This window comes from Tinamus guttatus, unplaced genomic scaffold (assembly GCF_059628265.1).
Source record: "Tinamus guttatus ecotype Peru unplaced genomic scaffold, ASM5962826v1 Tinamus_guttatus_pri_ptg000403l, whole genome shotgun sequence".
Taxonomy (NCBI): domain Eukaryota; kingdom Metazoa; phylum Chordata; class Aves; order Tinamiformes; family Tinamidae; genus Tinamus; species Tinamus guttatus.
The window spans coordinates 1162374-1233936 of NW_028288937.1; the positions used below are offsets into that span (position 1 = coordinate 1162374).

General features: G+C 42.3%; 1 protein-coding gene and 1 long non-coding RNA gene across 2 annotated transcripts; one reads left to right on the plus strand and one right to left on the minus strand.

Annotated features, from left to right (window-relative positions):
- Positions 1 to 2748: 2748 nt before the first annotated feature.
- On the minus strand, positions 2749 to 19617 carry FERMT1 (FERM domain containing kindlin 1). The gene is made up of 14 exons (XM_010220294.2): positions 19467 to 19617; positions 17287 to 17520; positions 15887 to 16033; positions 15096 to 15309; positions 14037 to 14139; positions 12382 to 12489; positions 11634 to 11765; positions 11441 to 11490; positions 10011 to 10135; positions 8567 to 8673; positions 7585 to 7806; positions 5994 to 6118; positions 4338 to 4479; positions 2749 to 3051 (listed from the first exon to the last, which is right to left on the minus strand). Exons 1-14 carry the CDS (start codon positions 19615 to 19617, stop codon positions 2878 to 2880), a joined length of 2034 nt encoding a protein of 677 aa, XP_010218596.1. The 3' UTR covers positions 2749 to 2877.
- Positions 4491 to 19662, plus strand: LOC148593378 (uncharacterized). Its single transcript, XR_015913736.1, has 2 exons — positions 4491 to 4693; positions 19489 to 19662. It is a non-coding gene; the product is annotated as an uncharacterized LOC148593378 (long non-coding RNA).
- Positions 19663 to 71563: the final 51901 nt, after the last annotated feature.

Sequence of the window (71563 nt, forward strand, 5' to 3'; positions counted from 1 at the left end):
GACGGAAGGAAAGTTTAGCCCAAGCCACGCTGGTGGAAACCCTGCCTTTCTGTGGCCTTTGCTGTGTTCTTGGCTTCAAATCCTTTCCAGGGAGGAGGGCTCATTCTGCTTTGGGCTATGAAGTCTCTGTGTTGTGTTTGCTGCTCTTTGCTCGGTATTTACATGCAGTGATTTTTTCTTATGTTTTTTTATGGTCTTTAATCTCTTAAAAATCTGCTGCATGAGACCTGGTTAGCCACGTTCTGCCTTGGTCTTCACATGTGCCCCGTGTTCCCTGTGGAGGTTCTCACAAGCCATGTGAGGACCAGGAAAGCAGCCGTCAGTCAGCAGTTGGCCCATCCATTTCAGCGAAGGTGGAAATGACTTTTCCCAGAAAAGCATGATTCTGAAGGAAATAGAGAACATCTTTTAAGAAGTAGAACATTCTTGGAAAATGAGATTCTGTTGTATTTATTTCCCACTTTTTTCCCCACTGCATTTTGGGGCAGGCTTGTATTTTCCTAGGCTGTGGTATGGCTCTTTGCCTAGCTGCAAGCTCTGATCAGTTAAAATACTACCAGGTACCAGACTGGTACCCCTTCAATACCAGATTCACCGGGATGTTGGTGAAGGCTTCCCAGAGCAGTGCCAGCTCCCTCCTACCGAGCTGTTTGAAGTCTCATCAGGCAGGAGAACAGCTCTCTTGCGTGTCGCCTGTCTCAGTCTTGTGGCTCTCTATTTGTTCACATTATCCCTCCGCTTTTTCTACTTCTCTAAGGGTTTCAATGTCAACCTGTGGGAAGATTTAGTGAAGGCAGGTGGTTTTGTCAGCCTTTTTCTGCACGGGTGATGTATGTAGCGCAAGAGCTAAACCAGACGCCCCCTTCCCGGAGCTGGTTCAATGCTGCACAAAACCCCTCCTGCAGCAGAAGCAGGAATGCTAGGGATGAGCCCTGCATTCCTTCATGACACTGAGATAACAGAAACACGGAGAGAGCAGAGGGCGAGGATGGTACCAGGCTATAAAGTTTGAGAGATGAGTGTTTCTTGTTGGCCGTGATCCATGTCTTGTGATGGCTAATAGAGAAAACATCCTGAAAAATCTGGAGAATAGCTTTAAAGCAAATGAAAGGAAAAAAAGGTTTACAGGTCAGTCACGCCCCAGAGCAAGTACAAACAAGACATTTTCCTGCAGCAAACAGGGAGGCAAGGAGAGAATGCAAGAACAGGATTATTTAGCCCGAGGTTTTAGACAACCACAGGGTGTGTGCGTGTCTGTTGCGGCGATGCTCTGGGAGTGAGCAGCGAAACCCTGCAGAATTTGTTGGGAGTAGGAGCAGGCAGCAGCTCTCCAACACTCCAGACATTTTACCTGTTTTCTTTTCTTTTCTTTTCTTTTCTTTTCTTTTCTTTTCTTTTCTTTTCTTTTCTTTTCTTTTCTTTTCTTTTCTTTTCTTTTCTTTTCTTTTCTTTTTTGCTTTAATTAAGCACAACATAAAAAATAGGGTGCCAAGGTACTAGTATCCTAAAAATTTTTGTTTTCATCTAAACTGCATTGCTGTCTAGGATTGTGTCTCAGCACTTGAAAATGCCTCTCTCCCCTTTGAAGCCGCTGTTTCATTTCAGGGCAGATGCCCTGCGTCCTCTCGCTCTTTAAAGTGTCTATCCCCCATCTGGCACTGTGCAAATAATAATGTCACTAAAGACCACTAAGCCTATCACCTTTCCCCTTATTCACAAATCAGGTGGTATGAGCAAGCAAAGCCACCTTTAAGGGGGTGGTCACAGGAATAAAGCAGGGTGTGGTGTCCTGGGAAGGGGAAGGCCTGGGAAGGGGAAGGCCTGGAGCTTGGCCAGGATGTGCTCAGTGCTATGGAGGGGATGAAATACGACTGAGTGCTGGAGTGGGGCGGGCCTGGGTGCCAGGCCCAGCAGGCCTGGACAGGCCTCTCCCTGCTGCGGGAGCTGCCAGCCGCATCCAGCAGATGCTGCAGCAGCCCGGAGTTGTGGGGAGCAGCAGCACCCTGGCTTTCGCCTTCCTCTTCCAACTTCTGCAGGGGTTGTACAAGAAACAGAACTAAGGCCACTGGCCCCAAGGCCAGTAAAGCTGTGGAAAATATCAAGCAGCCCAGCATGTACCCAGTGCCCTTGAATTGCTGGGACTTGCTGTGCAGGATGACATTGTCCTGGCCCTAGCTCAGAAGGTCTGACGTCTTCAAAGTAGCACCTCTCAGCTCCTTTCACTGCTGAATCATTTTCCTTGGGATGAAAGTGTGACCTCATGCAGCATCAGAGGTGGGTGGATAAAGATATATGCGTGGTAGCCTCTTGATTTTTAATGGATCCTAGTCACACAACTGAAGGTAGGTTCCACTGAAGTGTGTTACATTTGTGAATGATCATGTAATCACTACTTGGGATTTGAAAGCTCTGATGAAATGTTTTCTGTTCCCAGCACAAATGTTAGACAAGTAACATAGCTTTAAAAAAAGTATTTATTCAGCTTTAATTCTGTTTAAACCTGAGACATGCTAGCCAGTGCGATTTGCAGGGTTGTAACAGAGAACAAAATCTGTACATCCTTGTTCCTTGTTCTAGATACAAAAACAGATTGTTACTATTAAAAATGCTGGCCTTGGAAATGCCCAGAGGCTACCTACCTTTCTTTTGAAAAGTTCTAGCCGTACAAAAGGAGTCAATTTGCCCCAGTTTTGAGGATGGAGCTGCCATACTCCATCCAGTGACCTTGGCTTCAATATTTTATGAAGAAGATGGAACTAGTTCAGTCATATTGCAGGACTGTAGCATACAGTATATTTATTAGCCAGCAGTTAACCATGAGTCCTGTTTAATCTCTGGTCCTTTTAGCTGGGGGAAAGAGGAAGGGCTTCCTTCACCTTATTCCTGACCTCCAGTCAATTTATGGAACAGATCTTCATCCAGTGCTTCATTTTGGCCTTTGGAGCGGGTTGACAAGAAGATGTAGCCCCCAATATACTCATGGATGATTTTGCAGTCTGCACTCAGACATGTGAAAGCAATATACATATTCTGATCAAACTCAATTGTAACCTAAAGAAAAGATACATGGCAAAATCAGTAACAGAGATAAACTAAAAATCTTTTTACCTGACAGGAATCTGAGAAAAAGAGTGAGTGTAAGAGCAGCTAGACCAAAAATACTGTGAGAAGCCAGGACTAGCTCTGCTAACAGAAGAGCTGTAAAGATTTTGGGGTCTGTAGTATGTTGGGGGTCTTTGGCTGGTTGGTTCTCCACTTCCCGCTGTGGCAGGGCCCACACATGGTTAACATTTTGCTGCGTGTTTTGGAAGCCAACAAGACAAAGCTTTTTACCAGATTTTTTCTCGTGGTATGTATGGAGTCCTTGTAAACACACAAGTAGGAACACCGAAAATGACAAGAATGGCACTCCTGCTTCTTTGTACACTTACCCAATAGTGTTTAATACCATTCCTTGTTGTGCACTAACATTAAATCTGATTTTGGGGGGTCAGTTTTGAATTTCACTACTGTCAGTTCTAAAATCCAGCAAACTAGGGCTAGCTGCTACTTGTGGATTCTGCCTTTTTTGACAGTGATTTAACATAAAAACAAGAGCTTTACCAACACATTGTAGGCACAGAGCAACATGGGTACTAGAGCAATATGGGTTTTATCTGCTCTCTCCTGCCTCCTGAAGATGCATGTACAAATTTTATAAGGAACAATCTCCAGGCTGCTTGAATTTATGTCAGGTCACACTAGATGACTAGATTTGCAAAAGCAGCTTCAAATTTTCAAACCCAAACTGAGTAATAGTTGGCTGCACTGACCAAACTTTATCCGAGACCAGAAGCACCAGGATATAAATTACACCTTGGAGCTCTTCTCTTAGGATCACAGACTGAAATAGAGGAACTTGCACCATAGACTTGCAGTCTCAGCTTGAGATTTACACGGCAAGCTGGGCTCCTGTAGTCTCACCACCTAGCACCACTACAGTTTAGAGGATGATGCACAAGTTAGACTGTGCAAAGAACAAAATGAAATTTTTACTAATGGAGCAGGAAATGTACACTGGAGTGGAATTTACCTTTAACTCTCCGTATTTCATCCCATCAAAATCAGAGGAAAGTTATTAAAAATAAACCTGATAGATACATTTTAAATTGGAGATCTTTTAGTTTTTGAACTTTAACTACAAATTCCATTAAAACAAAATTAAACAGCAGATTATTTAATAATCTATCATAACACATTCCAAATCCTTTCACTCTGAGGCTTAAAAACATTTTATGAAAGCATCCTGCAGTGTCTCAGATGTAGTGACTGAATGCAGAGAGCCATTGCAGTGTTACCTGGCGTATTTCCCAGTTTACATTCCATTGCTTCATGTTGGAGAACCTCCATGTTGTGATAGGGTCTCCCGTGGCTGCATCTATCCGTATGAGCCTGTTATAGGACACTCCAAGCAGGTCATCCTTCTTGCTTCCTTTAAACCTGGAAAAAAAATAATCCCAAAACCTCTTAGAAGATTAAGTTTGCAATATTTTTTTTCTACAGAAACATTTCATCTGCCCTTCTATGCAAGGGCAAAAATGCGGGAGACTGAGGTAGTCACAACTAACACGAAGATGCTTCCCTGTCACCCAGTAACAACAGCCTGGGGTTGAGGAGAGCTTGGATCCTTCTTCAGAAAAATATTCATTAAAAGGTAAGAATATAGCCTGGGAAACCATGGCAAAAGATACAAAAAAAGTAGCAGCTAGGTCTATCTGAAATCTTTGCAAGTCATTGTTTTCTGCTGAAAAACCCATTTCTGTCAAAGTGCTGATAATATTTATTATTTTGATCCTGTTTTTGAACCCTCTGTCCTTAAGTGAAGCTGGCCCAAGGGAAAGAATGTGATCTGGCCTGCAATCTGTGAACTCCCCTGAGATTCTGCCCATCGGTTTGTAAAATTCACAACATGTTTTGCACATGCTACAGCAATCACGCTACTGCAGTTTAGATTTTTTTGCAGAACTGCTGCTGACAGATGGGACAAAATATCTGTATCTGTTAGTAAATTAAATCATGCCAGGGAACATTCCTGGGCACTGAGTATAATTGCCTGTTCTGTTAAATTGGTAAAACAGTCCTGGGTGCAGTTCTGGCCCCAGGTGAGCTGTGCTCTCCCAGATGGCTCCTGGTACAGCTCAGGAGTTAGGACCCAGTGACCAAGGCAAGTTGCTGGCTTGTCCGGGGCTGTCGGCTTTGGGGCAAGTGGAGAGTTTAGGGTACGAACGTGAGCTGTTCTGTGCCAGATGACCTCTGAGCCAGAGACACCACAGAGGCAGCCACTGACTTCTGAGTTGCCCTGAAAGAGAAACTGAACACAAAGTAAGGAAGGTGCCCCCAAGTGTGGCTGTATCAGAACCTGCCAAGTTTTCTGACGTTTTGCCAAGTGAAGAAACTGTGGCCTGGACACTGTGTAGAATTGTGCTGTATTCCAGGCAGTGTCTGGGGGAGCTGTTATGAACAAAGCAGGATCTTGTGCAGACAAGTGTCCAGATTAACCTAACTGAGAGACTGTGCTTGCTACTTAGTTCTTTTATTTCTTAATGAAATTCCAAAACAAATATGCTCAGCATAAAAGTGTTGACTCTAATTCCAATAAGCAAGAAGCTGAGTGAACAACTGCACTGTAACCTGAGAACACCCACAGGATTTGCATATTCTTACATTTTAGTGAATTTATATCAATAAGGATTTAATTCTACTGATATGTTACTTCAGGCAAAACCCAAGAGGCTTGTATGAATGTAGGCATAACAGATGGTCTTGCTTCAGGAATGGAGCTACTGAGTGCTACTTCCATGGAAAAAACAGCAGCATGCAAGTTACTAGAAATAAAAAGGTCTTTGGGAAATAGTAGGAGAATGTTCCCAGAACTGAGATTCAAGGAATTTCCTGAAAATCACTAACCGTGAACACGTCATGGCAGCTTAACGTCGCTGCAACACTGTGATTACCTTACAATGTAGTAGGATAAGCCAAACTCGGGGAGGGACTGCCATGTTTGAATGAAACGCAGCTTGGCCTCCACTAGGGACATCTGGGCTACGTTTTGGTGGGCTTCCATAATACGAGCAGCCAACTGGGAAATACAGGAAGAGAGAAAGATTTCAGTGGACTGGAGAATAAAAGAATCCTTGCTTTCACTAAGTCAAACAGTATTAGCTCTGATGCCATGTTTAAATACTTAATGCTCACTGTTCAAAGTGAACATTCTGGAGATCACGTGGGGATGGATCCTGAACTAATAGGGAGACTGCAGCAGGAAGGTCCCGGTACCTGGTTTTGCACTGGATCCTGCTCCAAGATGCTGTTAAATGATCTTGCCCTGTTTGCTGCCCAGAGGCCCTGTGTGTGCTGGGAAATCAGGATTCTCTAGCAATTCCCTAGCCATTTCCCCGCTCTGGCTGCATCAGTGCCACTGGGCCACAAGGAGGAGGTGGTATCCCCAGGGCAAGGCCTTCTCTTGGCATCGGGTTTACTGGAGGCTGCCATGCCCACCTGCTGCAGATCTGCTAGGGTTACCAGTCAGATCTGGCCCTTGGTTCACTGTTAGCCAAAGCAGCAGCAGACTTCCTAATTGCAAATTCACTCCTATGGATATTCTGATCTCGGCTACCCTGCAGCAAGTTTGTTCTCATGCAGAATCTATGTTGTCCCAGGCTAGATCTCTTTTTTAATCTTGTTTTTGGTTTTAATCTTGTATTTGCCTCCTGATGCAGCGGCCTCTTCTGTGCTTGTTCCAGGTTGTGTGTGTCTGTTGCAGCTGACTGGCTGTGTTCCTGGTGAACAAACCTGCTGGAATGTTAAATACGCCGTAAGGAGCAGTCGGAGCACCAGGGAGATGGACTTTCGGCAGCCTCTGGTGGGAGGGCACCTTTGCATGTGAGTGGGGGAGGAAGCTTAGGGTCGCCCTCAGTATTCTCTGTTAATGGTCCCTTCGTTACTCATTCACACATCTTGCAAGCTCTAGGCACCATGCACTAGCTAGACACAAACCTGCTCATGGTAACAAAGGTTCCCTTTGCTAAATAACAACTTACTGCTGCATCATGTATCTAGCCCAGAAAGCGGGCTGCAAGTCCACTGCAGTGATTGCAGCTGCCCCCTTCATTAGGGCACTGACAAGGAGATGATGCCCTTACGGCAAAAGCAGTGGGCAAAGACTAAAGTGGAGAGGAGGAGGGGTGCCCAGGCCAAGAGGGCAGGAAGACCTCTGTATTTAAGATGCAGACAGTATCTTCCCTTCCTTAAGAGCCGTCCTTCTTTGTTTTGAAGAGACTTTCAGGTACAGCACTGTCATGAAGGCAATTAGTTACTTAAGAGGCAGTGTGGATGTAGGAGTACTTGGACAAAGCACAGAGAGAGCGGTCACTGTCCAGTTTAAAGAAAAGGCCCCCTGCTAAATATCAAAGGGGCAAGTGCATTGCAAGATGATTGCGGAATCCTTGTGTGGTTTCCAAATGCTGCCTTGTCCCTACTGCATTGTCTGTCTGGTCTCTGGAATCACCCATCCCCAACTGTAACAGCCATGCTGACTGGGGTTACCTGCTTGGGCTTATATTTTTTTGTATAACGTAGTGACACAAAGCATTCTGGTTTCATGTCCATGCCTTCTGGGTCGGAGACAACCTGAGCAGACACTGTCCAGTTCTTCAAGTTCAAAAACGAAAGGATCTTGTGGACCTCAGGACGGTAAGAGCTATCAGCCATTGTTTTGCCCTTTGAAGCTAAGTTGCAAGCAGCCATCCAGTGGGCATATTGATTCTCCTGCAACAAATACATTTCTTGATATATATGGTTGGTATTTTTGGAGGAATCTTTTATGAAGATGGTTACTGCTCAAACACCTCGCACAGTGAGATAAAACAATTTTGGAGATGTTCTTCTTCATTTGGGTGGATGTATAGGTAATATGGTACCCTTACCCTTCCCTAATAGGGCTATTTCCATGTACAGGATTATCTTTGCGGAATACTTAGGTTTTAGAGTTTTGAAGATGCTTACCTTCAGAATGCTCCCGCGTTCATAAAAAGCAGATGTTTAGTTATAAAATGTCAAAGAAATCTTATGGTGGAACTCTATTCTAATTAATTGCAGAACTGAGATTGATGTAAAAATCTTGAAACAAATTTAAGATCTGTATTATATTACCTTTGTTCCAAGGGAAAGTTCCAATTAAGAGAAACAAAGAGAACAATAACCAAATCTCAATCCTCTGAAAACACTGAAAAAGTATTTAAAATATTTTGTTGATTCCCATTCCATCCCCTAATACTTTTTTTTCTTTCAACAGCTGTACTTGGAAACTGATGATGAACTTTGAATTATTGCCCCTTTACCCCCTTATCCATTAAGTATTTGTTAGTCTACCACATCTTGCTTATATTCTACTAGACATGTAGATTATGAAGTCTTTGGGGCACCCTTATTTATATGTACAATTTTTAGAACAGTAGGATAATGGATTTCCTAGGCAATCTATTAATACATCTGGAACACAGACTTTCCATTCTGTCTTATTACTCACGTTATCACATCTTAAATATACTTCATTCATGCCATCAGCAACAGGAATTAGTAATTTGATTCCAAACTTCTTCCCTGCAACATTTACGTCTGGTACAACTTCACATCCTAGATTATGGAGAATCACAAGGAAATGGATTTATTTAATTATAATGTCACTAATTTTAACTAGTAGTATAAGGACAAACATCAGTAACTATTGGTTGTTTTGCTTTGAAATCGAAGGCCAAGACTTTCAAAGATTGGGCCTAAACAAAGTGCTTTGTTCTACTAGAACACTGCCTGAGTTGGTCTGCCAGGGTGATGAATGCTTTGAGAGGAATGCTCCGAGCTGGAAGAGCATGTGGTTCAGAGTGGAATACAAAAGGGCGAAGGATGCAAACTCTCTCAAAACCGCTGCTTAATCTTGGGAAATGCTCAGCACCTACAATGGACAGGAGTTGATGAGATAGGTCTTTCTGGAAATTTTTTTTTACTTGAAAGCTTGGACTCTATTTTCAGAAGAAAGCTGGTACTGAAAATGGGCTGTTGGTGACATCTATGCAGGACTGGCCAGTTCAGGGATGCCAGAGAACTCTGGAGACCTGGTATTTCAATGTGGCTGGAGCTGCTAGAGGCTTTCTGCCTTCATCTAGAGTCACAAATGCCAGTGATGCCCCTTCGTGAGAAGTGACACCAAAGCTGTGGGTTTCTTGTTCAGGTTCCAGTCACGTTGACTAGTTTTACCATGCATTCATCTGGCCTACTGAGGATGTGCAGGTTGATATGCAGAGCCATTTGTTCACAAGGGTCAATCTTCTTTCTATGTCAGAGATTTCTTCTAGGATGAATCCTGAGCATCACAGGTTGCCTGATGCTGAACATATGATGTTCCTGCAGGAGTAGATGTAGATGGAGGCTATATGTAAGTGCTGGCATCTGCCTTGTGTACACCCAGGGTTTCTTGTGCAGTACCCTGAAGCTGGGGTGCAGCTAAAGAAATTCCTCATGTGTGAAAACAAAGAAGGTCCGGAGAGAGCAGATTCGGAGCTGTCCCTTCACAGCAGTGTATAGGTGCAACCTACGATACTCCTGTCTGTGACATTATTCATAATCCTCTGCCACCATTGGGGATTTTGCCAGATAGAGGTGCATAAAACACAGATTAGAAACACTTGAAAATGCAAGTGTCACATGTAGATCATATTCTCTATCTGATTCATCTTTAAGGGAATTCAGTGGTATACAGCATTTTACAAGTCAGGTCCAGATAAGCTTGGTTTGAATAAGGTATTCAATCCTTTTGGTTTGGCCTCTCCTGCAGACAAGGTCTGCCTGCTTAACAGTAGCAGAAAAGGTTTCAGAACCAAACGCTACTGCTTTTTCTTCCTGAGTATCACAGGGACTTCTTGATTCACTCAAATCATGAATGCAACAAAACAAGTAGAGAAAAAGAAAGTTCCTACCTTTTAGGTTTAGTTTCTCAATAGGTTCTCCCTGCCCAGATTCCTCATTTTTAAAATAAGATATTGAAGTGTCTTTAAAAACAAACCAGTATTGCTTGAGGGATTTCAGTGACAGCCTCTTGGGCCTAAAAGAACAAATGAATTGCATGTATTTATATTGAAACATACTTATCACTAAGTCGTTCACAGATATTGCTAGAGATTTTGAGTTTCTTTGAGGTCATGTACACGTGGCATCAATTCATGGACACGTGGCATGCAATTCTCCCTAATATTGTTGCCTATCTGAAAGGAATCTTTCCTAGCATGCTACTGTGGTACATCGGGCAAATAAATGTTCATTCTACAAATACAACTAGCAGTACAACATGCAGAACTTTACCTTTAGGGTTATAATTAAATATTTTCAGTAACAATACGCTGTTGTTCCTTTCAAGGAAATGTTTTACTGTTAATCTTTTTCTCCAGTGTGTTTGATTTAGTAGGGGATTTACCCTATATACAAGAAACTTCTAATGATGAAAAATAACTACTGAATACTTTTAAAAACAAATTCCTGTGCTGCTAGGGAAAAGGTGATCTATTATTAGAAGCAAGTAACTGATAGAACTTTAAAGGCTTACATTTCCTTTCATCTTAATCCACCTTAGTAATATAAAACCAAATATGATTTCTTTATCAGAAATGAGTTAACAATTTTCAAATGAAACTTCCAGTTCCTGACTACAAATAAGTTTCTTATCAGAATGAAACTGATAACCATGCAATAAAAATCTGTGTCTTTCTAAAACCTGAAGACTGTTTTGTGATTAAAGACACTGTAATGTTGAAATCAGTGCAGTCATATTAAATAACCCTTAAATCAGGATTTTATAATGGGATCATAGAAGTGTGGTTTTCTTTGGTGAGGTATTATTCATCTCATTTACTATAGTGATACTGCATAATGACACTTTAAAAAAAAGAAAAAATCCAACTCATGTTTGGTTGGAAAGGGGGTAATTTGCTTGCTTGTTTTATGTGGGGAAAAAATCCAATAGGGTTGTTTTCAGAAATAATTTTCTGGGAGAGCTGTTTTTTTAAATTGTCTTTGACAAAAAACAGTAAAATTTGAAATTAAAATTGTAGAATCTTTTCTTTAGAGATGCTGAGTGAGCCCTAGGAAATAATAAAGAGCCTGTTTTTTTATCTAGTGTAAGTACGTTAGGCCCTAGGGCCTCAGGAACTGGAAAAGGTTGCTGAGATCTGGCCCAAGAGCAGTTACAGAAAGGTGTGAGGAGGATGGTACTGGGTTAATTAGAACTAAGTAGTATCTTTGCTCACTTAAAACCTCAGGATCTACCATTTTATGAGAATGCAAAACTAGAGGGGTTTGTTGTAGAGGTAATATTTTTGTTTTGTATGTTTTATTTTTACTTTTAATAACTCACCTAACTAGCCTGAGATTATCAGCAAGTTTCGGGATGTCTGTGATGTCCTCCTATGGATAATCAGGAATAAGTTTAGTACAATGCATTCCGTAAATGTCTGATAACTCTGGTAAGAAATCGGAAATCAAGTAGGTTCATCAGAGTCAATGAATGTGACACATTGAAAGCAATTCTGGGTTCTAAAATGACATACCAAAATATTACTTGCTTTTCCACCTTGTAGTGTCACTTCCAGATTAGAAAGTGCAGCTTCTACTTCATCTACTTCTGATTCACAGGTGAAATTTTGTGCCTCCGATGACAATGATAATTTGCTTACATGGTACTGAAATAGAACAATAAAAATCAGATTTTTGAGGGCAAATTCACTTCAAATATTATTAAAATATCAATCAGCAATATTGACAATACAGTCATTGATCTTTGAAGTCTTGGTCAACTGTGTAAAGTCCTACAGTAAAACCTTATTTATGTCTTGTTATCCACAGTCAGGTTATAGGTCATGCTGAGTTATTTTGCTCTACTGCAGGAGTAATGCAATAGTTCTCATGTTAAACTTACATGTATTCTGCAGCATCCTAGCTTTTCACTGTGCTAAACTTTTCTTTCTTTCTTTTTCCCCACTGTTACCAAAATATATACTTATATCATTGGATTTTCAGGAAGAACACGAACACAGGAGATGGTGGTACTCGGTATGGTGAGCATCATGTCAGAGTAGTCTCTTCAAAACAGACTTGTATCAAAATTATACTCATGTATAATTTTATACATACATCTTGCTTTAGACAGTGTTAGTGAATAGTTCTACAAAATGTATGTTTCATACACTCATAAAAGTAAGTCCCCAACCTAAGCAGAACTCTTCCTATCATTGTCCTGTCCCAGCTTGTGCCTGCCTCTTGAGAAAACAGGTTTTGCAACTTGGATCAAGTACATGCCTGTAGTGCAGCGAAGATCAGCATCTCTTCCTCTGTGCAGTCAATTTCTTCCAAAAGGATGGCCCAGCGGGCTTGTTCATATATCTGGTTTATTCGCACTGCATCATACTGTAGCAGAAAAGCACAATGTAGTCATTTAAGACCAAAAAACGTGTCCTGGTGGCCGGCTGCAGCTGATCTAACATTGGGCTGAAGCCATAAGAGTCATTTCCTTCCTCCCTCCCACCTTTGCCCTGCTGTAATGTTCTCATCTTTCTCATGTGATTGTGCACAGATTCAGAGTGACTTGCTGATACAAAAGAAAATTGTTGAGGGGCTCTTGTTTGAAGTGGGAGGAAGTCAGGACATCCCTTTTTGTGGTAGCCGTTCTTAGACTGGCTTAGTGTAAAAATAACGTAACATGGCTGAAGGGATTTCCCAGCTTGCTGCCACCAATGCACAGAAATCTTTTTTCCTCCTTTCCCCTCTCTTGCTCTTGTCTTTTTGGCTTTGGCCCTATCCTTGCACTAGTTTGGCATTAGACAGATCCTGCTGTGAACTGATTTCACTCGCTACTCATTCCTCCCTGCCTTGGGGACAAATATATGCTTGGCTAATAAGCTGAAGTGACTCACAGAGATATTCAAGCCCCAGAGCTGGCGCAAGGTAGGTGACAGAGGATGAACCTGGCTGTGTGACCTCTCCTTCTATAGTGATGACTATGAAGTAGCCTTTGGTAATTTCATCCTATGGCTTCTTTACTGTCTGGGATAATGAATTAAATAGTTTGGGTTGCCGAAGTTGAGGAACCTGTTAGATTTTCAGTAGAGATGGCATTTCATCCAAAACTTTCACTTGCCTAAGAAAGTGCCATTCTTGTTATCTGAGATACCCAAAATGAAACAATTAACACAGACAGTAATAATGCTAAATCCTCAGCTGATAAAAATGGTCAACATAAAATTCACATCAGAACTCTTACTGATTTATGCTGGTCAATGACCAGGCTTTAATTTCACTAAAAATTCCACTCAGGCATTAAAAACGCTGGTTTAACAAAACCACAGTAACTGACTTAGTGGAAATAAGGATAAGAGAGAGGCAACTTTAGAGAAGAGTTTAATTATTTTTTGAAACCTAAGTCTGGTTTTCAAAAGGGTCCTAAGCATTTGAGCTGAGCTTTCCAAAGATCCTCAATCAGTTAGATCATTCAGTTATATTGCTATTTTGGAAGAGATTTGATTTAGGTGTCTTAAGTATCTCCCAAGGCTTGAGCCCGGAAAAGCCAAATCTCACAGAAGGGCAGTGGCATGTAAGTGCCATTTTAAAGTTTATTTTCAAAAATAGGATGTATATCTTTATATTTTTTCAGATACTACTAGTTAAGGTTTCCCCTTATTTTTTCTTGTTGAAATAGAGACTAAACCAGGCCCCCAGGAAATCTGGCCACTGTTTCTGATCCTCATTAGATCTTCGTCTTTATACTTAGGAACTTATTTCAGGTGGAGATGGTGATTCACTATCCAGAGGAGAAGAGCACAGACTTAGCTGAAGGGAACAAGTTGAATTTGATCTCTGAATAGCCCATAACAAATCCTAGCCAAGATTCAGGATCCTTGCCTTGCGTAAGATGAAAGGAGGTAAACAGTGAGTAACAATAAAAACAAAGCTCTTACTTTTGGATTCAAATCAAAGAAAGTGTAATATTTAAAGCGTAAAAGAAGTTGATCATCCTCCAAAATGCCTTGTTCCATTAGTGATCGAGATGAATCTAGCCAACTGCAGAAGAAAACAACCCAAAAAATCATTTGTACAGGAAAACTATCACACTTGCAGAGCTCCAATGTAATGTGAAACAAAAGTAAGAATGAACAGCTCTAATTCCTGCAAGCCTGAGTAAAATTATACAATTCAAAAAAGCAGAACATTTGGTGCACGAACACCATACCTTAAATCTCTCTAATATTTCTCCAACACTAGCCAAAATCTTCTCTTTCAGGAGTAGATGCCAGAAACAGAGCGGAGGGTAGTTGTGGGACAATCTGCCAAAAGATTCTTTCTTCTTGACCTCCAGAAATGGGAAATTAACTTAAGCCAAGGTAAAAATGCTCCTGTATCTTTAGAATTACTGTTTTTTTTTATTTCAGAGTTTGCTGTTTTATAATAGTAGCTACTTTTGTTAACCAGTGGAACCCAATTAGAATGTTGAATTACTGTTAAATGCTCCAAAGATCTAAAAAATAGCAATCTGTGTTTTAATGCTAAAGAGAAAATACTCTCAAAGAATTGCACCGTTAACCCCTAGTGCTCTATATTCTTCTGGGAGGTACAATAGACAATGTTTGCTTGTGCATAATTAAAGAAATCACCTATTTGTATTGCATTAGTGCTTACTGCTGTTATCCACATGTGTAGTTCCATTGCCTATTAAAACCTTTCCGAATTTGCTGCCCAAACTGACCTTGAGCTGCTACTCACTTCAGTGGATTTGCCTTCATCTAGCAAAGGAACTTAATCCAGAGTCTACACAATTATATTGGCAAACTTGTCTCACCAAGAATGTTGCTTACAGGAAAAGAATCAGAGAGTAACAGATTTCTGAGATGTTTTAAAGTAGCAATATAGCATAATATCAGGCTCATGTCTTAAATTCTGCTCAGCACTTCTCAGAAAGCTGGATTAATGGCACCCCATATAAGCCATCTCATAGAGATATCAGAGAGAAGCCTCCTTACCCTGCATTAAGTTTTGCTTTGTCAGCTAAAGTCCGAGGCTGATACATCTCTGCTAGTGTTTCGGGAGAACAGTTGAGATGACTGAAGGCGAGGACACTGCAGTTCTGCTCAGTCAGGGGACTGTCGCTGAACCAAGTCATTGTGGAAGAAGCTGGTGTCCCACTGACAGGATCGTAAGTAGGTGTCATGGTTCTACTGTATAAACCTGGACTTGCTGCAAGTTAAAACAGTAACACATTATTCCAAAGCACATGACCTTCAGACTTAGGTAGTCTGTCCCTTCCCAGCATAAAAGACCCTTTCCTTGCAATACACTTTCTTGCCTTTACTGTTTGCAGTAGGCCTTGCCCTTTAGTAGAGGAAGTACCCTCAGAGATGAAAGAGCTTTTCCTTGTTCTGTGAGATATCCCAGATTGGGTGACGAAAGGAGACTTATTTCCAATTCTGTATTTTTGCTTCTCCTTTCAGGTTGGCAGAATTGTTGAATAGTTTAAAAGTAGCCTCATACTTTCAAAGAGCAGAAGCAAATACCGTGCGTGACCACTGTTAATAATCTGTTTACTGGTGTGCCCTTTCATATACCAATGGAAAGGAAAACATTACCCCTCCAGGAAAATACTAATACTAGAGATTTCAGTAATTTTGGGGAGCTGTTAATTTCAGGTCCACTGTGTCTCTCTGACCTCCATTCTACACGAGACTCTTCTCTCCTGTTTTAAATTGGATCAAAGAATTTCTTCCTCCTTTTGACCATCAATCAGAAGAATTGAATGACACGAGTTTTTCATTACCTGGCAATCCAGAAGTCACTGGAGAGTTGCACAAGTTTAAAATATCTTCTGTAACTGGTTCTTTGCCATTCTTGTCTTTTTTCTTTTTCTTTTTAAGGACTTCTTCTGATTGCCTCAACAAAGAGAGTTCTTCTGACCGTCTGATATCTAAAATTTCGGTTCAGGAATTGAAGTAAGAGAAAACCTTTAAAACTCAGAAGTTCATAGTCAAAAAGACCAGTTGATAAAAGCACTTGGGGAAGCTCCAAATTGCCATCTGAATCTTATTTTTAGCAGGTTGAGAGGACTACCCATTTTAAAACAACAGGTAGTGAGAACAAGTGAGAACAGACACAGAACTACCGTATTTTAAGAACATGCCTTTTCTTTTTCAGTTAAGAATTTTACTTTTTGCCTATAAGACACTGTCTTGGTAATGTACTATTCCCTAATACACTGCTGTTTTAGACCTCTACTGTCTATTGCATGCCTGCTACTTTGTTTCTGAATGATACTGGTAATCCTGCAGTGAGCAAAGACATTTTTTGACATGGGAAGTACGCAGTTCCTGTACTTAGAATAAGTAAAGTTTCTTCAAACTGGAAGAAAAATGCAGGCAGAAATATTTAATTCAACCAAATTTCAGTTGAAAGTACATTACCAGTACATTACTAGAAGATGAAAGGTGCATTGTGGTAAACACGGCTTGAGGTGCTAAATTCAGCTCCTTCTGAAGCTGAATGTCTTAACAGGCTAAGATTTGAAGATCTAAATTAAAAGTTGGATTAAGTGTACTCTAAAATTAAAGGATTCTGAAGATTGTTTGCAGGCTCAACTTAATCCATTGGTTATAGGCACACAGGTCTAGCTGATTTCAAAACCTAATCTCTGCTTGGAGGCACTCCATGCCAGGACTGGCAGAGACATGTGGGCTCATCACTACAAAACACACATGGGATTCACCTGCATATGTCGCAAACTGAAGAGGTTTGGAAGTATCCTGGACATGCAGGCACACTCCTGCAGTAAAGCAGTAGACCAAGCTGAGTATCATATTATTGATATAATGCTAGTGAAACTTCAACTGATGACACCCAAGAAATTGCCTGTGCTAGAAGCTGGTGAAGGAGGCAAGTCAGCTCTTTGCCTGCAAAGCCATCACCAGGACTTGGACAATCCAGCACTCCTAGGGCCATGGGACACATTTCTAAGCATGGTTTGCATCAAGGTCATTGCACTGATTGAGAGCCACTGATAGGTGCTGCATATTGAAAACAAAGGCTGTCTTTTGATCCCAGATCAACTCAGTCAAATTTCTCCTTGAGCTAAACAGTTTTGAGGGAGTAAGAATTTCACCTCAGGCAAAGACACCTAACGAAATGCTCAAATGTAACTTCAGGAAGGGATTTAACTTTACTTACTGAGAATTTTGCAGATGTCACTGACAGCTTTGAATACTACAGAAGAGAAGCTGACTTTCAGTCTCACGGTCTTCATGTTTGGCAAGCGAAGCCGCAGCATTTTGTGCTGAGTAGTGAAGAACAGCTTAGCATCTGCCTGCACCCCACATTTATCCAGTGTCCAGTGGGTTTTCAGAAGCCAACATTTTCTCTGCTCCCACCAAAGAGCATAATCTGACCAATCCTGTGATATTTCTAGCAAAATGTTTAAAAAAAAAGTGTTAATAAGCTATAGAGCAAATATACTCAAAAATTTGGCTTGGAAACAGTGAGGAGGGGAATGGAATAGGTAACATATGGTACAGTACAGTAAAAAGGTCTTTTAATAGTCTGTGCAAGAGAACAAGTTGGTGTGACCAAGAAAGGGCTGAAAAGGCCCTTCCATCAACTTTGAGCCTTTTAAAAATGTCTTGTGCAGCTTTTTCTTTTTTTCCCTCACACGAACGCACAAAAAAGGCAAAATAAAATCTTTTATTTGGCAGTAAGGGCACTAAAATTAAATGGCTGAATTAAGAATTCTTGAGACTGTTTTGCTGAAGTGTTTTCTTATAATTCAGTTTTTCTCTTGTTTTTCTGAAAGAAAAACCATTTAAGAAAGATTAAGTTTCAAGGAATTCTTTTGACAGTCAAATAAACATAGTTTGATTTATGTTAAAGAAAAAAATATATTTTTATTAAATGCACTCTTAAATATCCTAGGTTTTTTCAGCTGAGGGGAGTGAAGTACTGTTTGAACAGCGAGAAGGTCAATAGCATCTACGATGGTATTTGAACAACAACAACAAAAAAGCAGGTGGAGGGAATACAATGGACTTTATTGTCTTTGATTTTTCCCTATCCTTTCACCTGCTTCAGTAGCTGAGGCTTAATAATCCAGTAACTGTCAAACTGATATGACTTTTGCTCTACTGCCACTATCTCATCAATCATCTGGGAAAAGAAATGAACAAACCGCAAGGCTGCAGCCTGTGGAAGGCAAGGGTGCAAGCCTGCAGCATATCTGCCTCGACCAGGCTTCCTCCAGCACTGTTGTATTTACTTCATGGCAGACACTGATCTCCTGTGTTTGGAAGGCAGGCAGAGCACACAAGCTTCAACACATCATGCAGAATGCTTATCAAAGTGACTAGAGGAGATGGTAACTGCACCACAAGTTATGATGACTGGTGGAATAAAAAGGGAAAAAATACGGGAAAAAGAAAATGGAAAGTCTAACAGTGGTTACCATGTAAAATGATTTCTGCATTAAATACTCTTTCCTTCCCCAAATCTGTTATTTTTAGAGATATGAATGGGATCATGGTGTTCATACTTGAAGAGTCTGACCTAACAGACAGCTCTCCCTTTCTATGTGAAGCTGGTGACTGAAGATTTCTAGATTTAGGAACTCCAAGAAAGAGAACGATAGTTGTAAAAATAAGTAGCATGTGAAAACCCAGTGTCATTGACATAATAATCAAATCCTATGCCATCTTAAATGTATCTGTCATTCTGCAGTGCATTTTATTTTGGCAGGCACCTCCATTTGGCTTCTTTGAGTTTGAAAAAAATAGTGCTTCTAGGAACCTCCTGCTGCCTCTGCAGCTGAGCTGCTGTTCCTGCACTCACGATATTTTACCTTTTATCTCCTAACTTTAATTCAGCCATTCTGTGCTCTGAGAGCCACTCTGTGCTCTGCGTATATGTCCTCTACTGGATAGCTTCATAGTAGATTAACTAACCATGGTTAATGTGGCTCTGATTTTGACTACAGTAGCACAGTAACCAATAACAACTTCTGAAATGTCCATGTAACAATTAATACTTTCTCTACATAACTGCTACAGATGGATACATTTCTTTTATTCCTCCAACTAGTTAGGTATAAAGGTGGAAAGGGAGTTGGAATAAATAGTTTAGTCCAACTACAATAATTTTCTAACTGGAGAACAAAAAGAGGTAAAGTTTTATTTATATTGCGATAGCAGAGGCGTTTCAGTCATAGACAAAGGTTCTGTCCACGCCAGCCTGGTGTACACCTACACCTGGAAATAAGTGAGGCAGAGCCATTTCAAAATGAGCAGGAGCCTTTATTTTTAGAGGAAAAGCTGCATGTGTTATTTTAATGTGTATGTGTGTAAATTAAACAGGTCTTTACTCACTAATTCGTTCTACTAATTTCAGCATCACTCCTCCAATATGAAGATCCCCTGAGACCTGTAGTGTAAATTCCTTTTGCACGGCTTCATACTGATGATCGACTATCACCACCAGGTCCCAAGAATTGGACCCATATGCACTTGAGGAAATCATTTCTGGTAATGCCTGGATAAGCTCTGCAGGAGATAAAAAGAAAAATTTTTTTTTTCTTCAGATCCTTGAAATAAATTTATCTCACCAAAGTCCCAAAGCACTTCCCTGCTGTGAAGACTTCACAGTGGCCTTGGCTGAAACGACGGATGGGGTATCTTGTTACCTCTGTACTAGACACAGCTTTTGTAATTACTCTTGCAAGACAGGAATGTGTGATTTTTTTGTTTTGTTATTATTCTGAATGTTTTGGAGTTCTTTTCCTATCTCCAGTTGTCTTTTTGGGTAGAAATAGCCCAATTTCACTCAAGTTTCCCCACTCTTCAGTGCTGGTCTGGCATTTGGGACAATATAAAGCCTGCAGTTCACTGTCCAGTGAACAGAACAGCTTCACTGATTTGTACCCTTATTGCTGTAATTTTCCCTGTGAATAAAAGTTTACAGTTGCAGCAAAGGCAGATTAATTCTGCCAGCTTACAAAAGCAGAGTAGTTTATCCTTTTGGGTGGATCTGAAGAGAAACAAAATGTTAATGGCTCTGTGTTAATTCAAAGGAGAGTCTGAATGGGGAGCAGGAAATAAGAACACTTAAGAGATGGAAAAAAAAAAAAAAACCCAAGAAGTGGTGTTAGGAGTTAGGAGGGACCAGCTGCCTGCAGGGAGTTGGAGTCTGGGGAAAAAGATGTGATCCAGGGAACTCTGCAGTAGAAGGACAGCACCAGCCTTCTGCAGTGCACTGCTGGTCCAAAAGGCTCCTGGAGACATTAAAAACTTTGGGGCACCCAATTGCAGCTCCTGCAGTTGCAGTCTGTGTGCACAGAGATGCAAGCATGTGTCCCGTCCCTGCAGGGGGACTTGTCTGAAATCCCGGCAGGTTTCTGCTGGCGAGGTAAGCAGTAATCATGCCAAGCCAAACTACAAAAGATGTTCAAAGCAGAAGCTCTGATTATCATCTGTAGATTTCTGCTAATTACTGAAGAAGGAGCTTCAATAAGGTGAATGATGCTGTGTTATTTAATCATCAAGAAAAGAGACCTGGTTCCTTCAGCTGTCACATTAAATTGAACCCTAAGAAATGAACCTTTACAGCTAAAGGTCAAGCAGTGAAGTCCATGGTCTCAATTTGCTGCAGACTTTCAGTGGCATCTAGGAGCCCAAGTGACAAAGACTCTGGTAAGTGAAGTACAAATGTAGACTGTTTCATATATATATATATATATATATATATAAAGCGTATGTTTGCAAAGAAAGCTTAAAGGGACATTAACAATGTTATGAGACTTATGTAGCTCTTTTTTCAAAAAAGTATTTAGTAAGTTAAAACCATTAGCCTAAAATTTAGCTCAAAAAGAATCAAGCGTCATGGTCACAGATGGGAGTAAGAGAAGAAATGATCTTTGATAGGACTGGCCACAGAAAAAAAGACCAGACTAGCTTAGGTTACAATAATGTAAAGTTAAGCTAAAGGTTAAATCCAGCATGCCTAGAAACAAGATGAAAATTTAAATCCACCTATTTACCCAGCTGATAATGCTGAAGCTTTGTTATTGATAATAAAAAGGGGTTATTGGTGCCAAAAGATACTATGCAGGCGGAGCCCAGTTCAAGGTTCATTTCAAGATTCCCATCCAGAGGAACAAAGAGGCCCTTTCAACTAAACAGCCAAACTGTGTTAGCCAAATCTTCTCCAGACTTTGGGATGTTATTGATGTTTTTTAACATCTTAATGGTCAAGAATTTCTACAGTAAGACTTTTCTTATTTTGTTGTGTTCAGTACAGATACAGTATTTGTATCACAGTTGTCATTTATGTTGTGTTCTATCTAACCATTTTGCTGAAGTTCTTTCTAAGATCTGTTCCTAGGATACTGATGTTCTAGATCTGGTTCCTTGAACTCCTCTGGTTCTAGGTCATACCTGATGGCCCTACTGATGTAAAACTGGGTATCAAAGGGCTAATAGAAGTGTGCTGGTAATCACTAATCCTTCTACTAAGGAAAAGTGGCTCTAGAGGTGAAGGCAATGGACATGTGTCTCCCAAAGATGTGAATGATCCCAAAGAAATGAAGGACAATATAAATGAAACAACACACAGAGCTCCAAACCATCCTTTTAAGGAAAATCACTAGCAGTGTCAGAGTAGTGCTGTGTGTGCTCTAACTTCTAAAACCATTTTGACTTATGCAGAGCTCTAACTCTGAAAATTGAAACTTAATGACCACAAGAGACTAACTTACAGTGGAGGAGAATAGTTAACTATGTTCGTCAGTGGGGAGTCCACACCTTTTCACCAAATAGCTACTAAACCAACAAAGGTTGATGCTTATCCAAGAAGTTTGTTTTGCCTTGGTGAAAAAAGCCAAGACTTTGGCGGACACTAGTGTTGGACCCTAGAAAACACCATGGCTCAACTATTTCTAGGATAGAGCTGGGATGATGAATTTGGGCAGCTTGGCACCATGTGGATTTACAGGCTCTGAGACACCTTACACCAGGGGTGAGGGGCTGCACCATGTTCCGCAGCAGCGTGAGGAGACTCGGCTGCTGAGCACGTCGCCTGGGCAGACGAGGCCTATGGCATGTGGGCAGTAGGATGTGTGGAGATTGGTTGTTGTTGTTATGTTTTATTCATAGCAATTTTTTTGAAAAAATGGCTTTAGTCATGCCCTGAGCATCAATAGCAGCACTAAAAATCAGTTAATCAGTTGGCCTAAGCATGAGAGCTGTGGGATTTCACTTCAGGAGCACAGAAACTGCACAGCAGCCAAGCAACCATACATTTACTGTTTGCCATAAGCCCATATTGTTACTGAACAGAAACAGTCTCATCTGCCCCCTTGTGCCAGTGAAAACAGTTTGGAACTGTTTTTTTTTTTTTTTTTTTTTTTAATTTAAGTTTCCTAATCCAATTCTGCATACAAATGCATGTGCTGACATGGGTAAAAATGAACAGCCCAAGGGGTGGGTGAAACCATTTCTTTCATTCATGTTGCTGTTTATAGGGCTTGGAAAACCATAGCCCGAGAGCAGCTAATTCTGGCACTCCAGTAGCCCCTAAAGCTGCCCTCTTCCCTCACTTCCTTTCAAAACCAGAAGGTTCAGTTTGAAGATAAGAAAACACAAACACTAGTAAATCTATCGCAGAGCGCAGCACAGACAGACCCCGGTCTGGAAAAAGCAGCAAGCCACTCGCTGCTGTGTATTTAAAAACCAAACCAGGGCTTTGCGTCTGCAGACCTTCGCATCAGGCCTGGACCTGCCCTGGCCCGCGGTGTGAGGGAAGCTGCACAGCCTCTGCACACAGCAGCAAGGCCAGAAACGCGCCCTGGGGCCACTGCTCCCTCTGGGCTTCCACGGAGCACCTTGGCCGACACGGATACAGAAAAGGCACGTTTTAACAGGGGACTCTGGTGGAAATACAGGACGGCGTTATTCATACTAGAGCAAGAAAAGATCCACTTTGAGGTAAGTGGAAAGGGGAAGCAAAGCGCAACACTGTGTTCTCTGAATATTTCTGAGACCTGCAGCACCTCCTTGGTATTTTCCATACGAGATGCGGGGAGCCGCACAGTCCTAACCCTGACCACTGCCTCAACCCCGGCCCTCCGGTAGGCGGTCCCGGCTGCGAGCCCCGCTTGAGGAAGCGCCGCGGTGACACTGCGGCCACGGCCACGAGGGGCCCGAACAGGGCGGCGAGGGAGCGGGTCAGTCACGGCGACCAAAAGAGCACGCAAAAACGAAAGGAAAAGGGGAAGAGGAGGCTGTCCTGTTTTCCTCCCCTGCGCCGTCCTCTCGCACGGCCCCGCACGGAGGGGCAGCTCAGTCCCGTCCCGCCGCCCTCGCTCGCTCACCCGCTCGCGGCGTCCTGCGGCAGCGCCGTCCCTCGCCTCCCCGCGCGGCCCCTGCTCCCTTCGCCTCCACCCGCGCGCTGCCGCGGCGGGGCCCCGGGGCGGCAGGGAGCGGCGCTGGCGCAGCTCCGCTCCCGCCCCTTCCCGGCCGGGGCCAGCGCCGGCTCCGCCTGGCGGCCAGCGCCGTGCGGCAGGTGAGGGCGGGAGCGGCCGTTGGGGAGCGGCCGTTAGCGGCGGCGCGGCCGTTGGGGAGCTCCTCCGCTCGCAGAGGGCTGTCCCTCGCCCCTTGAGGGGCCTGAGGGCGGCCTCGGGCTATGCAAAGAGGAGACCGCAGCTTCCCTGAGAGCAGCAGGGAATAAACAACCATAAACACCCATCTCAGCCTCTCTGAAAGACTCAGAATACTCCCCCTAAAAAACATGGACTACAGCCATACACCTAAGGCTGTAACCAGGCTTTGCAGGCTGGTTTGGGTTGCTGTTGTTCCAGCTTCTCGCCGGGGTGGTTTGCTCCTGGTGCTGAGCTCTTTGTGTGTTCAAGGCAGTCTGTGGGAGAGAAGCCCTGTGGAAAAGCCCTTTCTGGTGGCAGCTGCTGGACCACAGGTGAAAGCTGTCAAGGTGAGGCTGATAGCCACCCTGAGGAGCAACAGATGGCAAATGTGTGTGTGAAATACTGCCATATCTCCCCATCAGGAAGTGAGAGCTGGGGAAAAGGCATGGTAAATATGACTTGAAAGAGAAATACTAAGGATAACTTAAAAAAACAGCTACCTTAAAACCAGTTACTGTTTAAAAACATAACTGCGCAGATAAAAGCTGGTGTGCAGTGGGCATGGATGAAGGCTTTTTGCACTTACCATCTTCTGACATCGGCTGCTGGATGTGCAACTCATGGGAGTAATCGTGAAACAGCCCCATGAGCCAAACACTGGCTTACTGTGGTGGGAATGGTTTGTCAATGAGACTCTATCTATGTTCAACAAGAACACCCTTACTCCAAGCCCTGTAAGCCACCCTGGGTGTTTGAGGGATTGCTGCTTTTCATGTGCAATCACTGAAGAATTTTGGATTAATCTATGGGTGGTTCCTGCGGAGAAAGTAAATTAAGCTCTGAGTACGCAGTATACCAAAGGCCAGAAAGGAGTACTTGTGATGTAGGGGTATGTTAAGACACACGGATTCAATTGACTGGAAGTGGACACATGGCCCTCTAAGAGGCCATTTCCATGTTTAGCTTGTCTTGGCTTAAGCTTTTGACCTGCTTGGTAAGTGTAGTGACTTGATAAGACAGAATGAAAAAAAAATGGCATAGAGGAAATAGAGAAAAACATTGTAAGGACACATGTTGGGAAACACATGGGGAACAAACAGCTACTCTTGTTGAAACAAAGTAGGTGTGGAGTAGCTGAACCACAGATAAAAAATACTGGATGTTGGCACCCTTTATTTCTTGCGGAAAATCTTGCTGTCAAGAACTGAATGTCCAAAAAGGAGACAGAGGAGTCCTAAAACGTTATTTGAATAAAGGGAGAGTCCACCGGGCATATCCCTGTGGGGTCTCTCAAATTGCTGGGGGATGCAGCCCCCCTTTTATCCTAATTTCCCGACCGAGGGACGCCCTCTCCTTTTCCCCATTGGCCAAGGTACTCAGAAGTTACAGCCTTCCCGGCGCTCCTACACCGAACTCCGGCCTCCCGCCATCTGTTCTCACCTGAGCTCACCAACTCCTTTGTCCCCCTTGCTGAACAATGTGGGGGAATTCCCCTATTTCCCTCCTTTGTAAAGGCCCCCATCTCGTTGCAGATGGCTCTTTTTGTCCTTCTCGGCTCATGGCTCCACTCAGTCTCCCCTCCCTTTGCCCTGCTCTTCAGCCAAACTGTGGGGAAATCCCCTTATTGATGAATACATAAACATGAGCATTCCACTCATTTCTCTCCTAGATTTAGTCAGTGAGCTGCTCTAGCTACACCAGTCTTTTGAGATTTTCTTCACCTGTACATAGGCATCAAGCTTGCATAACTAAGAGGCATCTTTAACTCAGCAGCTTGAGAGCTCCTACCTTTCAGGGCTCTGAGATCATACATAGGCCTTAATTGCCTTAAGCAGCTGCACCTGGGACACCCCTGCCCATGGGCCTAGGAATTTCAGTTAAGCTCAGGCCTGGGCCTTCAAGTGTGTCCTTCTCCAGGTTGGATCCTGTGCCAGTACTGTAGCCTTATCCCTAAGTCTGTCTTTGGCTCTGTCTCCTGGCTGTATTCCCTGGACCTGGTTCATCTCGCTGTGACTGCAGCTGCTCATGAGCTGTTTACCAGTACCCAACACTGCCTATGCTGTTTAGGCCCTCTGGGCCTGTGCCCTGCTTGGTGAGGTTGCTGTGTTTGTTGGGGTCACCTTGTGGCCCTGGCTCCTTCCTACTTGTATAGCAGCCCTGTTCTTGCTGATTCCTGATGCTCCTTTCAATTCAGTGTTTGGCTGGGTATTGGATCTTCATATGGCACGTGACAAGCAAGCCATTTCACAGGGTAATAGGGAATATGAAACTTGACTCTGAGTTGCTTTTAACTGTTAGAAAAGTACAAAAATCCATGGAGGTAGCCCTGGGATCTCTTCCTAGCTATTTGAGCTTGCTTGGCCTTACATGCATGACTAGGTCAAGGCTGCAAAGCTTTTCCTGGTTCTTTCACAGCCTGAGCATAGACATGATGCAGTGGCTCAGGGAACTTTGTAAACATCTGGGTCCGCTGCTGCTCAGCTAGGAGAGGGAGAGAGAAAAAAAAAAGAGCTCATGTTAAGTTGTTTAAAAAAATAAAACTTTTTATTTTTGGTCAAGGCTGCAGGCCCTTGCTTAAATCAAGCAAGAAAATGATCAGGAGATAATAGGTATGAACAAGGGTGGCTACCAGGCCAGGACTATTAATGAACATGGCTCTAAGGCTTGATCTCTTCTAAGCACAAACTTTTCTTTTTTTCAGTTTCCTGTGAATGACCTAACTGAAGGAAGAGAATGCAGACTGTAGTTTGTCCTGTTGTGCTTGGAGGGCTGTGGGATACATCCCTCCTTAACAGCTCTGAGAGTGCTGGAGAAAACCCTTTGTAACCTATGTGTCAGATTCCTTGGAGAGGGAAACGCACTTGCGGTGACTGGCAGAGCTGGCTGAAGAAGGAAAAAGTCTGGAAGAAAACCAGCAAGCAAAGAAGTCTGGGTAAGTTTCTTTGAGTCTACCATAAACTCCTGTTTTGAGGCATAGGTATCAGTAAGTGCATGGATTTTCAGTCAGCATGGAACAAAACCCACTGTGCCCAAGTGCACAGTGATGTTTTACTTCTGGTAGGTTGAAAAGTTAAGGCTGGTTTTGGAGGCAGCTTGCTCATTTTTGGCCTGCTCATGGGAGGTTGATTTGGTAACTTGTAACCATTCTGCTGGGGTGAGTGGGGAAAACTGGAACTGAGCCATAGTTGTTCTCTGCCAGACCTCCTATGGAAAATGGCAGGAAAGATCCATTTGCACCTTCTTAATTGGGTTATATACTAGAAACCTCTTATAGTCAAGAATGAACCTTACTGGATATTGGCACCAGATGACTTCATGCTTGGAGTTAGCTAAGACTCAGAATGATCAATTTGCAGCTTGACCTATAGCAAACTGTCTCTTAATAGAAAATTCCATATTTTGAGAGCATGGGAACGTAACTTAACTAAGGCAGAATAATTGATTAAAAATAGATTTACCTTTTGCTCATTTTTACAGCTTCTCTACATTTTTAGGCCAATGTTTAAAATTCACATTGTTACCAAGTGAGCACATAAAATTTGATCTATTACGCTATTGTGATTATGCTCACAGGAACACAAGGTATGGAGTAACAGTCATCTTGGTGGGTGTCTCCTTGTCTCTCATGCTGGCTAACCAGGAATGCCTCAGAAAATTGAAGTGTGCTGTGCAGTCTTTACTTAACACTGTTGAAAATACCCGGAGGCCTCTATATATCCATCATGATCTTACCTTAAGTATAGGAATAAAATTCATTCAGCAGTAAACTTCCAATACTGTTGGGGTCCTTTCAGTTCATACGTGCATCTGTCTTCCAAACTTCTGTTCCTTCCCCATCTGCCTTACGCATTCTCCTCACATTCTCCATTTGAGTGCTTACAAACAATAACAAATTGGATGTTGGGGGTAAGTGGAAGACTGGGGCAACGTGCTGCCTCAAAGAAACTTGGAGTTTGAGAAACTTCAGTTGCAGTCTTTCTGGGTGTTGCTTGATGTGATTTTTCTACGGTCATATGAAGCTCCAGATGGAGATTGTATATGGTAGCAGCATTTGTGTGCACATAATGTAGGATCTCTTGCCAGGCAGCGAGTAAGGGTAGTAAACTCCAAATAACTCCTTGATTGAATTCTGGTGCAATGGAAGCTAGTGGCAGAGCTTCCATTAACTATAGAAGGGTCTGTTCTTTACTGTGATTTTTGTAAGTCTAGCGCAGTGTAGGCTACACCAGCTGCTCTGGCTTGTTCCAGGGATGTTTATGTGTCAGCAGAAGCTGGAAGTGTGAGTGATCACAATGGCTAATGCTGCCGTTTATGTTGTTGATACACTTGTGAGAGAGGTGGAGTGAAGGTATGGCAGGAGCACAACTTGCGCATATGGTAGGAGAGTGGCACGCAAGAGAGAAAGTGTCTTTCTTATTGACGTATTAACTTTACATGCTTTGATCAAGACAAGACCTTACTGCAGTGGTAGTGCAGGACTAATACTACCTCCTTCTCCATGAGCAAACTTTCCCACCTAGAGGATGGTGGGAATTCTGCTCTGTAGTAAATAATAGATCAAGACAAGAGGTAGTTTTCAATCTGTCAGTGCTTCTTGACTGTATACCCAGTTGATGAATCTAATAGCCATGATCTAAATATCTGAAACTGTGGAGAAGTTCAGTCCAAATCTAAGTACTGTAGTTAGTCTGTAGCCATTATTAGATTAAATAGATCAATGAATAAATCTTTCTATCCTTTTTGTTTTGTTTGTTTTTTGTTTCGAGGAGCTTCCTTTCCAGGTTTGAAATTGGGCCCAAGGTTGATGTGAGTGGGTTTCCCTAGGAGCAGAGCAGACAGCAGTGATCCATGATGAATCAAGCTTGCAGGGAGTGTAGCTCCCCTCCAGGCCCTCAGGTGTTTCTGAAGGATTTTGAGAGCTGACCCTCTGCCTTGGGCTGTTTCACGCTTGAAAAGCAGAGCATGATGAAACACTGAAGTGTCTAGCACGAAGTCTGAGTCATCTACCACTGTTATCAAAACTCCCTTCAATGTGAGTAAGAGTGAGGGATGAGTGACTTCTTCCAAGGAACAGACCAAGGACAACAATGCCTGAAATGGACCATAGCAAAGTGTCTTTTTTTATCCCCAGACAGCTGATTTAATGACTCAGACCTTTGTCATTTTGCTTTTTGTGGAAGCAGTGGAGCTCTACAAAGCCTTAGTTGCAGCAGATTTTTTTTTTCCATGACTGAGAAGGAACTAATTCAGTGAACCTACCATTCAGCTTTTTGTCTTGTTTCAGCTCAGTGATTGCAACACAGAGCAAAGACTGTGGTTTGGACTGTTCTGAAGTCTTTTAAAAAAATAATTCCTGGTATGGTTGTTAGATATCCTAGGTGTTGGGGTAGGACTTCTCACTATGACCAGAAATTCTCACTGTGACCTTTTCCCTGCTTTTGTGAAGTTGGAGATAAAAGAAGATGGTGTTAAGTGAATGCTATCCAGTTTTGAAAATGTTGCCCATAAATGCTTACCTGCATGTTTAACTACAAGTACCTCAGGACAGAGGCTGCAGAGTTAGCAAAGTGAAGATTTTAAAGTTTTTATGCCTGAATGCGTACACAGATGTTATCGTCTATAAGACAGAGCCTTATAAGATATTGCTCAGTATATGTTTGTGCAGACTGACTAGAGACAGTCTTTTGCCCCAGGGATAGAACTACTTTAGGGACCTCTTGGATTTTAGTTGTGTTTCTTCCATGTGCACATAAAGAAGAATGACTGGAGGTTGCAGAGAGGTTCAGTAGCAAATCGGGTGTTTCTGAGCCACAGGAGGTAGAGCCAGAGCTGCACAGGTGTTTCCTGGCTCCTGGCTTGGTAGCTGTCGGTCACAGTGATGGGGCACAGTTGGGCCACGAAGCTCCTGGAGAACTTGGGGAAGGCAGTGCTGACTCACAGAGCTCCTGGCCTGTGAGCAGCTTCTGCCTGTTTCTGGCCTGTGGGTTGGAGCCCTGGAGAGAGCAGCGTAGCCATAATCCAGCCTCTGAGGGACCGTCATGGCTGTATCCTATAGGCTGGATTTGCCCTGTGTTTGAAGACTTCCTTACACTCTCCATCTTGGCATGAAATAGGAGGCTGTGTCTGTCTATGCAGTAACGCATTAACAGACTTCCTTTTTTAAAAAAAGGAATGTTCCCGAAGTAGGTTGTGCAACTTTCCTTGAATGACTAGCGCTGGGTTGGCAAACTAAGTTCCCTCATCTGAATGTGCAGCTCTTCTTACTGCTTTCTCAGCAACCCAGCAAGTGCAGCCATAAAGCTGCTCTAACTTTTGCAGTACAGCTGCTAGAAGCCAGGCTGACTGCGCTTGGGTTTAGTGTTAGTTAGTCTAACGTATCGACACATCAGCTAGTTCAGGATTTCTACCCGTGCAGTGATATATTCCTACCCTCTGTTGTTGGTCACTTACAGTCAAGTGGAGCAGATGTCATTGCACTGCCAGGGAAAAGATCCTATAATGGATAGGCAATTTTCTGGACCCATTGAACTTACCTCATTTTGACTTAGAATTTCTTCCTCTTTCAGGGAAAACCCAGGCAGTTTTTGCATAGCCAGGCACTCATTTCTAAACTCAGCTGGTGCTCATTGCTAACGTGGGCAGGACTGCTGGCAGCAGAGGGTGACACTGTATGTGCAGGAATAGACGGTGGACAGCCCTGCAGAGAGGAGATGGGGCTGAATTGAGGAAGGATCTGGTTGTGGTGTGTGCACCCTGTGGGGAACTGAGGATTGCAGAAAGGAAGGGGAATGACTGAAAATCAAACTACAACTTGGGTTTCCACCAGTGTGGCTCCATGCCCTGTGTGGCTCTGGGCCCTGTGCTGCAGACGGAAGCGTCACTTGCTTCCCCAGGCTGCGACCAGCAGGTGCCACTGCAGCCTTAGGAACGTGGGCGATGAAGGCACAGGGAGAGGTGCAGCCCGGGGCACAGCTGTAACTCCGGTCTGGGAAAGGGGCCTGCAAGGGCCTTCCATGTGTGTGATCTGGTGGCAGTGTGTGCTAGGCCCCCAGCTGCTCGCCGTGTATGGCAGACACGGGGTGAGCCCTTTTCCCAAGTTCCCAAGTTCCTTGACAAGTGCTTTGGGCAAGTGGCATGCTTGCTGTTCAGGATGCTGTGGAAAGCTTGTTTTTCTCTGGGGTTCCTGTTCGTCTGCGCTCTATGGCAGATGCAAGATGCCCTGCGGGATCTCAGCTGCCCTCCCAGAGGAGAGCAGGACACTGTGCTTTTTCCAGGCAATTGGAGCTTTAGGCCCAGGGAGAGCTGAAGGTTCGTGCCATGATAGGTGTGCTGGCATCTCACTCGGGAGCTGATTACACTCAAGCTGGTGCATGTTGGCAAAAAAGCGTGAGCCATCTTGTGGAGGAAATGAGCAACATGTAAGGGAAAAAAAGAAGTGAAATCCCCAAAGAACCCCTTCCTTGTTCTTCAGAACCCTACAGGCCTGTATTTGCCTTTTTTGCTGTTGTTTGTTCATGTGTGTGCATAAGGATGGTATTTTGGGTGAAATGATCTTTCACTGAAATATCATTTAATCAAAAAAGTTATAAAGTATAGTTGTGCATATATATTCTATATGCATATATATATTTTTCTGAAAAACAGCAAATACTGGAAGCCTCAAATCACATAAGTTCAACTGTAGTTTATATATATATATATATATAATTTTAACTTAAGTCTCTTTGGAGCTTGATTTATTCAAGAAGCATTTCTTAAGGCAAAATGTGGAACTTGTTGCTCATACAAAACCGGTCTGTGTAGGAAGCCTTCAGCTGCAGTGAGGGTATCGAGGATCAAAACCAGCTCCACTATCTGGATCGTGGCAGAACACAAGGGATGAAAGCTGAGGGCACATGATACAGTAGAGAGGACAGCTTTGTCATGTCCATTTTTGTGCCAATTTTATTAAGAGCACACACAAGTTTTCTTAGGTGATGGCCTATCTCTATTTGAGGTGCTGCAAGTTTGCAGGTACTATTCCAGTTGCCCAGAGCAATTCCATTGCTCTGGATGGGAATGGCCTCCTTCCTGCTGCAATTTCTCATCAGACCAAGAAGGTGTCCACAAGTGATCTGTGACTGCTCCAGGAACAGCTCTGCTCTGCCCTGAGCACACCGAACTGGTCTCTGAATATACCTCAGGAGCACACTGTTGGTGGGGTCCCTCTTCCTAGGTTTAATTCCTCTTACTGTGAGGGGCATCCAACCCCAACTGTAGGATTAAGTATTTTGTACCAGTTCTGCAAAGCACTTTGACAGCTGCTTAACTTCAAGGATATGATATTCCAATGAGGGTATTCATTTGCTTTGTGGTTTGGCCTTATATGAACTCTTGGGGCCTTTATGGAGCAAATCGAGTGACTTACTGTGGCTGACACTAAAAAGTCTGGACTCTAGTTTTGGCTAGAGATTTTTTTAGTTAAAGCAGTACAGATCCCCTGTTATTCGATGCAGAGAAGCTCCTTCTAAGAAATATGTTTACTTTCAAACCAAGCTTTTTTTTTGGCTTTACCAAACTAGCTATACCCAATTCTATTTTTTTAATTGACACTTCATTTTTTATTTGTTCTGAGCAGTCTCGATCCATTCAAGTTCTGCTTTCAGTCCCTATTGTGCAACTGTAAGCATGGAAGATATACTTCACTGACGTGAAAGGTGAGATTGCCGAGTAGTTGCAAAAATAAAAGAAATAGTCTTAAAAATACAGAATACCTAAAGAATTGGATCAAAAGTTGTGATAGCCTTGCAAGGGTTTGATTAAACCGGCTTGATGTTAGAATCCTCTCTCTCTGGAAAAAAAGAGCACAGGAGTGCACTTAACAAAGGCAGAATGAAAGCAGTTTAAATGAAGCTTTTTTTTGTAGATGAATCTAGAAAAATCTTTTGTCTCTGTATGTGAGTTTGTATAAACTGATTACGCTAATGTGGCTTTTTCTGTAATTTAATTATCTCTGCACTCAATGGGAACAAGTTAATTAAAAGGCCCTTCTTTGTTGGAACGCATTAGTTTTTCCTATGCGGAACTCCGTAACTTTTGTTTCCTCTGCGCATTGTTGGCTGGTTTTGTTCAGCGCAGCTGTGCTTTCTATTGCATAACAGCTTAATATAGCTGCCTTTACAGCTCTTCCTCTTTATAGGCTGGGCAAAGTTGCCTGCAGGGCTCTGCGAATGTAGGTCAGGAGTGTAGAAACCTGAGCCCCCCCAGTATTGAAGTTTGCTCTGTAATGGCAGTCGGTTCTTTGTTGCTTGGGCAGGTTGCAGTGCAGGCCCTTAGTGTTAGAAGGTGAAGTGTCTGTGCAGAGAAATGGTTGGTCCCAATAGCCCAGGCTTGGAAATGGTGTTTTGTTTATAAGCAGAAAGGCTTTTAGTTTAGGAAGCTCTGGGGAGATGAGCTTAACCTAGGGCTACAGTGATGCCAGCACTGAGCAGGGCTGGGCATGGTCAATGTTTACCTTGGCAACAGCTGGTCCTTGGGACGTGCGTGACTCAGGAGCTGACACACTTCCTGCTGGGTACAAATGCCACGGCAAGTTGGTAGGAGGTGCTGCCCTGCTCTGTGAGTCACTAAAACCAAAGCACTGAGTTTTTCCTGGTCATTAAAGCTCCCTTGACTCTCTTGGTAAGAGCATAGTTTGCCCTGAGTAACCCTTGACTCCTGGTAGCTCCCGCTCCCATTGCTGTCCCCTCCCTGGCAGCTACCCTTTCATCACTTGCCCTCTGTATTCCTGCTAAAAAAACTGTGGCTCCGTGAAGCTGGCAGAGTCAGTGACCAGTCCCTTTTAAGTCTGTGGAGATCCCTGCATGTTTACAGCTGTAAAACTACAAGGCTCAGTCCTCACTTATCATGCACATGACTTTTGATCAGCAGTGTACACACGGATCTTGTTCCTGCTGTGAGTTTCTTTTCCCTTCTGAAGAGAAGCGCTTGGTGTCCACGCCACGCAACAACCTTGTGGTGTTTCCTGGGCGTCCCAGCAGCGAGGAGGAGCTTCCCCTTCCCGAGCAGCTTGTGGAGCGCCCTCAAGCTTTGCAGTTCCCCAGGACCCGCCTGCTCTGGTGGCAGCGGTCGATAGGCGAGGGGCTGCTGTGCAGTTGCTGTGCGAGGGCCTGCCCCCTGGCATGAGGGAGCTGGCAGCTTTCTGCTTTGCCTGCAGCTGCTCCAAGCTAGCCTGGAGGTGCCAATGACCACTCTTTGTTACGGAGCAACTAGCTTCCCTTTCTGACTTCTACAGACCCCGGGGGCTTTGCTAGTTTTAGAGACCGAAGGGTCTGAACTGATCAAGATTGGAAGACAAGAATGAGGAGATGAAAATTGGGCAGGCAAGCCCTAGCATTTTGAATAGCTTTTTAATTTGTCTCTAACTTCCCACCTGTGTGAATTCACACAGGTGGATCATCTCTCCAACAAGAGTCATGTGTTATCTTCAAGTTTTTTAATAAGAATTTTTCAGCGACTGCGCATTATGCACCTGCCAGCTCTGACCCATACCTGATGTAGGACTGTTTTAGGAATATTCAACTATTATGTACATGACAATTCTTTAGGCTGGAATAGGGGCTCCATTTTTAGGCAAATATTCCATAGACTTTTTGAAAATACAGTGTTTAAGTTACCTTCCTAGGAGACCTAGTTCTGTACTTATTGAGTTGATGGCCTCTTTTAGCTGGTGTACTGGGTAGGGGTCTTCATCATGTTCCCAGCTCAAAGCAAAACATGTACATTTAAGTGTTTTTCCAACATAAATTTCAAAAACAAACTTATCTGCAGAGGAAATGTCTACAAGGAAAAAGCAAACCATGAAGCTATCTTAATTCTTCCCTAAATTTCTCTGGAAGTTAAAGATTCCAGTATCTGAAATGGTCTAGCATATCAGAACCATCCTTAACATGTTTTGAGATGTTATTCAGTAGCCTTCCAGCATATACATGTTTAATCAGAGTTTTTAAAGGCAAGTTCACATTTCTATGATGAGAAGTTAGCAGTTAATAAATCTTAGAAAGCAAGAGGAGCTTTGTCTTAACCCACTTACTAATTCAATATCTGGAAAACTCCTCAAACACCTCAGATTCAGGCCTGCTTTTAAGTGGATACTTGCAATAATATTTGTAGCTCACATACAGATACCATGCTGTGCTTGTTCTGACCTCGCTTTAAGGACCTGATCCAAAACCAATTTTGAAATAAGTGGAAAGTCTTCCATTGATGTTGTGCCTTCGAACAGATCCTAGAAGAAACTGCAGAAGTGATAACATAGTGGTGGGTCATGTGTCTTGTGTCTGCAGTGCTGGGGAGCTGATGTCATGTTTATTAGAAGCCAAGATCAGAGTTCACAGGCTCAGGAAATGTCTGCAGAGTTTAGGAATGGTTTGTAACTTCTATCCCAATGACAGGTTTATTTGGCACTTTTTGATAAGTGGCCTGTTTGAAATTTCCTCTCCGAGTAAGCAATTTGTAATTCCCACTTGAAAGGGCTACTGTGGGGGATGGTGCTGGGGCCATATTTGAAAACCATTTATGGTTACTAACATCCTGGCATCTGTCATCCAGGAGTTCTGTGCCTTTATTGTTTTAATCTGTCCAAAATGACTTCTTTATATAGAAACTGGAAAACTCTCTTTGGATTTGGAGCAAAGATGAAATTATTTATGGTCCCTTAAAGCATGTAAATAGAATTGGTGACTAAACTGAGGGAACAATAATATAGTTTTGCTCACCCACCCTCATGAAGCTTGCCCTTATTTTGGTCACCTTGTCTCATATGACTTTACAGTGTGGGGTGTTCTCACTTCCTTGCCAAAATACAGTCATTGTGACACTTAAAATCTGTCAGTTTTGAGCCATGGTGCTGATTCACAATCCGCTCATCCTGAGCCTGGCTTCTGCTTTCCTGAGAAACAGTGTGATCATTTTGCAGATGTTAGAGGTTTCTTCCACTGGCTGCTGAAGAACATCAAAACTTTCTCTGTAGCACTGGTGTTGGAGCAGCAGTGCTCTAAGGACATCAAGTAAACTGAGCTTCTTGGAAGAGATCGTGGCTTTTATTAGCTGTTCATGTAGCTGGAAAGAGCAAAGAAACTCAAAATCCCAAGGGATCTGATAAAGAGAATCCAAATTTAAAAAATTTTTCATCCCTTCAATAAATCCTTGTTTACCTCCCTGAGTTTCTGCAGAATTGCCAAGCTTCCCGACTGGGAAAAGCATTTTGTCATGTTCCTGTAGGATTATGACTAGATCCTAGAACTAACTAGAGCAGTGACAATCCTTGGCTTTGATGGCATTTGGTGTTCATGAGCTTTGAGGCACATAGTATGGCTCTGAGACACAGAAGGGGTGTGAGGAACAGTGGATAGCTGCCTGCCAAGGGTGGAAATGGAGATTTGCCCTTTAGTTGCTTTTTTTTTTGTAGTTTCAGAAGCACCTAGAGCAGCGTAGCTAAAACTCACGTTCATCCTCAGAAGTGAAGCAGGGACTTGGAGAAGTTTTACCAAAGCAGAGCTTCTGAATACCCGGTGTTTGGGGACGTGGTGGAACCCAGCACGTTAGCTTTGTGTTCCATTGTGTGTGAGGAGGAGCAATTGGAGTTGGTTGTTGCTGGAGTTCTCGGGAGCAGCCAGATTGGAAAAGGGCTGGTGTACCTCTTTACTGACCTGAATACTCTGCAAATCTAGCCTTCAGTATGTGTGCAGCCTCTGTAGCGGGTCCTGGGCCCCAGTGTCACTTATGTGCCCTTGAAAGGGTGACCTCAGCTCCTTCTTGTGGTGAGATCAAGTCAGACAAGTGGTAGTTGCTACTTTGGCACTCTACGTATGTTGAGGAAACCTGATTTGCCTTAAGACACACAGAGGACAAGTGGCACAGCTGAGAGGAGAACCAAGATCTGAGTTCCATGTTGCTGCGCTGTGCGCTGGGTATTGTCACATCGACTAATCTCATTCAGATTTGTTTCCTATTACTAAAACTAATACATCAAACATTCTCTGTCTTCATCAGAGATGAGCCAAACTACTTTCTTTCTACACAGTGCTGGTTTTTTCCTTCTTTTTGATCTCCTGTTCAGATCACTTAATGATGTGTTCACGTTAGTGTCCTCCGAGCCTTGGGGAACCTGCTGCAATTCAGCATCACAAGTTGGATCTAGTTCCTGCCAGCAGGGGACATTGTTGTTCAATAAATTTCTCCCAAAGGCTTTCGTTTGCTGTGGGTCGTTTACCTGATGCTCTGCAGACGTTTGAGGCACTTGGACAAGTTGTAACACAGAACAGTGTGTTTTTGTGTGGAAAAACAGTGTGAGAACTTCTGAGACACTTGAATGACATGCAATAGAGTTATCATGCAGAGTCTGGAAGATGAGTGCTCTTTTTTCTGACAGGAAAACATCAGAATCCTCAGGGATGTTATTTAAAATATTCTTTTCAAGACCTCTGGGAAAACTCTTTGAAGGCATTCTAAGCACCTCTCACTTTGTCACTTCTGCATACTATTCAGCGCATAAATAAAGAACACTCATCAGAGCTCAGGGAGGACTGATCTCTGATCTAGAAGTCTTAGGATATGCTTTCAAAATAAATGTTGCTCTGTTGTCCATCCTTCTAAGTTACAAATACATCCTCGAATGCTTACTTGGCATGATAGATGATATATGAAATCCAAGTTGAGAGACATGTCTGTATATAGACAGCTTCAAGCTAACGAGTTCAGATGTTGATAGCTCAGAAGCTGTGCCACTGTGGGTCTGGGCTTTGGCTAGAACCTCTATATTTTCCCATTTAATGGGATCTTACTGATGGTGCCTGGCTAGCTGACTTAAAACTAGCTTGAGTATACCACTCTGCCTGAATCTTTAGATGAAGCCCTGTCAAAAATCATTGAAACTTGTGCTCTCAAATCACTTTGATTCCTGAATTTCCTGTCCTTAGATCCAGATCATCATCTCTGTGGTCTGCTGAACATACTGAATGTATGTCATGAGCTTTTGATGGAGAATGGGATTCAGTCTATCCTCAGGCTGGAAACAGGCCTGTAGCTGCACATTTGTGATTCGTGGCAATCTCTCCAGAAAGACTACTTTTAACTCCACTGTGTGCCATATGTGGGTTTGCCAGCAGGATGCAATCGTGCAACAGGTGAGAACGTGGCTAGAACACCTCTGCCATTGCTGTGCACAGGCCTCATTTACCTCTTGGTCGTGTTGCTCTTCAGTCCTGGAGCTCTGCTTATAGCAATGCTGTTGTCCCAAGCCTATTCTGTAAAGATGTTTTGTGTCAGATAAGCCATCAACAGCAAGTGAACCTGGGGAAATGTTATGTACCTGCAGTAATGAAAGCGTTGCCTGCCCTGCCTTGCTCTAGGAATACAGGAAGCTCATGTCTCAGATTCCATCCTTGGAGGAGGGAGCCAGAGTCGTGTGTGCTCTGATGTCTGCTGCCTTGCTGGGAGGCTCTTCAGGCAGGAAGGTAAATTGCCACATTTTGTGGTATGGGATAAGGATGTCATCTAAACAACTAATGTTGCTGGGTTGCTTGGAATAGGGACACTCTTTGTTTTGTACAGTCTTTCATTGGCTTGAAAACACATTAGATCTGGTCTATAAATCAAATGAGGAATGGCATCATGGCCAAGTCCTGAACCGTGTGACTTTCCATGGCTTATGTGATCATCATGCTGAAACATCAAGTGTTGGGAAGTAACTATTTCAGCTGGGTGTTTTTGGTCTCATTCCTTGATTTCACTGTCTGAACTGTGAACCTCCTTAATACTTCAGCTGTGATAGGAGGTATTGCTTTTACTCATAAAAAGCGCCTTATGCTGGGTGCTTTAAAACCTCATGAAAAAATGCTCTGTCTTGCTTTGCAGTCTGAAACACCAGGAGCAACAGGTGGATGAGACAAGTAAAAGCAAGTGATACAGGCAAAATACTAGGCCATTTTTCTGAGGCAAGTCTTAGGCAGTGAGCTGTGCTGATCACAGTATAGCTGCTGCATCTCCGTAGTTGTTATTTGTCAGGAGCAGCCTGCAGGAAGGGCTAGGCTGAGATAGTGGGGCAGACCTCAGATCGTGTGGTGATACGACCAGCTTTGGGAGAGGTGAAGGCAGCAATGCAGCTCCGTGTGTTGTGCACGTGGCCATATGCGGAGATGGGGTGGCTGCATCTCTTTTGCTCAGGCACTTCTGTTGATAACCTGCGGTGTTGCTCATCTGTCCTGTGGCTGTGGAGGAGGGCCACAATATGGTGCCTGCTCTGCAGACAGCTCGTGAAGGCTGCTCAGGAATGTTTATAATGCGGATGCCAGATGGGAAACAACCCACTGGTAGGTGGGAAGGGAGGATGCAACAAAATAAACATGCTACCTTAGCCGGAGTTGAGTCAGACTTATTTTCCCTCCCCTTCACTAATGGGGCATGTGAGCAACTAGCATGGGCATCAGTGGAAGCTGAGATTAAGGAGAAATTTAAAGCTGATGGCTTTGAGAAAGGTGGATTCCTATGCCTCTTGTCTGGGGATTCCTCTTGATGGCAGCAGTAGGTAATGATGGCATAAATTCAGAAAAAAAAGTATACTTGGTCAGCCGTTCACTGATGCCTGGTGTGGAGTTAGCATCCAGGGAAAATAAAAAAGAATCAGTATTTTAATAAAAGTTTTTTTTTTAACTGGTAAAAATAGAAGTCCCTGCATATTCACAAAACAATCTTTAGTTACATATACAGAAGTGAAGGTGCTTTGGGGTGATGATGAACATGGAAAACTTTCCTTGTTTACAGTGTAGCTAGTCCTGCTCTGAACTGAGAGCTTATCTCCACTCCAGTGACTTCTCAGAACTGGGCCTGCAGGGCAAGCTCACTGCCGTGGAGCACCCTCCCCAAGGAAGCAGGGAGGGCACCTCAGTACGGGGACATCACGATAAGCATTTGTGCTCCTCCAAAAGAGCAATGGACTTCACGGGGAGGACTTCTGTTCTCCTAATGCTTTCTCCAAAGAAGAAATGACTTGTTGCCAAAATCAAACAACAGTCCACAACCCTCCTTCTACATCTCCCCCTACAAAAACAACCAAAAAAATCAGTCATTCTGAGAATAAAAATTGAGACTTTTCACCTCCATTTTAATTTATTATTTGTTAAGTAAAGATAACATGGGTAGAGCAAATACTTTAAAAATATTTCTAATATTCATTACTGTAAAATGATTCTTTAGTTCTCTGTTATATTATAAAGTTAAATGGGAGGTTGGGAGAGTTCTAAGGTGATTTCAGTTGAAATGTTTTTTGGCTTCCGAGAGTATGTTGGACCAACAGGGAGAACTTGGCTCTTTGATAGTGAGCCAACAAATATATTCTTTGCCCTGCTTCTCCTCCAGCACTTCTAATGTCTCCTAATTCTCCTCTACTTTGTTTCCAATGAGTACTTGAACCAACGTGTCCTGACACCACTGCTGCCACTGCAAAACCCTAACCGTGCCCTGGTGTCCCTGGCATGCCGGCGAGCAGCGCAGATGCCTTCCCCTGGGGGCTTGGGAAGTTGTTCTGCTTCCCGAGTGGGGCTGGGCTGTGTGCAACAGGCCTCACTCTGTCAACTTCGTTCGCACCGTGTTTGTATTAGCTGAGGAGATGTGGCTTTGGGTTTTGATTTCACTTGTTGGTTAAGCCAGGAGACCAAGGTTTCTTAGCTGTGATACCATTTTATTAATGGAATTGGGTTTTTTTTTGTTTTAAATAATAACTATCTGGAAGTTGTTCTTCTGATACACTAGTTTTATTTTTGTGAGTTCTTAGCTTGATGCCTCCTAAATACTGCTGATGCCAGTTTGTCATTTTGAAAGAAGCTGCTCCCTGCAAAAGGATCAGTCTTCCCTTGCTGGGCTGAGCGTGGAGGCAGCCACACGTGGGCTTATGGTCAATATAGACCAGTAGCTGTGATATCAGGGGCGCTTTGACATTTTGCAGCAGCTGAGGATTTAGTGTCAAAGTTATATCCCATTCAAGCATTGGAGATAGGTCTTCAGGCATGAAAGTATGGTGGCTTAGAAGAAAAAAATGAATTGCCTCAAAAAAAAAAAAAAAAAAGTCTCAGGCTTATAAGGATGTGATGAACTGCATCTCTGTAACTTCCCTTTCCTCCTCCTCCCCCGCCAAAAGTTCAAGAGGTTTGCAAAACCTCAGACGCCACAAAATATGACCACCCCTAATTATAAGTATTAATATTGCATATAGTAACAGGAAGCATGAGGAGGAAGCTCTATTCCATTGCTGAATGCCCCTTCTCAATAAAAATAGCAAAATCAAAGTTTATGTTAGGAAATGTGAAAGTCTCATGAGTCTTGGCGTCCTCCAAAGTAATTTCTTCCACGCTGGGTACAGTCAGCTGCCTATTTATTCAGCAACTCTCTAACATCTGGGGCAGGAGGAAAGGCATGTGAGTTTGTGTGGCCTCCTGAGCTAAACCTCTGGCTCTGGCAGGCAGGAAGAAGCAACGTGGTCTTTAGCTCTGTGCGTTTTTTCAGGTTTGTTTCAATGCTCTCTCAGCCTATGCGATGCCATAAGTCGAAAGAGGACAGTCTAGGAGGCAGTTTAACGTGGGAGCTGGTGGCTTTTGGACCTCTTGTGTTCCACAAGTAGCAGGACTCATCTGGTGCGGCTCTCCTGGGGAAAGCTCTAGCTAAAGTCAGGAGTCAGGAGATTAGTGATGAGTTTTGAGAGGTTACAATGGCAGTTCAGTGATGGAGAAGCATTAAAATTGGGATTGATTTACTCAGATATTTACTACGTCAGAGAGACTGGGTTTTGCCCATGGTTAAGAAGAAGGGTGGTTGCAGAAGGTTGTAAAATCCCAGGGTCTCCAGGGTTTCCTGGCTGCATGTTGCAGTAAGCAAGCAGTAGGAGGCCCAGACTCCCCAGTAAATGCAGCCCCGCACTCCGGCCATGTCCTCTCGTGTGACTTGACCTGTAGGATGCATTCCTCTTGTATGAGCTGAGATGGTACATGCTCATGCAAAGAGTGCAAAATCCTCTTTTCTTGCATTTTTACTGTGACTTTTTCATTTCAGGTATGAGGTAAAGCAGTCCAAATTAAGCTTAAAAAAGCGGTGTTCTTTAATTCTCAAATAGTTAATATGAGCTAGAGTTTTGATTTTGCACTCCTAAGGTAGCAGATGGCAAAGCTTAAAGGGGGCTGTAACCTAAGTGATTTGTTGTCAAAGTGCAGGAGAACGAGTAGCTCCCATCAGCTCAGTGACAGCTATGGAGGGCCTGGCACCATTAAGAATCAGGCTGTTTTGCTGCTGATTCATTGAGCACAGACTTCAGTTCTGTGAGTAACCCTACTTGATGTGTTAAGGAGGTGTTGTGTTCTGATATTAGCCTTCGGCTCTTCAACGGTCTAGCTCTGACTTCTGTGCAGGCGACTGCTCGTGTTTGTAGGCACTGTGCGTAGAAGGATTAAACTTTGGTGCTGCTTAATGGTTAGTGTGGAATTGCAGATGAGTAACTCTTGCTTGTTGCTGTACCAGGCTGTCAATGCGCAGAACTAGGAAAGACGAGGATGACTTGGGGTGACTTCAGGGGTCTTCAATTGAAATCAGCCCCGCTGTGTGAACTGCTTGTAAATTTTCTTTAGGAAATGACTTAAAGTAGCTTAATCTCCAGTGTTGCTAAACTCACTCTTCCGAGGACAACCCTTTCTGATGCGCTTGTACTTTCACTTATAAAGCAAGGGAAATATATTTGTTGTTGTATTATTGTTCTTTAGTATAGAACAACAGAATTATTTGGTATTAGTGGATATGCATACTTAAAAATGTATGTCTGCATATAATATAGGTATGTGCACATGTATGTGTCAGTTTTTAGAAGATTATTGGAAGCAGCTGTGAGGGAAGAGAAATAAAGCCATTGATTTGAGAGCCAAACAATTAACATAGGAGTGGAGTACTGCAGTTACATCAGTCTTTTTTTAAAAAGCCAGAATTTCTCCTTTATTCCCAAACGTGCATTATTAATTCGCTTGGCATGTAACATAGCAAAATGAATCCATTTATGAACTTGACTACTTCTTTTAACAAGTTCCAATAACTGCTTCCTAAACCTTGTGTTTTTATATCAATTACATACAGTAAGCATTGAAATCAACCAAAGAGAGCTGCTGAGGCCAAGAAGGGTTATTTATGTTAAATGAGGATTGCCAACTGCCAAAAGTAAAATGTGGATATAATTTTATAACACCATTTTATAATTAAAGTCATAAGTGAGGTTTCCTGCTATTGTTTAAAAATGTGTCATGATAGATTTAAATCAAGGATAAAGGCACAGAATAAGCTACTAAAGAACATATCGATACAACAAAGATGGTACGTCGAACATGTCTGTTGCAAAAGAAAAACATGTGCTAACAATTTCAGTGAAATAATTATATTTATTGCATATAGATTCTGTTTTAGGAACTATAACCACTTAGGAACTGTTTTCATTCATGTCAGATTGAGGTTAACTTGTTGTTACTGTATGCCCATAGATAGATTTTACTGTCAGAGAAATTTAATATGTTGGTTTAATGATAAGATGGTGCTCTAGCCAGACTAGACTTTCTAAAAGGCCAAGAGATCCAGCAAAAAAATACGAATTTTGGTTAATACTTAGTTGTCCACAACATTTTGGAGTTAATATAGTATCAGTAAAGAAAATAAAATGTTGGCAAGTATTTACTACTTGCCAGATTGAGGAAAGTATTTAGGCACATGCTTAACTAACAATCTCAGTGGGATATTGATTTTAATAGGAGCTAAGCATATGCCTAAGGATTTTTAGAGGGATTCTTTTCTCAGTCATGACTTAAATTTGAAGAAGAAATAGCTTCAAATCAACAAAGTGAACAGAAGTAATACCACTTTGTTTTAATTTGCTAATTGCCTGAATACATAATTTTGCCACTGTACCATCAAAGCCATTTACTTCACTAAATTTTGGGGTTTGCCATAATAGTGGCAGTTGATAATACTGTCAGAAAAAGGACGTATAATTCACGGGTATTTGTGAGAGTTAAGCACCAGAACATTCCTGACTTTGGTAAGTCATGTTCATGGAGTAGGTAAGTAATTTCCCATGTATCATTTCATACATCGCTTTGCTAATATAACCCATGTGTTTCATATCAGCACTGGAAGGACATTAATCAGTACACACCACTCCTGCCAGACATATTCTGTGCAAAGTCCCTGGTTACATCTCAAATGTCAATATATGGAAAAAGATGAATAATAAAATGCAATTGATATCTCTTGTTACACATGCCATTTGTACATTCATCGTAAAACAGATCCCATAGAAAGAGCTGACAGTAACGCAGCAGTGAAATTATACAGCTAAGCACTCAGAGGTAAGAAATGTCACAGAAGTACAGTCTTAATTCCGTTGACTTGTGTATATGCATTATTATGATACAGTCTTTAATTATGGGATTAGAGGTTGTTTCTCCGGTGACACAGTATCTTTTTTCCAAACTGGAAAAAGCTGGGGAGCAGGACAGCACAGGAAACCATTGATGTCCCTATGAATTCCATCTCAAGTCTTCCACGTGCCCACAAAATGCGGTAGAACGACTTTAATGCTCTGTAACAGAGAGATTATTTCTGTCTTTGGAGAACTATGGCATTCCCTAGAGTTAAGAGATTTTTCTGTTGTTAGATAGTCACAAAATAGTGATCTATACAAACTGTCCAGTTTGTGTCCAGTTTCGAAGATCTCCGGAGAAGGAGACTCCACAACATCTCTTGGCAACCTGTTCCAGTGCTCTGTCACCCAGAATGATAATTAATAGGTCTTAGATGATGCTGGACTTGCTTCAATGGGTTCATGTGCTTCTGAGTTCTACATTTCTGGTGTCAATGTGCAATATGTGGTTTTTATTTGAATTCTCAGTGTGTTTCAGGGTATATGCAAAAATCTTCCTTGTTTATACCGAGCTCTAATACTGAGTTTTATGTGATTCTTTTCATCCTGTTCTAAACAGAAACTCTGAGGATCTCTGAGTTATAAGTATTCTCTTCTCAAAAATATTCTTGAAAATATCTTCTCAAATTCTAAAAATATGCCTGTTTATTTTAGAAACACGAACATGTGTATCTGGAAGGGACCTCAGGATAATCCCATTTTTCCCTATGTGCTTGCTGGAGCAGGGGAAGGGATTGCAAAGCAAGGAGGAAGGGATTGGGATGCCAGGGACAAGAAATAGCAAGAGGAAAGTGCTGGAGGCAGAAGTACTGCGAGCTGCAAGCTACACCAGGGAGCAGCTCTACTTAGCCTAAGATGCCCTGTCAGACAGTCTGGAAATCTGTGACAGTTGATTTTACAATCTCTCTAAGTAGCTATTGCTTTAACTCTTAAAAAGTAAGAAAATCTTTTTGACTTAACTGATTTTTTCTTGTTTTTATACTTTAGCCGCTTATTCTTGTTCTGTCTCTGAGGGACAAGAACAATTGACCCCCGCAGTACTGGGCTCCACCCGCTATTTTTGGTGTCCTGCAAAATGTCACCCATTCCTTTTCCTATGGTCTCATTCTTTTGTTTGCTGAACATACCATATTCTTCCGGGTTTCATGGGTTCCATTTCTCCAAGTGTGCTGTTATTCTGTTGATTAATGGTTTTCCAAGGACCTCTAACAGGTTTTTGAACTCTTTTTTCTACTGACTTCTCCAGCTGACAAATGTCACTTTAAATTCTAGTTCTGCCCTCCAAAGCGTTTGCACTCTCTCCTGGCTTGGTATCATCCACAGGTTAAAAAAAATCTCTCTCAAACCTTTAGGACTTCTGAATGCTACTGCATTTAAGCCAGACTTACAACACAAAGACCCTAGGAAATAATTTCTGTTATTTTGGCAGGGGGTTGTTAACAACGACTCCTTAAATGCAACTCTTTTGTTCCTTGTTTTGCCACTTCACAATCATTTCATGATGACCATGTTTTCTTAGGAAAATTGTTGAGAGCTCTGCTCAAAGCCTTGCTTGCCTCCGTCATCTCTTTGTATGTTGTAAGTCACTTCTGTAATGGGAGAAACTGTCACCTGTTACATTTATGCAATATATTTCTTACTATCTTATTTGTATATGAGGGTTTATAATCAGTTTAATCAGATTAAGCTATATGTTTCCAAATTGTTTCCTCTCTCTTAAAAGCGGTAAAATCACTTGCTCTTCTTTACTCTCCTGGAATATCATGTACTTGAGAAATCAGAATCAGGTCAGAAATGTCTTTGTCCTTTGCTTAGTTTCTAAAATTCTCTGAAGTTACTATGTTGACTTGGCTCTATCTGACTACTCTAAATATTGTTACAGACTTTTTATTTTAACCTGGACTGTGTGCTTACTCTGTTATTAAGTTCTCTCAATTAACCTTCCTTAAAAACTAAAGCAGGAAAGGCCTTGAATGTTTAAGCCTTTTAGATGTTATCAATAATCAGGAAAAGCACCACAGAAGCCCTCTCCTATTAGGCCGTGTGCTACCAATAGCCTGAGAAGGCAAGCCTGGAAATGTCTTGGGCTATTTAGAGAAAAAGGCTCTGCTACTGTTGGGGGGCAGGGTGGTGGTTAAGCTATGCTGCCAGAATGCTCAAACACTTGTGGGTTACTCGATGTAAGTGCAGATGACTGAGCTGAAATTGCAGCCTCCTGCGTTTACCAGCAGCAGGAAGCATTTTGTTGTGCTACTTCCCTGGGTACTCTCTAATGACCAAAAGAAAAAAAAAGGAAAAAAAAAGAAGAAGAAGAAGAAGAAAAAAAAGCACATTTCTGTCTGGTGAAATTCAGTTAGAATCCGCGGTAGTTGGACTGCAATGAGGCTAGACAGAACTGCTTAACGTGGTTTGCATTACGTACTAGCAGCAGATATTGCCTGGAGGAGAGCATGCACACTGAGTGTTCTGTCCGAATTGCCTCCAGTCTGCTGCACCAAGAGATTTCTAATCTTTATCTTCTAAGACAATATGTTAAAAAGAGCAAGAGGCTTCTCTGCTAAGTATTTTTTCTCATACAGGTATTTATGCACTTCCCAGAAACTTCTCTTTAAAGAAAACACAAATCAGATTGTACTAAAGTAAAAGAGAGCATAAGGTCAGCCCAGAACTGCTGTATCTCATCTCTGATACTGCAGGTCTCTTGCAGAACAGACCCTTCCAAGCTCTAATGCAGGAGGATCTGCTTGCTAATTCTTCAGTTCAGTTAGACATAAAAAATGATTGTTTGTTTGCTGGTGGAATGTAAATGCCTCAAGTAGCTGACGTACATTCTGCATGTCAAAATAAACATAAAACTACTATCAATTTGCTCATCCTTATGGGACAGAGCACAGATATAAGCTAAACCTTTTCTTCATGCTGGACAATCTTCCACCTTCACTCAAGACACCTGTGCTGGCCAGTGGCCAGCAGTATGTTTCAACAGCCTCACTGAGACTAATTTTATGGCCTATCTTTCAGGTACTAGATGTATTTGTTCCCTATCCTTGTTATGGCTGAACACCTGAAGATCTTTAATGCTTCTGTCTTTACATGACTTCCATGAGGAAAGATGAGGAAAGACGTTTCCCTTGCTTTTAGCATAGGGAGGCTGAGGCAGAGAGGAAACTGCAAAGTTGATTTGCTTGGGTACATTCTGCCAATGTGATCCCAGATTCACTGCCATTCTGCCGTGGTCCTAGATTTCAGTGACCCAACTCTCTCTAATGTATAATCTTCCTTGAGAAGATGAGCTTAAAAGTCCTCTCAAAAGTGCATGAGAGGATACATGACAACTTGGCATCCCATCTTCCAGGCCAGAAATCTTGTCCTGGATCAAGAAAGTCTCATCATCGTTAATGCTAATGAATTCTCCCCCTCCCCCCAGCCAAGAAAACCAGTTTTGTTAAAGAACTCTACTAGCCCTTATTTCTTACAGGAGAAAGAGTAGTATGAATGTTGCTGTCTGGCCCTTGGAATTTTGACTTAAGACATGGAGAATAAGTTTTGGTTTCTCAGGGCCTGCTGTAATTCTAATATGGTTGTTGCAGCTTTTCTCAACAGCTTGTACCAACTCTCCTGTGAGTCTTGTGTGTGGTGAGATTTCTGGAAGCAGGTTTGTTAGATGATGTGGAGCTAGAATTCAGAAAAGCATTTTCAAAAAGCTCATATGAAAATTGCCTGGTTTCATCAGAGTGGCACTTGCTTACAAGAGTGAAAGCAACTTTTCTGCACTTGTCTTCTTTTTTCTTCTGAGAAGTGTCTTGTTTTGCATCTTTCCTTGAGTACCTGAAATCCGTCTGACCAGCTTGTGAAGGCTCCTACCATCTTGTGTCTATGCAAGATGTGTGAGATTTTATATCTGTAGGTGAGAGAAACCAGGATGGGAAATTACACAGCTTAAGATCCCATTTAGAATCCCTTTCTGGATCTAGTTTTAAATCTATGGTCATGCAATGTGATCTGGCTGATTTGTCCCTTGAATTATTACCCAACATCCAGTGAAGCAAATCAAGGCATAGGCTCACCTTATCTTGTTCTGTGCTCACAGTACTCTGTTTCTACCATCTCTAGACACTGAAGAAGCTGAACTTCTAGTGACATAAGAAAGGGCTTTAGATTTAGAGCAAGGGGAATGCAGCCTTAAAATCCATAAGAAATGAACCTAATTTCCTCTGAGATGTTAATGTGCTGCACTGATTTCAAGTTAATCAAAACAGATGTTTTCCAAACTGCATCAAACAGGATGTAGAAAATTTGGCTATTTAATGCAGATTCAAAGGCAAATTCCTTATAACCACCACGGAAACCATGGCTGTTTGCTAAGCACTCCAAATTGATGCTGTGCTTTTTAAGTGCCACTTGCTGACTTCTGCACTCTGCCTCCACAGTGCAGACTTGGTTCCAGTTTAGTTGGACACAGACATTAAAGGTAGCCAAACCATGTTCTTGGGGAAGTAGTTAATATATTCTACTAATTTCTTAAATGGATCCAGGATCAGATCCACTTCCTACATAGCAATAAGACGCTTTTAGGGGTAGGTGTATTAAGTCTATTAAGTATTCTAAAAATACAGCTATTAAACGGGGTCACTCTGGAATGCAGAATGATGTGAATGGAACCCAACAGAAGAGTTCAAGTCTGGGTTTGATCTATTCTGTAATTGCAAATAATTTGAGTCTGGTTTTGATCACATCCATTTCAAACTCTTTAATTCAGCACTGCTCAGAACTAGCAAATAGTTGTCCCATTACATCTGACTGGAGCAGAGGTAAAAGCAACTCTTTCAAATCCATGATATCTGTATGAGTTCATGTCACTGAAATCGGTGAGTATATGCTGCTTGTACAAGGACACTTTAGATGGCAATTATTCAGTCTGAATCTGCTCTTCTAAAACACCTCTCCCATATGAACTAAGGAATCAGATGGCAAATAGTCTTAAGTGGGCAAACAGTCATGCTACTTTAGAATATATCACATCTGGTCTGTAGCTTTTCATTTTTGTTTAACTTCAGTACAGCTCAGTCATTCAGACATGAGCTTATTGAATAGAACTTGGTCTCTGTCAACCTGTACAGAAAGAATGAAGGAAAACTGAAGAGTTTCAGGACCTTTATTTTCAGGAATGGTGTACTTCCTTGATCCTAGCAACAACTATGTGTTACAACTTTGCAGAACATCACTAGCAATGGAACCTTCTCTTGATCTAAGTAAGAGAATTTTCTTGATTTCTAAAATCTGTTAGAGAATGAATCTCCTCAAATTGGTCAAAAGAATGGAAAATATCGAAAAAGTAAAAATAATCAGCCTATGTCAAGGAAAATATTCTTTAAACTATTTCAAAATGTTTATGTAACTTCTTAATATGAGTTTGTATTTTAAACACAAATTATTTTAGAAGCAAGAAGCTATAGGCTCTCTTTCTGAATACTGTGAAACTCATTCTTCAAAACTTTTTTGCGGTAAAAGTTAAGTCTGTTCTTTTCTCTGAGCATAGTGGTTTTGCTGAATCAGTACCATATGGGCAAAACATGTTCAGTTAGACATTCTAATCAGGAGTTTCCCATCACACTTGTTGGAGAATGTTCCTGATAATTCTTTTACCCTGTCCTCCTTCCATTATATGTAGTCTGGAGGTTTGTCCTAAATCTTCCCTGTGTAGGGATATGATACTCTTCATTTTCTGTTCTAAGCTGTGTTGCATTAGGATGCTATTAAAAGCTTGGCATTGTTGAAGTAGGTTCTTAAAAAAATTTTAAAAAGAGGAAGGCAAGCTATATATATTAAACTGAATTGGCAGGGTGGGTTGGAAGGCAGAGTATGAATTATATTTTTAATATCACTATATTCCACCAAAATGTCACTTGAAGTAGTGTGGCAGTATTCAGTATTGATTAAAAGATGTATGAAGAACTTCTTCCAAGGTAAATGGAACATTCCCTATTGGTCATGGATTGAAATTCCCTTAGTGTATGTAGAAAGAAGCTTGTGTTAGGTACAAGAGTTATTCAGGTCAGTCTTTGGAGGATACAGACGCAATACAATCCAACATAACTAATATATAGAAACTCACTTGTTATTAAATCCTCCCCCCTGCAGTGGATTTAAATCTTCTTTGGAATTGGCATATTATAGCTGTTGGGACCTTGTCTGATGTGTTAGGAATAAACATAATTCATGTGATCTCCAGATGACTGAACTGTGGTGAAATGTGTGTCTCCGAGCTTTGTCCATAGATTTTACTTTGGAGACTCATACCAGACCTTAGGCCCTGCCTTTCCCCCGGGGGCTTAGGAACTTTAGGCCTATTGATGTGAACAGCCGTTTTTCACCTTTGAAAATGGGAGCTGAATTTTAGTAAGATCCCTCCTAAGAAGGCATCCTTAGGGCAAACTGAGTCCTGGTTGGAAATGGAAGAACTTAAATCATAGAGCAGTTCAGATAGGAAGGAATCTCTGGAGCTCATCTCACCCAGTCTTTAGCCTCATCTGTGGCAGAGGAAGGAAAATGTCCTGTTTGAACTTTGAGCAGTAGCCACTTGCAGTTGCTTAACTGTATATGTCTTTGGACACCCATGTTTTCAAATGTTTAATGTTTGTTATATTGGTTCCTTAATGGAAAATGAAGGGCTAAATTAATGGATTCCAGATCAAACACGAAGCATAGCAGACACACACACACATGTATTGTGGATGCTTAGCTGTAGAATCCAGGCCAAATTTCAGAACAAATGGATATTTTCTTTGCTGATTTTTGACAATACGTTATACCACATAGTAAAAACTAGTTATGTTTCTTTGATACTTGCTGGTAATCCTGAGAGAACAACAACCTTTCTCTTGTACTTGTGCTTACCTTGCTTCCTGGTCCTTAGTGACTTACCTGTCATCTTTGAGTGACCGCCTGTATTCTGTGAATTTGTGGTTTAAGGAAATGGTCATATATTTGATGGTGTGGTTAATTAAACACAAAAAGCTGTGTGTGTTTTATTCTGTGCAAGTGACTGAGGAAGTGTGAACCTGCTGAAAGTTAATGCTATGTCCAACCAGTGGACTGGAGATCAGAAATTCTTCATCTCTTGCAGCGTAGAAGCAAAGGGACTTATGGTTAAATTTATATAGTAAACAAAAAAATGGAACTGTTTTTCTAAAAGAAAATGACGCACACTTTTTACAATGTGAAACTTAACTCTGGGACTCATTTCTGTTGTGGTGCATGGCAAAGCTGAGGACATATTAGGAGTCTAAACAGCTTTAATAGCAGTATGTGTAAGGGAAATGTTCAACAGATGGTAACAAAAATTAACAATGTTTTTTGAAGGACCTGTGTACCAAATGCTTTGGGATGCAAAGCTCGCAGTCAGCGTTATCTCTTATGTTTACAGCAGCAGTAACTTTGCTGTGAGGTGTCTGGCGTGGGATATTGTTGGGTCATGGGCGCTGTCTGTGCTTATGTCTAATGCCCAGAGACAATTCTTGTGTCCTGGTCAGCAAGTGTTTGGAAATCAGAAGCTCAAATCCTGAGCCAAGCAGTAGATGGCACTACAGACTCTCTGTTTTTTAGGTAACTTTCCACAGTAGTTCTTCCTTGCCAGCTTACCCTGAACAAGTGGACATGTTTCCAAAAATAACAAGGCTGTTTCCAAGTTTTCCTGAAATATATACACAACCGGTTAGTCATTCATAATCGCTTCTTTGCAAACACTGAGGATATTTCACATAGGAGCAGGACGTCAGAAATAGGAGTTTTGCAGGAATTCCCAGTATCACAGAACGGAGTCCCTGAAATGGTTGTTTCTGGCAGCAAAGAGAGGGGGTTACCTACATCAGTGACAGAATTACACCAATTTTCCTGCTCTCTGTCTTGCAGGCTTTTCCCTGGGCTTGCAGACTGTGGCCACTGTCTATCTGCCTTGGGAAGATGGACCGAGCCTTGCCGGAGGGCTGCCTTCCTTGTTGAACAGGCTCTGGTGTCGGCTCGGGGCTTGCGCTGCCGTCTGCGTGGCCAGTCCCTCCTGTACCCAAGGAGAGTGTGGACGGGAGGAAGGGGGTAGGAATCCATATCTGCTGGTTCCGGAGCTGTTGCTGGCAGAGTATGTGAAACCAGAATTTGCCCTTCAATCTCATGCACCGTTCCTGCCATTTTCCTATTTTACTTTGCTTGAAGTACAAGATTTGATTAGAATAGGTGCCTGAACAGGACCAATGTAATGGAATTGTATACTGGTGAATGAGTGGAAAAACTTCTACACTGCAAGGTGAATGACATGGATGATGAAAAGACATGAGCAGAATTTAACTGTCTAAGTTTACATATTAAAGCATGGTGGATACTTAGTTTCCTGAAGTTGGCCTTAAGCAGGTTAGCTAGAAGCAATAAGAAGCTCACAAAACAGTGAAGAGGAATCATTTTTCTGTGGGTCATGAGAACAAGTTAAGTGTTGTCTGAAAAGCAGTTCTGCCCTACGAGGAGTTTGAGCTTTTGCATTAGGCTGTAGCCCTTGGGTCCTGCAGACTGGAATAGTTCCTGAGGATTTTGCTGAAAACTTTATGTCCAATCATGTTGTGATTTAAATCAACAGCTAGCATGACTTGTCTGCTGCAATCTCGCACACAACAAGTATGTACTAAATCTTTCTATAACGTTGAAGTCTGCCCTCACTTGCTTTCTCCCTTCTCCGCCAACCTGTCCCAACCACCTATGACATCTTGACTCTTGCACCCTGCCTTAGGAAGCACTTAGTATGTCTGTTACTCAAGGAAGTTTATAAGCACCTGCTTTTAGCAGATGATTAAAAACAGCTGCTAATAAAGGAATTGGTGAAACATGTGCATATGCTTAAAGCTTCAGCACCTGAAGATCCTGACCAGGTATGTTCTCCACATGCTCAGGATAGCAGCTCATGTGTGTGCTAGCCTAACAAGGCTTTGGCATACTTGATAACTGAAGTGAAGCCACAGTATAAATAACAGAGGTGATTGCTGTTATTTTGGGTGATTGTTTTGCTGCAAATGTGACTGGCATTTTTAATTTGTTTTCCCTGCCAACCTTTCTTTTTGAAGACAGGGACTGTTTATCTTTGCTATCCAAGAACTCACGATGTGCAGGAAGAACAATAAATAAAGACGGGAGCAGCTCAGAAAAGCTGGAGCACAACAGAGCCGTGTGTGTGTCTTCTTTTTTTTTTTTTCCCTTTGCATTTGACTATGTTCCTTTCTGTTTATGATCTTTATTAAAAGAGACGAGTTTAGGAAAATCTAAATCAACTAAAAAACAAAGAAATTTTGTCAAAGGGTTAGATAATGAATTTCAGTGTGGAAGAGACTGAGTACCATTTGAGGACTTTCAGCTGGAAAGGCTGGACTGGATTCACACCCAGGTCTCAGAGGCCAAATTCAGGTCCGTACACTTACTGTACTGTCAATGGAGAGCTGGGAGCTCCAATTCTTGAATATCAGGGAGGTTAGCTTCACTAAGGTGCCAATTTGAGGTGTTTAAAAAATTTCTGACTTCCTTCTCTCCAGTAAGAAAAGGACCTAAATTATTTAGCTTTTTGGAATTAAGCAGGGTTTTTGAGCTTTTATTTTCATTTTCATGAACTTGCCATGCAGGCTAGAGACTTAACTTGCTTACTGCAATCCTGTTTCTTCCAGTGCATTGGTCGTGCTGATGATTCCTAATAAAACAGGAAGCTATGATTTACATCTAGGATCTTTTGATCACAGATGGAGATGGGCTCTCCAGAACTTCCAATACTTGCAAACATGAGGTACTGCTGGAAGGAGGGAAGGATAGAATTGCAGATTGAGGTACCCATGTGTCGCCTGGGAGGTTGGCATGGAAGTGTCCATAGCAGGTTGAATGGAAGGAGCACAGTTTATGGCATGCCGATGCTGCACCTCCTGATGCAGGTCTTCTCAAAGCCCTGGTTTCCTGGGTGCTGGCTTACAGAGTCACCTGCAGGAAAGTCTGCCAGGACCCTTGTAGCTTCTCTGTCCTTTGGGGTGGAGTCATCTGATAAATCAGGTCTAGGATTGAAATTAGAAATTAAGTCATTTCTCTGTTTTCCATAGAAACTTGGTCATTCCTATTGGCCATATTTTCTCCTGCTGGTCTCGCATGATCCAGTTCTGATGACAGCTGATAGTAGTTCAGGCAAACATTGCCACTTAAGCTTGGTCCTGCTTTGGGTGCTTTCTAAGGCTGAAGTTGTTGTATTTCTTGATGTCCATTGCAAGAAGTCATGACAGCAGTGCAGGACTCTCTCTAGCAGTGGGGAAAGAAGACTCTTAATCCAGACCTTTGCTTTAACAGTGTTGGCTTTAACGGCCAACTAGTTACAAGTAAGATGACAGACAGCAGAAGTGCAAAGACGTTGAGTCTGGTTAGCACATCATAGCACAAAAGTGCCCCTTGTAGTCTAGACCCCTAACCCCGATGGGGTTTGTCACTAGGGAGGGGAAAACATGCACACCAAAACCAATAACAAACCAGTCCTACTATGTTAGCATCTCTTGATAGAGACTGGGGATATAGGTGCAGAATCAGCCACAAACTTACTAAGCAAGAGGCAAAAATCAGATACCCTTGGTGTGCTTCTGAAGGCAACCTAAATTCCTGCAACAGGATTTTACACGTGGGAGTTAGTGCCTTTCTAAAGACCACTGTATGATATAGTGTATATACCATTCCCTCTAGCCTGCTTTCCCTTTTAGACTAGAAAGTAAATACAGCTGCTGTCACAGGTCAATGCTGTTGTTAGATCTTTGTTACTGTAAAATTACAGTTGTCCAGCGTGCGGGTAGTTTGCTCTTTCGCATTCTCTCTCTCTTCTCTTCCTTCAGCACCTGCTCCCCTGCCCCCTTCCCCTGCTCCAAAATTAAAAAAAAAAGAGTGTTTGGGTGGTCTCTAAGCCTATATTCATATAATTCTAAAGACCAAGAGTCAGAATAGCTAGGAGGCCCTGGGAATCTTTTTCATCTACAGCTGTGCTTCCTTTCTTGGAATTACAACTTAAATGACTTAAAATAGGGGTTTGGGAGCTTCTTGAAATAGTTATTTCTTGACTTTTGTCATGAAGATGCTTGTTTAGTGAGGACAGCGGCTGCTCTGAAACAGCTGCATAGAGATATGTTGCCCTATGGCTGCCGTGCCCAGAGGTAGCAGATGATACAGGCTGGGAACATCTTTGATTCACTGAGCAGAATTTTGAGAGAGCGAGAAGGAAGATGCAGTGTGATAATATTGGGTCTGAAGTTAGGGCAAGCTCTGGACTTAGATGCTAATTAGTTTACTTTCTCAATTATTAGCTTAGCTAAGGTTAGAGTTTGGGGTCAGTTAAGCCAGGAAACATATTCAATGCTTTATAATGCTCCCTTTTAAAAAATACACTCTCTCTCCATCAAAGCTTTTCCCCATCTCTAAAGGCCAAGCCGAAACTAAAGCCTTTTGGGTTTTTTAGAAACTCTTACGTGAAAAGAAATGTGTATTCCCTGGGCAAAGGAGTAGTGGCGAACACAAAGCATTGTAAAGGATTATCCCTAAACCAAGCACTGAAAACCTAGGAAATCAGAGTTGATGTTGTCCTAAAAAATAAAAAACTTGGCATTTCAAAGTGAGGCATCTGGAGAATCTAAGTATGTTAACTCTTCTTATGTGGTGACCCTTTATTATGATTTTTAGATCTGGTGGACACCTTTAGTGTCAGTGGAAATTGCAGATACACAGGACTTCTGAAAATCAGGTTCAGAAAATTCTTTTTTTTCCCCTGTGGTAACTAGGCAGGGAAAACCTGAGGTTATGAGAAGATTATCCCCTAGGCTCTTCTGATTCTTCTCTCTGAGGTTAGAAAAGGTAAAGCTTGCCAGCCTAGGGGGATTGTATTTCATCATGTCCCAGGATAATTCCCAGGAGTGTTTTTGCAATTTATGATGTAGGACACGGATATGTGGCACAGGATAATAAAAAAGGACATTAGTTTCTATGAGCAGGTGCCTTTTTTTTTTTTAAGGTGCCTGCATGTTGAAGCAGGGATGTAAATATTTTTCAGAACTCACTTTCACAATCAGAATTTCATAAGGGTTGGGCACTCAATGGTTTATGTTGAGAAGTGACTGTGAGATGATGATCAAAAGTTTCCTTCATCTGCTGTGCTGGGCTCTTCTGCAGATGTGTCTCTGTGCATGCACCGGGGCAGAGCTCGGCACGATGCAGCGAGTGGTTTCACAATCCTATCTTTGAGCTGTGCAATGAGTAGGGAATTTTCTTTTCATTGCTACATCATTCATGACCTGATGTGGCGGTTCCAAGAATCACATAACCTTGTCCTGCACTCACGCTAGTTTAAATCAACACTTCTGTCGGGGGAAAACGCTATTTGGGAAATGGGGAGCATCCACTAGGCATGTCGTCTGCTCTGTTTTTCTTGCAGAGCCTCTCTGTAGCCACAAATACCTGTCTAAATGCAACTCCCTAACACTAGCCGTGCTGTTCCATGGAAGACGAGTAGTGCATTCAGATCACTAGACAAGAAAATAGAGCACCAAGCTTACGTTGTCCACCTAGATCTCTTCAGTGGGAGAACTCTTGTCTATGTGTGCAGTGATGACATTTTACCAAAGGTGAGATTTAATTCAGACTAGGATGAAGTTCTGATTCTGGTGGGAGTGAGGTTCTTGGATATATGATGGGTCTTAGTTTCTGTAGGATGGAGGCTTTTTTTTTGGACGGGAGCAGCATTTGCGAATAGTCTTCTGTGGATGTTAGTATACAAAAAACCTTCTATTTCTGGATCTTGAAGTGATAAAGCTGCTGGGCTCTCTGGTGGCTGGCTGTCAGCATGTGCCACCGGCAGCTCCTGTTCAGGTGGCAAGGATAATAATAAAGGTAGCTCTCCTTTGGGTAAATCTGTCTTGGAGGTGCCTGATAAGGACATGTCACTGCACTTGCCTCAGGCAGGAGCATTGGTAGTGGTAAACTTTGATTCATAAATATTCTTCTGTGTCTGCTAGCAACTCGATGGGGAAAATGGATCATTTTGATCATTCTAAATGCAATTTGTTCAGTTCTTTTCAAGCATATAATCCTGATACAAAGCAAGGATTTTTGTTAGGCATTTTTCAATTCAGATGGAACAAAAGCACAGACCACTTGGAGGCTGAATTATCACTTGCAGCTGCACTGATAAAAGAGCAAACACTAAATGCCTTTACAGTTCTGAATGCTTTAGAAGCAGCGAAGTTTCTCTAAAGCAGCTGCTTTCTTCACTGTTATCTGGTCTCATTGAAAGCAGTATCTCCCTCCTTCCTAGGGCATTCCTACATCTGTCTTGTGCACATAACACAGGCAAGTATCAACAACGGGGAGAAGATGAGGTTAGAGTGGTATCTGTTTTCAGAGAGATGTCATGCTGTTATCATTAGGGTACGGCTTCTGGCTCAAGTATACTCAAAACAAATCAAATTATCAATCATGATTTGTTATATTATCTCGGGTTATAGAATAGCAAATATAGAATAATTTTTATTCATAATAACTGTATTTATCTTGGAAGAAGAGAGAAATTGCATGGGAAAAGGTGGAACTTCCTTGCTTTCACCAAAACATACAACATGTCTGACCTCTGCCCTGTTTCTGGGATCCAACTTAAGACTCATTATGAAATCCATCTGTTTTTATTTAGTATTGAATGATTTTGCTGTGGTCACCAACAGGGTCAGAGATAATGAACTAAGAAAAGTCTCTATGAACTAAACCTCCTTCCATTCCTGCAGGGCTATTCAGCCCAGGATCTGCATGTTACCCTGCCTGGAAAGGGAAGAGAACAAGTCTCGAAATGGCTGCTAATAACCTTGTCCTCGAGATGCGGTGGAGTGGGATGTGTGGCAGAGATGAAGCAGAGCCCGATGAGCATTATGTCCCTGAGATCTTGTTAAAGCACTAACCCTCCTGGCAGGTGGGGAGGTAGAAATGGAGGAAGTGCAATTCTGCCTTCCTGGCTGGTGAAGCAATTCCAAAATACCATGAGAAGTTTCCAAGTTATTCCAAGTGAAAATTATGAGTTATTCCAAGTATGAGTTATTCCAAGGAGATTAATATTGTTGTGCCCAGATTAACCATCCATTTTTTTTTGACTTATTACTATAAATGGTGCTTCAGAATTTAGAGGATGCTGTTTCTCCTGATAGAGGTTTTTCCTCTGGGTTTTGGAATTGGATTTGGGATTTCTCACAACTTTTTTGAGTTTGTGGGATGACTCTAATTTAAATGGGCTTGGGTTCAGCTTCTGCCTGATGAGAAAGGCAGCTGTAGCACACTTCTAAAGATGCTGGAAGAGGATGATCCTTTATGGAGAGGGTCTGGGTCAGAGGAGAGAAAAGGCACCCAGACAATGTTGGACCCTTTTTCCTAAAGGTTTTTCCTAAAGGTTCCTAAAGGTTGGACCCTGTCTTTTCCTAAAAGAAGCAGCACGGTCTCCACTTCTGTTCTGTTCCCGTTCGTTTTCACCTCGCTGCTGACAGTTGCTATCTGCAGCCTGGAGGTGAGCCAACACCAGTGCCACTTTGTGAGTCAAGTGTCAGGACATGGCATGGAGTGATAGTGCCTGAAATCTTCCTGAGCCCTTGGAGATAACAAAGCCTGGTGCTCTTGAGAACCAAAGTTCAATTCCCATCACCTTCAGTCAGGCCTGGAATCTCGAAAGGGGCAAGCAGTGAGGCAGCGCGTGTTGACAAGTCAGAGGAGGGGTTTGCTCTGAACATTGACTTTCTGAGGAGTGGGAGAAGGTTGGCTGTATACACACACTTGCTAGATACTATTCGTACATATGTGACTGGTTTGAAGAGGCCACTTCTGCAGTATCTGGGTACTGGAGCAGATAGGCCCTGGAGCCAGGGCCCCGACCGATGTAAATCGGTGTGGAGTCTGGCAAAGGTGGGCTGCCTGGCACCGTGAGGGCATGAGCAGAGCACCACGGGGCAATTAATGAGAGTTAGACCTCATTAGCACTAGTCCCATATGGCCAAAGCTCCTGCAGAGCAGGGCTATGTCCACCGTGTCCTCCACATATTCTATTTTATCAGCTATTGACAAAGGGCTGATGTTGAAATTACCAATATTATTCTTACGGATAGGCAAAGCAAATAGTCACTCATCTGGTTTATTTGCTGAGAAATCAGACACAGTTCAGCTGAAACTGTTTGCAGTCAACCTTGTCAAACTTGGCAAACAATTTTGGCCCAACTTTCCTGTCCTGGAAAAAATGAGTAAAGTGAAAGCTGTCACTTCAGCATTTTCTACATGAAATGTTTAGGCTTTTGAAATGGGATTCCAGAATCAGATTAAACTTAAAAAAAAAATCTAAAATGTTAATAATAAAAAAGACCTCAAATAATTGAAGAGAAAGCTGCCAGTTGTGGACATAATGCAGCACTTTGACTCTGAAATGTATTTTCTTTCTAATTTGCTTTTGACAGGAAAACCGAGATGTTTTTATTTTTGAGTGGCTCCAGATTTTTCATGCTGATAATGAATAATCTGGAGAAATGGTCCTTAGATCATTCCCTGACATTCTCCATGATCCAATGGTCCAGACTGTGGTGGATCTAGTAGGTGACCGTGTGTTAAGGCTGATGGATGAGGTATTGGGCACACAGATTCTGTGCTGAGGAAGCAATGTTATCTGGCCCTGTGTATACCAATGTCACCACCTTACTTCTCTAAATCACTACGAGGAGGTCTCAAACCACTTGTAATGGCAGTGATGGGACAGGGATGTGGTGATGCATTCTCTTGATGTCCCGGTTGTTTATCTTTTCCATGAGGGAATGAGGGTGTCCATAGCATTTTTATCAGATAATGCCATGAAGCAGGATGAATGAGGGGAAATGGAAGAAAGAAACATTTACAGGCCATCACCACAACAGAAACTTGCTGCAGTGAAAAGGAGACCCGAGAGAGGCATATAAAAATAACTTAGGATATGTTTAGTTAAAATAAGACTAAATCTCAGCATTTTGGCTAAGCTAAGTGGAAGAATTGGATACTAACTGTACATCTGCAGTCAGAAATATTTTGGACATGGACCTGTTAAATGATCGAATGCGTGTTATGTGTGGAACCTTGTTTAAATCTGAATGTTAATACCACTCAGAAGATTTACAGAAACTGATTCTTATTACATCTTCTAAAGATATATCTCTACAGTCCAAGTGTGTTTATTGCTCGATAATAAACAGTGTCGACAGGAAACTCATACAGAATAAACATGATCCTTATGTTTTACTTCTGCATTTTCATAAGAGGTCAATGTCCTCTTATAGCTTTCTTCTCTAAATTCTTAGTAGTTCAGTTTAAATATTTCTCCAATTATATGTGTTATCAAAACCTAGAAAGAACTTACTTTAGTAATACGCTTTTTAGGCTTATGAAATATTTAACTACTGAATACATCTATAGAAAAAAAAAACTTATATAAACAGCAGTTTTCCCCCTCCAAAATTCCCAAAGTGTCTAGCACTAGTCTAATTTCATGAGTGCTTATAACTATTGTACCAAGTGATTTTTTCTTAACTGAAGCTAGACAAGGCAAAATTAAATGTTGTCATTGTATCTTTTTTACACTTCTTGCTCAAAACATTGCTTTGAGAAATGATCTCTATCAACCAGACTAAAAACAACACTTTTGCTCTTTTGTAGAAACTAGAAAGGCTAATCTGAAATGTTGATATTTTAGTTTTCTATTTTCTCCCTTATTGCTATTGAATGCAATTGAATGAGGACATTCAAAGGTTTCAGAAGTCAAAAGAAAGTCTAGGAAATTTATAGAATGGTTAAGGAAAAGCTGAAAAAAAATAACCATCAAAATGGCATAGTCAACAAGAGTGACATTAAATAGAATTTCAAAAAAGTCAAAGAGATTAGTTTGCATTTTTTTAAAAATATGAACCTTTAAAGTTTAAAGTATTTTCTTAGCCTTTTACATCTCTATTTGTTAAGCAGAGTTGCTTTCTTCTGCATTTTTTAATTAAAGCATTATAATCTTTCTAGGTTCTGCGAATTCTTGGAACCGAACAGGATGCTCATTTGCGCTCTGTGGAAGTTCTTTTGTCTTCATGAACAACAGCATAAGCTGTAGGAACCAGTTTTGAAAAGCTGTACAGATCATAGCTTCCATATTATGCTTTTTTTCTTTCATCTCTGACCTGTGAGAAGCAAATGACTCCCTACTGTTTTATAGATGGGAGATAAATGGCTGTCTATTAAAATAATAATCTTTACCAACTTTCATGTCTTTCAGATTTATAGGATTGAAGTTGGTCATGCTGACACTCTTGCAAATCAGCAGAGCTAGTTAAAGATGCCAAAGTATTAGACACACTGCTCTCATAGCCTTGAAGGCGGTGTCTACAACAAGTGATGCAGCACAAAAGGAGCAAAGCAGTAGACAAAAATGGTGCTGAGGAACAGTCTCCACACTGCATGTGGCCTGAGGCTTTCTCTTCAAGCGTAGTCTTGGCTCATGGACTTAACGTCCTTTAATAGCTGGAGCAAGTTAGGCTTGATCTTGGAGCCCTTCTGGTTTGGTTTCATTAGAATAAAGTCACTTCGTGTGCCCTGAGTTTGCTTTGAGGCATGAACCAAAGCACAGCCAGTAAGGGTGACCAAAAGACTTGTTTCAAAAATACACCTGCTGATTAGTATTAAAATGCTAGTATGGGTGGAAACAACAAAGCAATTTCCTTCATTCGTCTCTGTAATTAACTAGGTTCCTTTCAACGTCAGCCTGGTGTTTGTAGAGTAAAATTGAAACTTCCTTGGCTGAGAACGGATTTCTCCTGGCAGTCTTTGCTGTGGTTTTTCTTTTTGAATTTGGAAATTGAGGGTCTGTCTTTTCCCTGTCGGAGATGCTGACTGTTTGCTGGAGGAGAGAAGCTGCAGGGGATTGAGGGAAAGGGAGGACATGAAAGAAATAGGAAAAAAGGTGTCTTGAGACCTGAACCTTCCTGAGATCAATTTGTTCTTTGACTGCAACCCACCAGTATTAGCTATGACATGAGTTTATAGCAGCTGAGAAAACAAAGAACTTTGTGTAAATTTTAAAACCTCCTGCTTAGTAAGTGTCCTCTGCAATTCCTTGAGTTAAAGCAGCGCTATGAACTCCAAATCCAGTGACATGAGTGAGCACAAGGGCTGTTCTCCAAAGTGCCTAGGAGCCTGCACTGCCTATAGCGTGGCTAGCTTAACATAGGAGTTTTTAGGAATCAACTGGATTGCATTGGGGAGCGTGGGCCATACCTTCCAGGCATGAGTCGCTGAATGGTGAGTTCTCAGATGGATTCCTTCATTGAACTGTGCTGGAACATTGCAGTTGAGAGCTTTTATCTAGGTGTTTTTTTTTTTTTAATAGGATGCTCTCTTTTTTTTCCCTGTATTTAAAGAATGACTGTATATGAATTTATTTGGCTTTTCTCCTCATTTGCTCATCAATAAATGGAGCACTAGGTTGTCCCAGCTCCTAACACTTACACTGACATAGTGACCTGCCATGGGGTAGCTGTGGGCTGAGGCCTGGCACATTTGTTGCCAAATAAAGGGAGATCACTGGCGCCCAGACCAGGCTGACGGAGGCACAGAGCTCTGGAGTTATATCAGCCACATTGATATCTATGTTTTAATAAGCACCTGCTGTGGGCTTGAGGGAACGGGGTAGTCCCTTTGGTACCTGCTAGCTAATGTTTTTTCCTTTTTTTTTTTTTTTCAAATAGATGCCTACATTTTACTGGTGTAGTTTTCAATTTGTTGTGCTATGTCTTGAGAGCAAATGAAATACAGTGCCAGCTCTAACTTAGAAGGATAAGTAAGCAGGCCCAGGGGATGATTGTTCCCAAAACCATGGTGCAAGCCCTTGACTTAGCGTGCATCTGCTGGAACTGCTGCTTTTACTCTGCCCTCTTTAGTCTTTCTTGAATGTCAAGGCTAAGTTCGGCTCTAAGTATCCAGCTATTGAGAAGATAGGCTTGAAGGCAACAGCCAATTGTTGGTAACTGGCCACCTGGTTTCTCTGAAGAACTGCTTTTGTTGTTCCTAAAGAAGCAGGTAACTCAGTCTGCAAAACCTGTACCTGGGGGTCTCCCGAATCACTGAATCGCAGTGGAAAGCGCTCCCCAGAAGACTAGTCCTGCTGTCTTCCTTCGTTGTCTCACTGCGGAGCCTGGGGAGAAATCTCAAACTCTTCCCTCCTGGCTCTTTCTCTGTGTTGTTTTATTTTTTCCCCTTTTGGATCAGCATGTTTTTTTTCCACAACTCTGCATCTTTCCAGTTCCTTTCCTTCCTTATTAAGACTTTAGGGGATGCTTTGGCCTGATCCTGCCCCGCTCTATCATTATAGGTAGCATTAACAGGAGCTAGATTCAATTCACACTTTCACTAACAGGCTCAGCTGTTTGTGGAGCCTTTGTTGGAGAGAGCTTTTTCTTCACACCCATGGGGCATTCCCCAGCATCTTCTAGCGTGAGGTAGTCTTTCCTTTGGAGAAATAAAGAAAGCCTTGTTCTGGTTTATGGATGTGAAATTGGGATACGAAGTGCTGAACGTGACATTCACCTCCCCTAGCAGACTGCTTCCACGAGGACATTGTGGCATAGAGCATCAGTCCAACATATGTTGTGGCATGGCATGGAAAGAGAGTCTTTGAAATGGGTCTTTAAGGGATTTGCAAAAGAACAACAAAGGTGTGTTTAAATGCACCGTGCAGCCAGTGTCACATTTACCATGTTTATTTAAGGTTTCAGGGCATAACTATAAAGTTTTTGAGTTGCTTAAACAATTATTTGCTGGTCACCTTTCCCATACTTGGTGTTCATTTGCAATTGAGAGACCACCTTCCACTGGTACGTATATTTTTCCCCCACATGAAACACAAAAAAACACTATTACAAAAGGAGGCCTGGGAACAGTTACAGGCATTTATTATTCCGACCTATTTTTAACCAGCTAATACCCTCTTAAAAAAATTCCTTGTAACTTATTCAGGCTGTCCATCTTGAAAGAACTTATTTTCAACATTGAGTATTAAATTTATTCTGGGAAAAGTTGGGACAACTTTTGGATAGCCAGCTATACAATTAGCTAAATCCTTGAGCTATCTGAGGCGGGTGCAGCTTCTACCCTAGTCGTCTTCTCAGATAATGGGGTTTCTACTTGAGAGATACCTGCTTTACATTTACTGTGTTTTGCCAGAGATTGGAGCATCTGGCAGTTTTCTTTTGCTCTGATCAGTGAGGTTATCAATATAAATGTCTTCTGACAAGGTAAAATAAATTGGAGGCGTCCTCTCTGAGGACTTACGGATTACTTCCAACAGTGAAGCTGAAACCCCTTCATCCCTCTGTGTGGAGCCTTGTGCTGGAACTCAGCATGCTGAGGTCAGTCCTGGCCTTGTTAAAGTCCATGGCAACATTCCCATTGGCTTCAGTGGAGCCAAGATTTCACCCTTTATTTTTATAATTCCTTAAGGGGATCTTTGGGGAGGGGAGGCAGGAAAGTATGGCTTTAATGCCTGTGAAAGGAGCTGGGCTTCATGCGTAGAGCTCAGCAGATAATGAAGGTCTGGCCTATTTGAGGGCGTTTGGGGGTAGGGTATAGGGCACAGAATCAAGTTATTTGCCGATAGGGCTCTGCGTGGAGAATTATCAGAGGGGAATGGCTTAAAGAAAACAGGGCAATCAACTATTTGGGTGGAGGGAGGATTGCTGGAACAGAAGGTTATCGGGGTAAACTGTAGAACTAAAATAAGGGTCATCAAGCACCAAACAGCAAACAACACGTACTGCTCTGACCAGGAGCAGAATCCTGGAGTGTATGTGGCACTGGATACACCTCTCCTGAGAAAAGTGATTTCAAAAGTTTAAGAAAAAATCAGGAATGAATAAGTACGACAAAACTACACTAAAAAGCTGTGAGAAAACAGGCTGTGATGTGGTGCTGCTTGGAGGAGTTGTGTAGATGTTGCTGTGGAGCCACTTGGATGCTTAGAAATACCTGGGCCTGACTCCCCTAGGTCTGAATTATCCACAGGTCCCTAATCCCTCGTGTGGCCCACATATCCTGGCCAGGTAGCACAGTGTGAACATCTTAGTATGAAGCCTTTTTATTCACTGAAATACAGGACTGGACCATGCAAGCATATAAATGGGTTTAATGAACACAGCTCATTACAGGCTCTTGATTGGGACCACCCATGATGATAATCAATCAATCACTCTGGAGCGCTAATGGCTGTGGGTGAGTGACCCCAGCCTTGTCTTTGATGGCCATCTTGTCGGGGACACTGAGCAGAGAGCTCTGGACAGCATCCACTGCTCTGTAAAGCAGTCCAAGAAACCCTGGCCAGATGCCTGCGGTGACCGGAGAGCTCATGTGGCTCTGTGGGACCAGTGGCCCCTACACTGCGCTCTTTATTCTGCAGCGGTAGAAGCCAATGTGGGTTGTGCCAAGCGGGTTTTGATGAGGAGGTCCCGTGAAGACGGAGATAGGGACTGTGTAAGGGCAGGAGCATTGGAGGAAAGCACAGCTGAGTTCCCTTTGGCGGCAGGGTTGGCTGGAGGTGTTGGTGAATTGCTTCAGATGGTGGCTCCCTGGTGTCACCCCAAGAACTGATGGCAGGGGAAGCTCCTCGAGGTTGGAGCCCCTTTTCCCAGGGTGCAGATGCTGTGAGAGCCCTTCATGGGGGCACAGCATGAGGTGCCAAGGGCTCATCAAGCTCTGCTGGAGGGTGAGCATGTCCTGTAGCATTCAGGGGCATGGCACAGATTCACATGCTGACCTGACACTGTGTGACGCTCCTGTCTCCTAAGGATGGCCCATTTCTTAATTATTTTGAGCCTGCCCATAAGAAGGCTTCTGAAATACCTGCTGCTTTCAGATTTGTTGGATCCTACTGCCTGGTATTGTTTGGATGCAACCAAAATCAGCAAACAGATTATCTTTGGATATCCTAGGCGGTAACCAATTTAGACAGCATCTCATCTCCAGAATGGTGCTGGAGATAGGAAGAACAACAGAAGGGCTGTGGTGTGGGTCCTTGCACCCAGGCAAGACAGGGTGCTGTAGCTAATGCCTGGGACGCAGGCCTTGCTTCTCAGCTGAGGCTCTCTGTTTTCTGTGCATGTTACTCCGATTCCTCTGCTGAGTGGTCAATTTTGCAGGAGCTGAAGGTGAACTAGGTCCCACCCCCAAGTATAGAGCCTTTTTTCTGGAGTAAAAATGACAAATTCAAGCAGTTTGTTTTTGAATAGTGAGTTAAACTGAAAACAGCCAGACTTTGAGAGTCTGAAGAGAATCAGGCTCCTAGAGTATTTATGTTCGTGGCTGAGAACGGGTTTCTGGAGTCTTCTGAATGCAGGTGTCTCCTGCTGGAGAAGGGAGGCTGCTCTGGATAGCGGCAGGTGTTTTGTAGCAGCTGACTCTCTTCTGCAGGGTCGTTCCTATCATTCAGTTCTATCACGTCGGATTATCTGTTCATTTGCCTCTATCTATTTGTCGCTCTGTCACAAGTAATAAGAAGTGTGAGAAAGCAGAGAGTAGATTGGGTTGGTGTCCTGTAACTGGCATACTGGTATAGGAAGACGTGAGACTTACTACTAGATTCAAAATCCTAGGGCACAATTGTAGGAAAAATGTCATTTCCTGCAAAGCTTCAGGCTGAAAATGGGCTTGTTTTTTGAACTATGCTAAAAAGAAAATTAAATGCAACATTGTTCCCCTGAAGTCATTTTCTAATGATGTCTCGTTCGCAGGAGCATCAGTCTTTGGGGAGAGATTTGTCCTGAGTAAGAGGTCTGGTGCCCCCAACCACAGATCTCTGTATTGGGGAGTGTATCCCTGTGAGAGACAGATAGAGCCCAGAAGCTGCTCTGGCCTCTGAGAGTAACACGGGCAATAACTACATCTGTTCCTGGGGAGCTGGCAGCCATGAGTGCTGAGTCCAGCCCTCACAACAGAAGAGCTGTCTCTGTATTTGTAGCATCATTGCTAGTAACATGCCTCAAAAGTAAAGAAATTCAGACTGGTGTGACCACATACTCTACCTCTTTTCCCTAGTGTGCCTCTTCTGCCACCTGTCCTCCCTCCCCTCCGTGGATGTTCCTTCCAAGCTGTCTGAACTATTGAACCACTCTAGATCCAGGTACTCTGTCCTTGTCAGAGGGCTGCAGATGGTGGCTTACAAGTTAGAAAGCAGCATGTGCTGCTGGCACTGGCTGTACTTAGAACAGTCTGTGAATGCTGATCCAGAAATGTTTAGGAGCTCGAGCTTGATATCCTTGCTTGCATCGAATAGCATGAGTTACTTGTGAATTGTGGAGGTTGCAGCTGTAATACAGAGAGGAGGAGAATAGGGCTGATGGAGAGGTAAAAACATCTTCACATTGGCAGTTGTCCCCCCCGATCTCTTAGTTGCTGCCTCCTGTAATATTTTGAGAGTTCAGATCAATTTTAGCCCATTAAGAAGTGTCCTGAAGGGGATACGGAGGCTGCGTGTGTTCAGGGTGGCGAGTCCTGCAATAGCGTGTTAGGGGTAGAACAGGAAATAGGGTATCTGCATATGATTACATGGTGGAGCATGTAGCACAGAAAAGGCTATTCCCCAAACAACAATATTACTTAGATCTCATGGATTTCATGCCTTTGATATTGCTTTGGCTAACTGTTATTCCGGGTTTCCTTCAGCAATAGGGTCGACTAGTGAGTTTTGACAAGCAGCCAGACGTTTTTAGTTCATGCAGAAAGGTCACCGCAAGTTGCTCTGGCTATCGAACGGGAAATCTCCTGACTTGAGGTCTTCTCTTTAGATTTCCTACTCTTTGGGTTTTCGCTTGGCCAGCTGGAAATGTTAACAACTGCCTTTGTTTCACTGCTCCTGCATCTAGACCAGACAGAGAAACAGAGAGGTGGGTGTGCTGAAGATGCCTGTAAATGCAGTATGTGACCTGAAAAGCAAATTTGAATGGGAATGGAATTGAGTTTTGCCAATTTTATCTCATGAGGTACTTTTCTATGAGTTGCAACCACAAAAGATGCTTGGATGTAAGAAAACTTCGATGTCTTTTAAAGAATAAAAAAGTGGGAGAGGGCAGTCACAGTCCTCTGGTTGAAGAGAAAAAAAAAGGTAGAAAAAGCAAAGGAAAAACTGACTTTCGTGGGAGTCTTGCACTAAAATAAAATTGTGTTAAGTGACAAGATATTTTAAAGCAAATTAAGAGTAGAATCAGCAGCTTGTTTTTATTGTGTAGAGAGATCACTTTTTCTCATGTGCTTTAGTTATTAGTTAAATAATGCAGACCAATGAATAAGACGATTTGAAGAGCAGAAAGTCAAAGATGACATGGGCTGAAAGGTGCACTTTACCTCCATATATTTTGCCAACAAGGTGAAAAAGGAAGAAAAATCTTAAAAAGACAGTGAAATTTTCAACAACATCTAGCTTTCCACCTGGAGATTAAAAGTGGGAAATAGAGGGGATGTCATCACACACACCTGTTTATAGCATCATGAAGATGAGTGTGTAAGATTTTGGTTAAATTATTTTGCTGCCTTCAATCTCTTGTGAAAACTTTATTTTTTTATATAGCCACAAATCTAATTGAAAAAGGTGTATCTTTGATACAAGAATCTTTTTGTGATGGTTGAAACCTGAAAATCAATCTCAAGTCTTGATTTAGTGGAAACAAGGTGCTTCAGCCAAAATTGCAGCTTTAGCAATATTTATTGCTATTATTAATTTAAATTAATATTTAACAAAAAACAGAAAATAATAAATAAAAACAAGCCTCCCATCTGCAAATCAGGCATATCTCAAAAAGTAACAGTTCGAAGGACTTTTCTGCTTCAAAATTGTCTTTTAAAAACACTTCAGAATTGAAATAAGATAATCTCTTAAGGTCAAGTTTAATGCTTAATTTGGTCCCAAACTTAAGATTTCTGGTTTGCTGGGATTTTTAATGCCATTTGCATTGGATAGATTCAAACCAAAGTTCCCCTTCAAATTTTAGAAATCTTCCAGAATCGGTAATTTGCATAGTTTGGCTTCTGAATGTGATCCTGCTCTTACTCAGGACTACGGAAGTCCCTTCCCCAACATTAAAGAAGGTGACTGAAGTCCTTGGAGCTCTTTCTGCAACAGCAGGCAATGTTCTGTGCCAGGGGAACAACTTTCCTGTTGCCAGCAATCAGCTGAGCCATAAAGTGCAACAGCAGCTCTTCTGGCTTGCTGGGAATTACCTTGCTTTAGGTAGTTAGATGGATTGATTTGCACTTAGCTCCATGGTTCTACCTTGTTTTTCTGATGCTCAGTTATTTTTTCAGTCAAGAGGATCCGTATTCACGATGCTCAAAATAGTCAGATATAAGTTTTTAGTCTCCCTGTGATTAGGTTTCTTTTCTGGATATCAGCCAGTGCTAACTTGACTTATTTGAAGTTTGCCTTTGAGTTCAGGGTCGGGCTTGGCCCTTGGATTGCATGCAGATTTGGCCATCCTGCCCTCTTGCTTGGCACTCGGGCAGTTACCGTCCCACCCTGATGGGGCTGCGGATTCATAAACCCCCTCTGCCTGGATCTGAGTGTCCTCTGTGTCTGCTGAGGCCTTCTGTAGGCAGCAACTACCGTGGGGAGCCATTGCAGATACTTGGAATTTCTGCCTTATTTGTCTTGCCAGTAAATGCCATTAAGATTTCTTTTATGAAACAAGTTTAATTAATCCACTTGAATTTAATGGCCACGTTGCATTAGGCTGTCACCCATTTACAGCATTATTTTTGAGTGTGTGCAGCCCTTTTTAAAGACGAGAGCTGGTTTTGCTAGATCAAGTTGTCATTACATTTAACTAGGTCTTTAATTATAACCAGATGGATGAATTATTTTAATCGCTGCTATATATCTTAACAGTAGGTTGTACATTGACACGAAGTTGAGAACATCAAACAGAAATTAAACGCTAGAGCAGGAAAGCTGCCAACCTCTGAGGGAAGCAGTTGATCAGAACCTGTCATCTTAAAAGACTCAAAGAATGCAAAACAAACATTTGGGATTAGTATACTGAATATGGTCTATGAGCCCCACTCTCCTCTCTGATAATTCATCTATATCATTCATTTTAATACTTTGCCTTGCATATTTCAGGCTCTGTAATTAGAGAGCTTCAGGTATTCAGTTCTTCCTGCCTTTGAAATCATTTGCTTTGAGGCTCCTCAGAGAAAAAGATACGATTATTACCAGGCTATTTGATGCGTAGTACAAAGAATTCCACGTAAACCATCCCTTTGTGTGGAACAATTGACTGGAGTTAGTCCTGGCACCTATGGTGACTTCTGCTTTTCTAATTAGCCTTATGAAAATCAAGGAAAGGGGTTCCAAGTGGAGGTTGTATTGATCTCAAGAATAGGAGACAAGGAATAACAGCTGGCTCGACAAAAAGTTTCATTGCCTACGAGCTTTTTATTTTACAAGAAGGAAGGGAAGGAAGTGTTGGAGTGGTGGTTGTAAATCTTTCACGTGGCCTGTGCCATGAAAAATGACCTGTGCTGGGATCATGCTGTGTGTTGGATGGAGGCTGGGAAGCAGGAACTTCCATGCCAGGTCCTCAGGGACCAACATCCCATGGGAAGAGCCTTGGATCCCTTTCCCTCCCTGGCCTCTGTTTTCTTCTGCTCCGTAGGGTGCTGCAGCTTGTCTCCAGGTCCTGCCATCTGGGTGCAGGGTTGGGGAAGGGAGAGGCGGGGAGCCAAGGCGGGGGCCCGTGTGCCTGTCTGGTACTGCAGCAGAGAGGCGCGACGCTCTTGTCTGCCGTGTGCCGCGCTGGTTCCAGCTGGGAAGCTGCAGCACCGCGTCTCTGCGTCTCCCCATAGCTGCAAAGGAGCAGTTAGGAAGGGAGCACGGGATGTCCCCATGCTGTCACCTCCTCAGTAAAGGGTCCCAGGGAGCAGGTTTACACTGACACCAAGTGAGTTTGGTAAGAACAGCCAGGGTGACTTGGCTTGTTTGATGTCTGGTTATAGAGCAGTTACCTTTTAATTACAATGCTGATTTGAATGAGATTATTCTGCTTGTGATCAAATGCAACTGCTGTGATAAAACTGCTCCATTTGTTTGCTTTCTTGCCAAACAACAATGGTGAATTTAGTAATGATGATATAATGATGAATTATATTGTCTTTTGAGGATATTTTACATTTACCAGATATGTCACCACTATGGCCTTACCTGCTCACTTTTTAAAACAGCTGCAATTTATGAAAATCAATTACACAGGATTTCA

Bases quoted from the DNA above. Each gene is read 5' to 3' on its own strand.
- FERMT1 (XM_010220294.2), bottom strand. From the start codon at position 19,617: ATGATTTCCTCAAGTGCATATGGGTCCAATTCTTGGGACCTGGTGGTG. The intron at 6,119-7,584 runs GTAACCCCAGTC...TGTATTTCCCAG, and splicing joins AAAAATATAAGCCCAAGCAG to TTGGCTGCTCGTATTATGGA. The intron at 4,480-5,993 runs GTAATCACAGTG...TTTTTTTTCCAG, and splicing joins TTATCCTACTACATTGTAAG to GTTTAAAGGAAGCAAGAAGG.